This window comes from Dendropsophus ebraccatus, chromosome 13 (assembly GCF_027789765.1).
Source record: "Dendropsophus ebraccatus isolate aDenEbr1 chromosome 13, aDenEbr1.pat, whole genome shotgun sequence".
NCBI lineage: Eukaryota > Metazoa > Chordata > Amphibia > Anura > Hylidae > Dendropsophus > Dendropsophus ebraccatus.
The window spans coordinates 62,951,116-63,023,204 of record NC_091466.1 but is presented as its reverse complement, the minus strand read 5'-3'; the positions used below and the strand labels follow the sequence as shown (position 1 = coordinate 63,023,204).

Here is a 72,089-nt window from a genome sequence, read left to right as displayed (position 1 = left end):
TGGAGTCATTCCCTTTTTAGGTTATGGAGCTCCAGGTGTGTGGAGTCATTCCACGTTTAGGTTGGGGAGCTCCAGGTGAGTGGAGTCATTCACTTTTTAGGTTATGGAGCTCCAGGTGTGTGGAGTCATTTCCTTTTTAGGTTGTGGAGCTCCAGTTTTAGTCTAGAGTTGTGGAAGGAGCTCCTCATATTTATGTCCTCGAGAAGTGGAGGTTGTTTCTGCATTCTTTGCTAGATTGTCCATTGGATGATTCAGGATTTTAGGTTTTTATAAACTTTTCATGTCATAGAAAAATTCAAGAGTTTCAATCAGTGGTGGCGTGGATGTTCTTTTTCCCTAGAGAAGCAATCTAGAAGCTTGGTGGGGAAGCCAGGACATCTGGTATGGCACCAAAGTCCACTGTAAAAGGCGAGAGCAATGATGGTTGGTTGAGGGGTGTGTGAGACAGGTCACTTATGGATGCAAGCTCCAAACCATAGGGAGTGATGTAACGCAACCACCCATTTAAAGCATTACTGACATGTCAAAAACTTTTGACATGTCACTTTTTTTTTTAAGAAATAGTGATGCCTAAAATTAGTAATTGTAGGGAGTGATCAAAGGACAGTGCCCCGCATGAAAATACTGCTTTAGAGTATCAGGATAACTTGACAGCTGAGAGGAACGGTACTTACTGGATTGTCGAGGTCACTCCCAGCCTGAAAATGTCTTACAAAAACATTGCAGGGTGTGGAGGCTGCGGCACAACACAAAAGACCAATCTTATATGATATGTATTTGTATCTGAGATGATTGGACAGATGTCACATTCATCATTCTCCACCCAGAGAAATGTAGTGTGGGCCGGATAAGAGTGATAGCAAAGAACAGCCAGATTATATTTGTCATCTCCAACCAGAGGTTCTTTAGAAAATTTCTAGAAGGGTGGGAGCTCAGTGAAGAAGAGACTCTTCTATATTTAGATATTTTATATATAGTATATAACTGGACTAATTCTAGTAAGTAATTTACACCCGGGTTCCCTGTACATCACAGTCTTGGCTCCTTCTGCTACAATGACACGGACAGACTGATTGCCCGCTCAGCCAATCAATGACTACAGCAGTGTCCCACCCCATTCAGTGATTGGCTGATCCAGCAACGGGGTATGTGACATTACAGAAGCAGGAGCTGCTGGAGGCTGGTGGCATGACGATATCAGGAAGGCAGTGCTGCGAGGGCACGGGGATAGGTAAGTATGCTTCTTTATTATGTTCCCACACCCCCTTCTGCCTCTGATTTTTTTTTTTAACTTTCATGGGACTTCTCCTTTAACATGATAAAAGAGACTTATGGGTGCTACAAAACAGCATGCGATCAGGACATATTACTAGAAGACGCCTTTTAGATGGCAGGTTTGTTATTCTTAATGTCTCATCATTTTTTTTTATAGGTCTATTTTTTATTTAGCAGCAGACAGTCAAAACAGCCGTATTAACCAGTACAGAAAATCAGGTTATCAGTCGTCTAATATGGCAAGAGGAGTCAGAGCTGGATTAAAGATAACCTGTGGGGCAACTCCGCATGTAAAAAAAAAAAACCTAAATATTTTAGATCTCTCTACCTGGAGAGGTTAAAGCTCTATTGACACGTTTTTTTATGAAAACGTGCCCCTGTTCGTCCTGGAAACATAAATAAATTGCCAAATGGGCGTTATAATTGCCCTTGACAATGGGGTGTGTACCTACAAAGTCAGCTACTGTTCTATCAGTGTGTATATGACTATGAGTGATGAATGTTCCCGCCCGTGCTCCCACAGTGGTCACTTCTCCTCTGTTGAGACTAGGGAGGCGTAAAGTGATTGCAAGTGCTCTCTGACCTGCCGACATCACAGCTGGGCAGTCAGTGCAGAATCAGGGGGGGGGGGGGGGTGTTTGGCCGATACACAATACACTGGAACCAGTCAGCATATCAGGCCCTTTCGCATTACGGAATGGGCATCAAAATCCGTGTGTCTGCGGCCAACACCTATACACTGGAACCGGTCAGGAAAGGAAAAGCGCCATAGCTGCTCATGATGGCCACGCGCTTCTACTTAAGGGTCCATTCACACTACAGAATCGACACCAAAATTCAGTGCGGAACCCCAGGGTGCGGACTTGGTGCCAAATCCTGCCTTCTATCTGTTTGAATGGGAGTGCTCACGTGCCTCTACTCTCTACACCTCTCCAAAGAACTGACATGTCATTTCTTTGAATGGAGAGGTGCAGAGAGTGGCAGCGGAGCCCTCTCCTTTAAACACATAGCAGGCAGGATTTGGCACCAAGTCCGCACCCAGGGGTTCCACACTGAATTCTGGCGTCGATTCCGTAGTGTGAATGGACCCTTAAGTAGAAGCGCGTGGCCATCATGAGCAGCCCTGGCGCTTTTCCTTTCCTGACCGGTTCCAGTGTATAGGTGTTGGCCGTAGACACACGGATTTTGTTGCCCATTCCATAAGGCGAAAGGGCCTGATAGGCTGACTGGTTCCAGTGTATTGGGGTTGGCCAAACACACACACCCCTGATTCTGTACTGACTGCCTAGCTGCTGACAGCCACTAGGGATTTTTTTTTTTTAACGTTTGACCATTTAGTTTTCTCTGACCCCTGCGTCTGGTTTTTCACTTTATACTACTCCACCTCCTGTGTTGACTTCTGATTTTGTCCTTGTATTGGCCTCCTGGATTTTGATCCTCTGGTATGTCTCTTGGTTTTCCAGTTTTTGGCTTGACAGGCTTTCACCTGTTCTGATGACCTTGGTTTTTCCCCTGACTGGCCCTGTACCCACCCTGTTTCCCTGAAAATAAGACAGTGCCTTATATTAATTTTTGCTCCCAAAGAGGCACTATGTCTTATTTTCAGGGGATGTCTTATTTTTCCATGAAGAAGAATTCACACTTATTGTTGAACAAGAATTGAGGACATTTATTATATACTGTATAGTAGTTGTCATCACAAACCAGAATAACCATACAAAACAACGACCTCCCCCCTATATGCCCCCTCTCCCCTTTGTGGCGTGACGGCAGGGGTCTTACTTTCGGGGGATGCCTTGTTTTAAGCTATCCAGTAAATCCTGCACTATACGCTATTTTCAGAGGATGTCTTATTTTTGGTGAAACAGGGTAGGGAAAAATCGGAAACATTGCCCAGTTGGCGGCTTCCATTTAGGGCAAAAAGTCCAAGCAGGCAAGGGTAGTAGTCACAGGGTACAGATAGGCTAGTAGGTTTTGGATTTTCTCGAGGAATTACAGAGGGACGGAACAATTTCTAAGATGGATCGGGATTGTTTGTTTGTAGGGAATGGGAATATGATGGTTGAAAGTTCTCCCTTGGGAAATTAAGAAATCTTGGAATGTAACACTGATGAAATTTTTCATAACTTGTAAATATAATTTGTATTGTTCTCCTTTTCCTTATCTTTGCCTTGCTCATCATCTCTTGATGAATGCCATTGATTCCAGGATGCTGTACATATGAAACAATGGGATTAATTCTTCATTCCCTCCCCTTTAAGTTTCCCCCCCACCCTCCCTCTTCTTTCCCCATTATCCCTCTGACAACGTGCTTCTCAGATGACAAAGTTATTATTATTATGCCTTACAAGTTGTTGGTTTATGAAAAACTTAAATAAACTTTGAATATGCTGGAAAAATGGGATTAAAGTAAGCAGAAGAAACTTGACATGTAAGTATAAGAAACTTGACAGAAATAGCTTTGATCGTTTGGGGTCTCACTACCGAGACCCCACCAGTCAGTAGAATGAGCAGGAGAAAAATCTCTGCAGCATTTAAGCTTCTGTGGAGCACTGTGACCCCATTGACAGCATGGTGACATAAGAACTAAAACATTTCCTGCAAAAAACAAGCCGCCAAAAGAGATGAGTAAAAAAGTTATGGGTCTTGAAATAAGGTGGTTAATAACTTCACCAAAAGGTGGTTAATAACTTCACCAAAGTAGTACGATTATACATAGTTTATATTTCTTTAATATTCAAGTATTTATTAAAGGGTTTTCATAATACAAAAGTATAAACAGTAGAGTGGAAGAGCACGGACCAAACAGAAAATCCGAACACAAAGATAACAGGCATATCTGATGCTTGGTGAATATACAACTAGAAAGGTAAAAACAAATTAAGGTGCAGATAGCTGCAACAGCATATGATAATAACAAGTGCAATAAGCCGTCAAGCAGCCAGTAGACTGGGTATGTGCTGACAAACAATTAGTCGTAAACCAGCAGTCGGCTCAATAAAGAAACAGAAAAACTCAATAAACTAAACTCAGGCGGACAAGAGAGGGAGACATGGGGGAAAGCAGGGAGGGGGAAGAGGGGAAAACAAATGAAGGTGCTGAGAGAATAGTTACTTACTTGCAATCCATACCCGGGTGGTGAGTGTTGAGCGGGAGTAGGGAGCCCGGACGCCTCGGAACCACGCCATTCACGGGTGAATCTCACCGGGAGGGGGGGGGGAGGAGAGGAGAAGGCCACTGATTATGGCTGTGTCAGGCTGACTGTCCCGTAGCGGGGTGAGGCTACGAAATCCATCCAGGCATACCAGGTGGAGGTGTATGTTGAGATCGCCTGCGGTGTGAGCGAGAGGAGGTCCTCCATATGTTGAGTATGGGTGATCTCCTTGAACCATTCTTCCAGAGACGGAACGTCTGCTGAACGCCAGTGTCTGGGGATTACGGTTTTAGCTGCTTGTAGCAAGTGGCGGGCGAGGGAGCGTTTGTATTTCTGTTGGGCCATGGGAAACATAAACAGCAGGACAGACTCCGGGGTGTTGGGAATGAAGACACCCGTGATCTCAGAAATGAGGGATAAAACCGCCCTCCAAAATGTTTGAAGGCTGGGGCACCCCCACCATATATGTACCATGGTCCCCGGCGCGCCGCTGCATCTCCAACACACGACTGGAACCGAGGGAAACCAGCTATGCAAGAGCACAGGGACCCTATACCATCTTGACAAAATTTTATAACATGTCTCCTGCGCCTTCGTTGCAATAGACGTCTTGTGTGTGAGGAAGAAGCAGCGGGACCATTGTTCCATGGTAAATTGCTTTCCGATTTCTCTTTCCCATTTCCCACAGAAAGGGGGGAGGTCTTCAGATCTGGCAGAGAGTAGGATCCCATATATAGTTGAGATAGCGTGCGTCGGGGGGGAGGAGGCCCGACATAAGCGCTCAAAGTCTGTAAGGGGACGGGAGAGATGTTTACCCCTAGTGACGATAGAATGGAAGTGGGTGAGTTGCATATAAGCAAACGGTGCTCTCGCGACTGGGGTATCAGCGGGGAGGATGGCAGATAGGGGCTTGAGAGTGCCCTTGTCTAATACCTGGACGAATCTCAAAGGGTTGCGCTTGGAGAATCCCAGGAAAAGGGCAGGGGAGGCTCCAGGGGGGAACTCCGGGTGGTCAGTTATCGGCAGTAAAGGGCCTAGAGGGTCAATTAGGGGAGAGTTGGACCTACTCGTCTGGAGGGATGTGAGTGTGTGACGGGTGGCATAGGACATAGCGCAGGTATCGGATAGTGCGGGGGACCACGTCCATGGGAGCGTAGCCAAAGATTTGGAGGCAAGCGCTTGGGCCAGGCGGACCCACAGTTTTGAGCTTTCATTGTGGATCATATCTAGGATTCTAGCATGGACGCACGCCAAATAATATAAACGGCAGTCCGGGAGGCCCGCGCCCCCTCCAAGTTTGGGTCTTGTAAGAGTCAGCCTGCTGAGACGAGGGTGCCGGGAGGCCCATACAAAAGACCCAAAACATCTTTGAATTTGGTGGAAAAATGAAGAAGGGATGGAGATCGGGATGGTTTGCAGTAAGTACAAGAGTCGGGGCAGCAGATTCATCTTAATTATGCTGACTCTGCCAAACCAGGAAAACTCAGGGCGATCCCAGTGTTCTAGGTCCTTACGAAACTGAGAGAGAAGAGGGCTAAAGTTGGCTGAGAAGAGGGAAGAGAGGTCGGGGGGGAGTTTGATACCAAGGTACGTAATACCCACAAGAGGCCAAAGAAAAGAGAAGGACCTTTGCAAAGATAAAACTAATTGAGGGGCTAAAGAAACATTGAGGGCTTCTGATTTGGCTAGGTTTAATTTGAAATTGGACCACGCGCCGAAGCCCGACCATCGGGCCATCAAAGAGGGCAGGGAGATTAGGGGGTCGGTGACGTAGACCAGGAGGTCATCAGCGAAGGCCGAACATTTGTAATCTGTACTACCCACCGTGACGCCGTGGATGTTCGGGTCCGCTCTGATGGAGGCCAATAGGTATTCCATCACCAGGGCGTAGAGGAGGGGGGACAGGGGGCAGCCCTGACGAGTGCCATTGTGTATGGTAAATGGGTCTGAGAGTATTCCATTAATTTTTAATTGGGCCGTCGGGGCGGTGTAAAGGGCCATTATTTTAGAGGAAAACACTGCGCCCAAGCCAACATCACGGAGGGTTTGTGCCAGGGAGGACCAGGAGATTCTATCAAAGGCCTTTTCGGCATCTAAGGATAAAATCATTAGAGGGATCTTTCGAGAACGAGCGTGATGCATAATGTCTATAGTCTTGATGGTATTATCCCTGGCTTCCCTCCCCGGCACAAACCCAACCTGGTCCGGATGAATTAAGGTTGGTAATAGGTTGTTGAGGCGATTGGCCAGGATTTTAGAATAGATTTTTAGGTCGACGTTCAGGAGGGAAATGGGGCGGTAGCTGTTGCACAGTTGAGGGTCCTTGCCAGGCTTGGGGATGACTACAATGTGGGCCAGTGTGGAGTGCATAGGAAAGGGAGTGTCTGGAGATATAGAGTTGAATGCAGATAAAAGAAGCGGGGCTAGGTGGGACTGGAGATCTTTGGAAAATTTGGCCGTAAAGCCATCTGGGCCCGGACTCTTGGCGCCCGGTAGATCTTGGATTACCGCGGCTAGTTCAATGTCGGTGAATGGCTCCTCTAGCGAAGCAATGGTTTCCGCCGCGAGGGTAGGAAACGGCGAGGGAGGGGGACTAGAAGAAGACGGCGGCGGGAGGTGATATAATTGCGAATAGTACGAACGAAATTGATCTACTATGTCACGAGTGGTGTGAGCAATGGAGTTAGTTCCAGTTTTAATGGAGGGGATGTGGGATTGGGCCATACGCGCTCTCAATGACCTGGCTAACATCCGGCCACTCTTGTTGCCATATTCGTAGAAACGACTTCTGCATACCTGGAGTGCTCTCCCCCATGAGGCTTCAAGCAGGCGCTTGACTTCAAGCCTAGCTGCTTGAAGGTCCCTGAGAATTGGCACAGAGAGTGCCCGTTTGTGAGCCAGTTCAAGCCGAGAAACCGTCTGGAGTGCTCGGGAGAGTTTGCGCGCTTTGTCCTTTTTCAGCTGTGCCCCCTGTTTTATGAGTACTCCTCGGAGGAACGCATTTAAGCGCTTCCCACTTAACGTAGGGGGCAGTGTTGTCCTCGGCGTGGTCTTGGAGGAAATCTGTTATGGACTTCTTCAGGTTTGAGACACAGGCTACATCAGTGAGAAGCGATTCATTTAGCCTCCAAGACCAGGCCGATCTGGTTAGGTTGGGCAGCTGCAGGGAGCATAGAACCGGGGCGTGGTCCGACCAAAGAATGTTACCTATTGTAGAGGAAGTCAACCAGGACAGGGCGCTGTGTTGGATCAATACATAGTCCAGGCGACTGTACGTGTCATGCGGGGTCGAGTAGAAGCTGTAGTCGCGATCCGTGGGGTGCAATGTCCGCCACGCATCGCACAGCTGGAGTTGCAGGAACGCTTTTTTGACCCTCTTAATAGAGGAGTATGAGAGTCCGGACCGGCCCGTGGAATTATCCAAGGTGGGGTCCAGAGTCATGTTCAGATCCCCGCATAACACAACAGTCCCCCGGATCAGGGGTAGTGCCAGGTCGACCAGCTCCACCAAAAAGCTTGTCTGGCCCTGGTTAGGAGCGTATGCATTAATGATAGTAAACTCATGTCCTGCTATGGAAAGGGAAACTATTATATATCGCGCGTCCGGATCAACGGTGGCCTGTATGACCGAGCAGGCAAGCGAGCGATGTATAGCGATGGCCACGCCTTTGGACCGCGACTCGGGGTTATCAGCGAAGTGCCATTGTGTGTAGTGCTTATGTTTAATGTTCGGGGCATGGCCAGATTTAAAATGTGTTTCTTGGAAACACGCTATATGTACTTTCTTTTTGTGCAGATGATGCAGTATTTGGGCTCGTTTTTCTGGGGTATTTAATCCTTTAGCATTAAATGAGGCTATGTGTAGTTCTGCCATCACTTACAAGTCGGAGGGCTGTTCCGAGGCGTCCGGGACGGTCAATGCAGGCTCCCACCACGGGCGTATGGACCGCCTTGGAAAAATAAAAAAGATAAGCCGGTTATTGAGAGCTACAAAATGACACAAAAGGGGAGGATAAGGGAAGAGGGAGAGGAGGAATAACAGAGGGGAAATGAGACACGGTATAAGCAGTAGGATAGCAACTGCTGCGTCAACTAGAGAGAACTAAACAACAGAGACAACACGTCTGGGTCAGGCCCAGGGCTGTCTCCCTCCTATTTGGGGGGAAAGAGGTAGGTAAGTAGGCGAGTACAAAGAATAGATTGAGGACCGGTCCTAGGTCCTTTGGAGAAGAGCTAGTGCGAGCACAGAAGACAGGCAAAAATAACCAACATAGACTAAGTAAAGCAGCTAGTCATGGGAGAGCTGCATAAAGATGCTTTAGGGGGAAAACAGCAAGGAAGGTAGACATAAGCACATGAAGAGAGACAGGGGGTTGCCCTATAACTAAAAATCAGGCAAACCAGTTAGGTGAACAAAACAGACAACTGCGAAGTGGGGATTCAGGCATGAGAGGCGGAGGAGTGGGCTCCTTCTTCTTCCACCACATGGTCGGGTGATCTGGCGGGTCGGCGTCTAGAGGTTCTCGGGGGAAGGCCTCCTGGGGGGTCTCTACGTGGGCCTGACAGTTGTCGTAGCGGTGGTCGCTTCAGGGGGGTCGAAGAAAGTGTTGGCCATTCCGGCAGAGTCACATCAGGCAGGTCCAGTTCCTGTAGAAAGCCAGGCAGGTCATCTGGGGAACGTAGAGTGATTGACCTATTTCCCCTGCGGACCGATAAGGCAAATGGGAATCCCCATCGGTAGGGGATATTCCTGTCCTGGAGAGCTGACAGGAGCGGTTTCAGGGCAGCCCTCTGTGCCAGCGTGTGGCGGGAAAGATCAGAGAACAAGAAAATCTGGCTGTCCTTGTAAAATAGTTTACGTCTTCTCCTGGCATTTTGCAGTATCTCTTCTTTGGTGTAGAAAAAGTGTACCCGGCAAATGACGTCTCGTGGGCGTTGGTCATCAGGGTTAACGGGTCTCAACGCTCTGTGCGCCCGATCAAGTTCAATGTGATTGTCCGGGGGGCGATCCAAGAGATCGTTGAAAATTAACGTCAGAACACCAAACAGGTCCCCCGGTGGGACCGTCTCCGGGAGTCCTCTTATGCGGAGATTGTTCCTCCGATTTCTATTCTCGATATTGTCGAGATGCTGCTGCAGGGTGAAGAGCTGATCCGAGTGTTGCCGGACTTGGGCTTGCAACACTTGGACATTGGAGGAAGTGGAGTCGGTAGAGGCCTCCAGGGAGGTCACTTTAGTAGAAAGAGAAGATAAGTCCTTCCTGAATTGAGCGAATTCCTGTCTGCACTCCGCGACAATCTGCTTGGTCAGGGTGGTAAAGTCCTCTTTCGTGGGCAGAGACGAGACTAAGGAGCGTAGATCTGCCATGGTCACATATTTGTCGGTGTAGGCCGCCTGTTGCGGTGTCGCCAGTAGCTGAGCAGCTTGCAACATGGGGAGAGACTGAGTGCCACAGAGCGACCGAGGAGAGGTGCAAGTGCGCAGGATCGCCGGCGTAGCATCCAGACTATTAGGAGGCATATCATGAAGTGGGGAGCTGTTGGCAGCGTCCTGGATGTACTGAGGGCGCAGTTGTGAGGCAGAGGGTAGAGTAGTCCCATTAGGCACTGTAGCCATGTGTGGCGGGGAGGTGTTCCACGACGAACCCGTGGACCAGGAGGGCGAAGTGGCGCCGTTTATCTGCTGTACGGGCTGGCATGTTGCTGCAGGCAGAGGGGCAGACCAGTCAGCATATGGTGGGGAATGGTGGGGGCTGGGGGCCACCACATGGTGGGCAGGAGAAAAGGTCACAGTCTGTGGTGCCATCAGTGCCCCTGAAGCGGTGCCCTCATCCCCTGCAGGGAGATCCATTAGGGAAAAGGTGGATTGGGGGGCCGCTGCTGCGCCAAGGGAGCTCCTCAAGTTGTGCTAGGAGCCCTCAGTGACCAGGGTAGCTGGTAAAATGGCGGCCGCCAGAGGTGGGGGAGGGGGTCCAGGATGGAGGGTCAGGGCGTGCAGCGATGTGGTGGCTGCAGGCTGCGCCAGGCTGTCTGGCAGGAGAGGGGGGTTTGTGAGGTCCGCCGGTGTCAGTAGGGGCATGGGGGATCCCACCTGAAGCGAGTCCCGCCGCGCGGTCTCACTCGCGCCTCCGGTGCGGCGGCCATCTTGGGAGCCATGAGGGAAGTCTTTGCCGGCGGCGCCATCTTGCCGGGCGGCAGGCTGTGAAGACGGAACTTGCGGGGGTGGAGAGCGGGTCCCCCACACATCCCGGGAGAGTGTCGCCGGCATCGGGGAGTCAGGCCGCAGTCCTGGAGGTGAGTGGAGCTCTGGAGGGAGGGCAGCCATGGATGCAGCGGCTGCGGCGGGTACTGTGGCGGCGGATGCCGGCGTCTGCAGGACGGCGTTCGGGGGTCTGGAACGGGTAAAGTACGCCTCAATGTCCGTCTGGGGTGAGGAGGGATGAATGGGGGGCTTCCCCTTTGTCTTCCTGGCCGTTTTCCCCATAAATGAAGCCTGCAATCGGTGCTGTGGGCTAACTTCGGACCGGAGCTCAGGGAACCAGCGTCCTCACACCACCATAGCTAGCCACGCCCCCGCCCATAGTTTATATTTCTATAATCGTGATGATCTAAAGAATAAATAATACATTTATGATGGTATTTTTACCAAATGGTGAACAACATATATGTAAAATGCAAAAAAAAAAAAAAAGAGAAAATCTCATTTTTTTTCTCTTTATACCACCTCCAACAAATAAAATAAATGTAAATCAACAAGTTATATGAACGTATTAAATATGCTGTTTGTCCCACCAAAAAACAAGCCCTCGTATGGCCATGTCATTTGAGCACTAAGCTCAAATTGCTTTGGTTGCTAAGAAGTTAAAGGGGTTTTATGTGTATATGACCACTTCACATTACCACTACTCCTTTCATTGTCTTTAGGAGCAGAATAATTCTTTGTGGGGGACCCAGTGGTCAAACCGCCCACAATTAGACACATGCCTTGGTTTGTGGATAAGGGATCATTGTTTCTAGTGGTCAAACGGTTCTGATATTTGACATACACGTACAATGCATTAGTGATGAGTGAATAGTGGAATATTCGATATTCGTACGAATATCTCCCGAATATTCGATCAAATATTCAATCCCATTAAAGTCTATGGGAACAAGTATTCGATTATTGAAAAACGACCACTTGGAGGTAAAAACCGGAAGCTAGGGGATTTGAACGCTTATTGAATATTCAGCGAACTATTCGATAATATTCGATAGATCGAATACCTTATATTCGATCGAATATCTATTCCATCGAACAGTTTTCGCTCATCACTACAATGCATCAATTGTCAGACCAGGGGCTATAGGGCAGGCTCAGGATCTGTGCATGCTCTATGCTTGCCAGGTACCAGCTCTTTACTGTAGCTGAGACCAGCAGCAAGGATCAGAGCATATGACCCCTTAGATGCCACGGTCAGTTGTGACCTCTGCATCTAGGCGGTAAATTTCCTCTTTATCAGATAAAATATAAATTTTATTGGAATTTATAATTGCATTTATAAAAATATAAAACTTTTTAGATCTTCACTTTTCCAAATTGCCTTGATATGCCTCATTCGTGTTTATGACTAGCTGGGCTCCATGCCATGTCTGCACCCACACAGTGCCTCCTCCCATACCCAGGTTACATATACATAATATAGTCTCCTGTCTTCCTTCCCTATGTGGTGTCACAGGTCTGAAATGACTTGGGTGTCATCGCTGACACAAGGAAGATGGGACTGAGTAAAACAATTACGATGGGAGGGATTACTGAGGGATTGAGTAACATGACGTTCAGGTAAAAGACATCAGGACTTTCAGAGATACTTACTGTTACTGAGATTCCTGACCTGGATGGGACGTGAACTACTCTAGGATGAATACAATATCTCCTTCAACATTTTACAAGGTAAACAGCCCTTATTCTTCATTCTGGTCACCTATGACATAACAAACAAATACATTTAATTCCCTTTAATTTTTGGTTCAAATACAACTGACTATATATATATATATATATATATATATATATATATAATATACACACACATATATATATATATATATATATATATATATATATATATATATATATATATAATGACGGAGATTTATCAAACTGGTGTAAAGTAGAGCTGGCTCAGTTGCCCCTAGCAACCAATCAGATTTCACTTTTCATCCCTCACACGTTCTTTAAAAAAATGAAAGGTGGGATCTGATTGGTTGCTAGGGGCAACTGAGCCAGTTTCACTTTACACCATGTTTGATAAATCTCCCCCAATGTATATATATGACTATATACAGAATATATGAATAATATAATGAGTTAAAAATAAAATACATACGGTATACAGCAGGGGTAGGGAACCTTGGCTCTCCAGCTGTTGCAAAACTACAACTCCCATCATGCCTGGACAGCCAAAGCTTTAGCTTTGGCTGTCCAGGCATGATGGGAGTTGTAGTTTTGCAACAGCTGGAGAGCCAAGGTTTCTTACCTCTTGTATACAGTGAATATGTAGATGAGATACATATCTAATATTGTACTGTACTTGTTATAACTTGTCACAACATAAGATGGTACATGATAACCTAGTGAGAAGGCAGTGTGTAGACTACGAGCCTCTACATAGCTATCACTATAGTCCTAAAGTGAATTCATGACCTAGATTATGGATTAGATACAGATACTGAAACATGTTCTTTTTTTTTTCTAATCTGTTTCTATTCACTTGTAATGGAGAGTTTTCTAGGCATGCTCTGTGACTTGTGCAGTGAGGAGGAAGATGGGAGCTATGATCATCACCTGTTGTGAACAGTCTGATCCCATCTTATCTATATGTTGATATCAACATTCACTGTAATCCTGTCTACGATGTTAATGAGGCGACTGCTGTAAAGTGATCTTTACAGTACAAGAAATGTCAGCTTGTTATTAGGCTTAGTGGCCAGCAGTAGAATTGAAAGATTTTACAATTATTTTATAATATAGGTGTAAAAATGGAAAAAAAAAACACCACTAGCAATTCTTAAAAAATATGTCAACATGAAAATTGAATTTAAACAATAGGTTTCCATATATCTTATCAATAGCTACTGTTGGCAAACCACATGTTTGGCCAACAGGTAGCAACACCTTCTCGACCAAGCATGCATGTGTTATCAACAAGAGTAGCCACTTCCAGACACCTCTTATAGCGGTTTAGTTTTTTGGAGAACATAAGCATGATGCACAGGTTAGGTTAGCCATAAAGAGTTACTAGTATGAGCATACCGACATTATTATACTTGGTATGCCCCAGAGCTTCTTTTACTGCAAATTACTGACGAGCAATTGGGGTCAGGGGGGCCCAGTGTATTGCAGGAGCTGGCCACTGGGCCCCCTGATGTGGTGGGCCCCATAGCAACCTCTATGTCTGCAACGGTGGTAGTTATGCCCCTGGTTAGAATAGCTCAATCCATAGTGACCAGGTGATCACCATGGTGACTTAATTCTAAGAAATGGCTGTCCCCTTTAACATATGTACGTTTTAAAGTGTCGTTATCATTATAATTTTCCAAACCTAAATCAGCAGTGGATGTGATATAAAGCATTCTGCAATTTACATTAATTATATTTTTTTTTAGTTATTATGGAGAACACAGCACTTCCTGTGTTTTACTTTTACAAAAAGACTAAACACAGGAAGTCCCATGTTTCCCAGGTCATCTGCACTCACGGAGAAGGCAGTCATGTGATTAATGGACACATTGAGCTGTGACTCTGTACTGGCAGGGACTTCATGTGTTTAGTCTCTTTTTTTCAACCAGCACAAGACTAAAAAGCTTCAGGAGACTGAACCTGGACACATGTAAGTATAGCTTTTATATAGCTGCCTTCAGGAGACTGGACCTGGATACAGGTAAGTATAGCTTTGTTTTACAGCAAGATAACAAAAAAATAATGAATGTAAATGCGAACCTTCTTTGTATCACATCTGCTGATTTAGTTTTTGAAAGTTATAACAACAACAGGGACACTTAAAATTTTCATATAATGTACCATTTAGTGGTTTTATTTCACATGATTCTGTTATTGTTGCCAATAGAATCTATATATAAGTGTAACTATCTTCACCCTATGTAATTAGAAGGTTTTCCCAATAGAGTGAGAGTCACTGCCAACAGATGTGTAATCATAGGGTGTAAATGTGTAAAGATATGGGTCCTACCTAGTAGAGCCCCCTAGTTGGCTGTAAATGCAAGGCATAAAAAGAGCTTAGCTGCAAAGCAATGATCACACAAGCTCTCAGCCTCATGGACCATGCAGTCACAGATCTGAGATGACCCTGTGCAATGTGTCCTGTATTCATGCTATGGAGTATTGGAAATATGTATGAATCAGGCCTCAATAATTGGTAATATGTGGACTAATATGGGTTTGGCAGATGTAACATTCAGTTTCGTGCCAAACCCAATGTTAACAAAGCCCTAATCATACATGTCCATGCTCCCTCAGGGTCCTCGTACTCTGGTGCTGTCGTCTTCTCCGGTGAAGAACCACTCACTGACTAGGATGGGACAGCCTGTGATTGGTTGAGCAGGCTGTTTATTTTGTCTCTAGAAAGACAGCTTGCTCAGCCAATCACAGGTCGTGGTGCTGTCCTGTGCCAGTCAGCCTGTTTGTTTCAATAGTGAAAGCCCACTCAGCCAATCACAGGCTCACTGGGACAGGATAGCACCGCAGCCTGTGATTGGCTTAACGGGCTGTCACTCTAGAGACAAGAATAACTGCCTGCTCAACCAATAACAGGCCTGGAGCTGTTCCGTCCCAGTCAGCCTGTGATTGGCTGAGTGCGCCTTCACCGGAGAATACCATGGAATGGGACCGGAGAGCCATATAAATATATCAGTGAGAACAACTTTTTTTTTGGTTTGTTTTTTGAGACGTGCGGACGCTCTTCCTGAACCTGTCCGGACTTAGCAAAAAATTTAGTTTGGTAGCGAACCGAACTTTTTGCAAAGTTCAGAACAAATATGGGTTCGGAGGGCTCGGCTGCTCGGCTCTAGTGGGTGGCCAATAACCCAACATCCTCATACATATGAACATTTTATATGGCTGAAAGTTCATGTTTCCTCTATAAGGGAGAGGTAGGCCACATCCTGACAGCTCTGGCTGTGGCTTATCTTCCCCAGGACAATAGGGTCAGGCAGTAAAAACCCATTTCATCTGACCCTTCTCTTTATCAAAATCATCTATCAAGAGAGAATCAGGGGGCTCCTATATACACTCTAAACAGTCAGCCAAATTAACTGAAGTCTTAAGGTCCCAAAACACCTTAGACTATAGTCTGACAAACCCACCACTCATCAGTCTAAGATGTTTGGGGCTCTCCTGACAGATGATGATGATCATGGAAAATCACCGCCCGACCCCTTTGTTTCAGGAGAGATAAGCCGCTTACTTCAGCTTACCCCTCCCTGTGGCAAATGTTCCTGTGTATGAGAAGTGGGGGTGGCGAGCAGGGGAGATATCTGACAATTGCTTGGCTGTCAGTTATAGGTAGATAATAAAAGAAATATATGCTTACCTCCCTCGCTCCCCAGCTGACGCTGGGTTTATGTGGCTGATTGGCTCAGGGATGTGACATCTAGTGATGAGCGAACATGTTCGTATGTGTACGAACATGGCCCTAATCTGTTCGATGATCAGAATGGTTATTATGATCATTTTCGAACATACGAACGTTTATCTTGCGATTTACGCAACTGCGCAAGTTTCCTCCTACCAATTTGAACGAGCCAATGAACATGCAAGGAAGGAAGGGCACATCAGGTAATGTAGTAGCCATGTTCACTACTGACATTACTGTGATTTGCTGTAAGATTAGCAGCATTACGTACGTTACGTACATGCTATAAAAACGCAATGCTGAGGCGAATTTTCTCACAGTCTTTCCTGATTCTTGTGCCGTTCAGTAGGGAGTGTGAAACAAACAGGGACAGCATCTGCATTTAGTTAGGCAGCAATATTCACAGTGGGGAGGGAGAGCTGACCGAGTAGGGCTTAGAACATTGTCAGTGTAAGGAGGGAGAGCTGACCGAGTAGGGCTTAGAACATTGTCAGTGTAAGGAGGGAGAGCTGACCAAGTAGGGCTTAGAACATTGTCAGTGTAGGGAGGGAGAGCTAACCGAGTAGGGCTTAGAACGTTGTGAAATTGTCAGTGTAGGAAGGGTGACAGAATCCAGTGTTTTAGAACTATAAGGATTCATTTCTTAACCCTGTAGTGACCAGGCGTCCATCCTGTCCATTATCTTCACAATGTATTTGAGTTCTCCAAAGCCAAAAAGGAGGCTCGCTGGGCTCTTGACTTGCTGAGCTGACTGCACACTGCGGCCTAGTGTGATTACATGTGTGCATGTCATTGCGTATACGCTATACGCTAATACGCTAATGCTACGCACCTCGTAATTGATACGCTGTTGTGTATTTTATGCTTTGCATCTGATAATCTGTATACACCGAAACATACAACTCTACTGTGCGGTCGTTATTTGTTTGTGAATATTTGGTGAACACAAACTGAACCGATCACGATCATTTTTTTTTTGTGTGTGTGTGTTCGGGAACTGAAACGAACATTGGAATGTTAACTCATCACTAGTGACATTATAGGTTTGCTCGGAGGTGGTGCCTCTATGGCCACTAATTGGCTAAGTGAACTTTTGACCCCACATCTTCACGCCAGGAAACTGGAGCTATGTGACCTCAGCATTGGCTATTATTCTTCTCCCTGGGAACCATATGAAAGAATAACTTTGCCCCTTTAACCCCTTAACGACCAATGACTTATCTCATACGTCATGGCGCCGTTAGGGGGGTTTAGAGAGGGGCCACGCTGCGACCCCCCTCTGAAACGCCACGATCCTGGCTGCTTTCTGCAGACCGGGACCGCTGCTATTAGCAAGCGCGGACGATTGCTGTGCCCGCTAATAAGGGCATTTAAATGCAGCTGTCAGACATGACAGCTGCATTTAAATGCCCTATGGTGCCTATCTGTGGTGGTCTAGTGGGGGGATCCCCCCTCCGCGATGCGATCGTGGAGGGGGGATCCCTTCTCCTGACTCGTCTGGGCCTCAGCATCAGAATGACGCTGATCCCGGCTCTGTATTCCCTGTGTCTGGTCTGCAGCAGACCAGAGTAATAGAGTACCGATCTTATGGATCAGTGCTCTATTACAGTGCTTTTCAATTCCAGTCCTCAGGCCCAACAGGTCACGTTTTGAGGATATCCCACACAAAGAACTGGTGTGATAATACCTGTGAGTATAGTTATATCACCTGTGAAATACTAAGGAAATCTTCAAAACATGACCTGTTGGTGAGGCCTGAGGACTACTCTATTATATACACAGCATTGATCTCAATGGGAGATCAGTGCTGTGTATATAGAAGTCCCCCTGGGGGCTTCTAATTAATGTGAAGGTTTTTGCCAAAGTGCAAAATTGTACATTTTTGATTGCATCAAATTTGGGAAAATTGTGATAAAAAGTGATAAAAAAAAGTTGCATATACCCAAACAAGGTACTTATAAAAACAACAGATCATGGCGCAAAAAATGACACAGCCCTATAGACCAAAGGATAAAAGCGCCATAAGCCTGGGAATAGAGCAAAATAAGGAACATTTCGTCTCTTTTTAAAGATTTAAATTTTTTAAAAGCCATGAAATAAAATAAAAGTTATCGTTACATACCCCCCACAAATTAAATAAATTTGCGTTTTAATTAAATTTTTACCACACATACATTTTTTCTGGTTTCGCAGCATATTTTATGCAACAACTAAGTCTGTCATTGCAAAGTACAATTAGTGAGGCGAAAAATAAGGGCCCATGTGGGTCTGTAGGTGAAAAAATATGCGCGCTATGGCCTTTTAAACAAAAGGGGGAAAAAACGAAAGTGCAAAAATGAAAATTGGCCCGGTCGTCAAGGGGTTAAGCCTCATTTCACACCTCATCTAACTTCCGCAGTATTCCATTGAGCTAGATCCATATTGCACAGTATGTTTTTTTTTTTCTCCATTGGATAGTATGTATGATGGATGCCACTAATTGGTATATGACGTAGGTATACATCAGAGCTTTACATATAGTCACATGACCATAGGTGTAATAACTGCTGCAAAGATCAATGGGCCTAATACTACAACTGGGCATTATGGCTCGTTCCCACTGAGCAAAGGCAGCTGAATTTCTGCGCTGAATCAGCGCTGAAATTTCAGCCGTTAAAATAGGTGCAGAGCTAATTTCCATTGTGTTGAATGGAAATTCTGCTCTGCAGTTCACACAGTGGAATTTCCGCACTGAACTAATCCGCTTTCCGCCAGAAGAATGAACATGTTCATTCTTCCGCTAGCGGAAGCCTATACAAATCAATGGGGCTCTGATTTTCTGTTTCAGTGCGGAATACAAGTGTAATACAAGCGGAAATTACTCGCTGAATCCGCGCGGAAATGGGGAAAAGGGGGGAGGGAGGAGGATTCTAGTATATGTTCTGGTATAGTCTAGTTTACTCACCAAATACTCGCTGAATTTCAGCGCTGAATGCATGCGGATTCCTCGAGTATTCCACGCTGAATTTGTCAAGAGCTGAACACTTTCCTAGCAGAATACGCAGGGATTCTGCTTACATTCTGCTTATATTCTGCTCGGAATTCAGCGTCAGTTGATTTCAGGCGGAAATATTTCCTTGCGTAATCCGCTCCTTTTGCTCTGTGTGAACGTAGCCTTACATTGATCTCCATTGTGAATGAAGCTTTTACAAGGGATTACAGTTTGCTATAGGACGGGCTCATCCTAACTTTTATTCTGTTCGTCGTCACAGGGGAGATTTATCAAACATGGTGTAAAGTGAAACTGGCTCAGTTGCCCCTAGCAACCAATCAGATTCCACCTTTCATTCCTCACAGATTCTTTGGAAAATGAAAGGTGGAATCTGGTTGGTTGCTAGGGGCAACTGAACCAGTTTCACTTTAAACCATCTTAGATCTCCCTCCCCCCATGATGATGTGTGTTTTTCTTACACATATATATATATATATATATATATATATATACATATACATGTGACATCATCCATTCCTCCCTTCCCGTATCATAGACTCATAAAGGAACATGATGAACTGCCATAATGTTGTTATTTTCTGCCCATAATTATAGCGTGCATTCATCATTAATGTTTTACAAGACCAGACCCACTGCGTGAGTCACAAACCTGTATCTCTGGTCATGGTCACAGCGCATAGGGTGAGATGACTCTGCATATGTGGGGATGGGATGGATTTCTGATCTGTACCTATTGAATTGATGAGGCTGCATAGGGATAGGGTAGATTTCTGCTGAATAAAAATGCGGAAGGCGGCTGCGTCTGGTGCACTATATTATTGTGTAATAGGTCATTAGGAATCTTGCTCACAATTACTAAATATTAGGGATCACACTGAAGGAATACATGACAGTTTGTCAGGTCTTTAGGCAATATACACACAGTACGGTTCCCGTGACATGTCCGCCGTTGCAGGAGCTGCACTGCTCAGCCAATCACTGATCACAGCAGTGCCCCGCCCCTCACAGTGATTGGACAGATTATCACTGCAACCAGTGTGGTGGTGAGCAGTAGCTGCAGGGGAACAGGGGTAGATGAGTATCACTGGTGAAAAAAATAGTTATTAAATCAACTGGTACCAGAAATTTATATGAAATAACACCACTTCCTATGGGACATGCAGCAGCTGATAAGTACTGGAAGGCTTGAGTTTTTTAAACAGAAGGGCAGATATTGTAATAAAGGCAATGATCAGCTGACAAGTAAACCACTGTTTGCTCATCGGCTGAATGTTGTCTTTTAAAATGATTAAAAATCATCAGCTTCCGGCTGTATAATAGATGATGCGCAGCCAACAGCCGATTAAAAGGTGTACTTTGTCATTGGTATGTAGAAAATAATAAAAATGTTATGCTTACCTCTCCACACTCCCCTGTTATATCTCTGACCACAGCTGCCAATGACAGCAACAGATGAATTCCTTTTGGCAATAGCAGCCCGCTCAGCCAATTACTGGCTGCGGTGCTGTCCCGTCTCAGTCAGTGATTGGCTGAGTGGGCTGTCACTGCGGAGATGGGTTTGTCGGCAGTCACTGCTGACCCAACCGAAGGACGACAGGGGGAGCTTAAAAAGGTAAGTATAACATCTGTATTATTTTCTATACACCGATGCCGGAGTACCCCTTTAAAGCAAAAGCAGCCCTGCCCGCATGATTATCAAGCAATTTAATAAGCTCAGTAAATGCTACACCAATGCGGGTCGGGCCTGCTAAGTTAACAAATCTGTATAATTTTCTGATATTGTTCTTTTTTCCTCTGGAGTATCCCTTTAAGGAGTAATCATACCACCTTAGACATTATGACGGCCACCTAATATGTGATATGGCCATAGGGCGGCATCCAACTTCTTTAGCCACCGGTAATCAAAAGTCAATCGATTGGACTTGAGCAATTCTAGTTAGAATTAGATCATGACCATGTTAGGTTGCATTCATATGTTCCGTAAAGTTGTCTGCGCTCACGGATCCGTGCGCACGGACAATCTTACAGCCCATTGTTTTTTATTGGGCTATTCAGACGTTTCGTGATTTCACGGATCCATGATCCGTGCCGTTATAAAATAGGACATGTCATTACTCGGAACGGATGCACGCAAAGGATTCCCCATAGAAATCAATAAGATCCTTGTTTTTCACAGATGTAAATTTAAAATGCTTTAAAACAAACAGTTAAAAAAAAACGGACACAGATGCAAAACGGACTGTTTTGCACAGATCACGGAGGTAGCTAGCAGACCACAATCACGGACCAGGAAAAAACACTGAACGTGTAAATGCAGCCTAAGAGATTTTACATTGCAGTTGTCTGACACATTCATCATATTAAAGCAGGGGTGGGGAACCTTGGCCCTCCAGCTGTTGCAAGACGACAACTCCCATCATGCCTGGACAGCCAAAGCTTTAGCTTTGGCTGTCCAGGCATGATGGGAGTTGTCGTCTTGCAACAGCTGGAGGGCCAAGGTTCCCTCCCCCTGTATTAGAATGAACGATTCTTTCCTTTTACAGTAGCTTAGACAAAGCTGGGTGAGTACTCCTCCATTGTGATTGCCGCCTATATAGAGAAGAACAGCAGCACCCCAGGCAAGAAACAGCAATATAATACTGCGGTTACTGTTAATTACTTGTCATAATGACAGCAAAATATTTAACATTGAGCGCAGGTGCTAACAATAGGTACTGAATTATAAGGTATTTAAGGTAACAATGAGTATTTCCCAATATTGTCTTGTATTTGTCATTGCTTCACCAAGTGCAATAATCACTGGTGTCATATGGCTGGTTATATACTGTATATAGTTATAGAATATATTATGATTTGTTATATTTTTCATGTGACCACATTCACCGTACGCAGGAATTAAAGAGGTACTCCATAGAAATTCTTTATTTTTTTTTGTAATCAACTGGTGTTATATAGATTTGTGAATTACTTATATTCAAAAATCTCAAATCTTCCAGTACTTACCAACTGCTGTATGTCCTGCAGGAAGTGGTGTATTTTTTCCAGTCTCACACAGTGCTCTCTGCTGCCACCTCTGTCCATGTCAGGAACTGTCCAAAGCAGTAGAAAATCCTCATAGAAAACCTCTCCTGCTCTGGACAGTTCCTGACGTGGACAGAAGTGGCAGCAGAGAGCGGCTGGAAATAATACACCACTTCCTGCAGGACATACAGCAGCTGATAAATACAGGAAGGTTTCAGATTTTAAATAGAAGTCATTTAAAAATCTACATAACTTTCTGACACCAGTTGATTTTTTTTCCCCCCTTCGGAGTACCCCTTTAAAGGAAAGTGTTGTTCTACCTTGTATAACATGCAGTTTGTTAATGGTACAGGAATTATATATATATTCTTCCTTCTGTTATATATTCAGTTACCTGATTTGACTCATTATTTACAGGAGGAGGCATCAAACTATGAATTAACTGTGAGGGTCATAAAAGCTCAGAACATCCATGGGGGAGATGTCGGTGAGTGATTTCCTGTTATTGTAGAAGTCTCACACTATTTTTATTAGTCATGTATCTATTCATTTTATGCAACCTGTGTGCAAGTTAATAAGATGGGGGGAGGGGGCGTCAGCAATGAGGTCTTCTGTCACGCTTCAAACTAAACGTCCGTCACGCCCAGTGAATCATGTATTCTATGGAAACAGATCATAGGGGGAGATTTATCAAACGTGGAGTAAAGTGAGACTGGCTCAGTTGCCCCTAGCAACCAATCAGATTTCACCTTTCATTTTCCAAAGAGTCTGTGAGGAATGAAAGGTGGAATCTGATTGGTTGCTAGGGGCAACTGAGCCAGTTTCACTTTACACCATAGTGTTACAGTAGGGGTTTTGTTCATTGTATTGGGTGTTGTCAATAATAATAGGAGGATGTAAGGGAGAATATGTGTAAGGAAGAATTAAAGAGGATCCCAACCTACCAGACACCAAACAAAACAATACACGAGTATAGTTTTTCAAATATTCATACATACTTAAAGTGAATCTGTCAACTGCAATTCACGGTCGAGGCTAGATATCTGTGAGGGCAAGGAGACACATGGTACCTTTCCTATATCCGTCTGTGCTTCCATAATCTAGAAAAAAAACAGCTTTGATTCTGTGGTGCAAAGTGTCAAAGAGGCGTTCCCAAGCTCCTGCAGTGCTTCCGGCTGGAACGCCTCCTCCGTGCTTCTCCTCCCAACCCTTTCCCTGCTTTCAGTGCGGAGTTCTGCTTTCCAATCTGCTAAAGAGCAGGTCCCAGCTTCCTGCTGTCAATTAAGCATGGACAGGGATGGGAAGGGGAGCGAGGAGACATTACAGCCCACTGTCGTTAAAATTTTTATTGCAGAAATCAATAGTACAGGCAATTTTAAGACACTTCGTAATTGGTTTTATTAGCCGAAAAATGATTTTTTATCATGAAAAAGCAATTTGAAGCTCTCCCCCCCTGTCTTTATAGTTTTCCTATAAAGGGAGAAAGGAAAGGCAGCAAAACTGGACAACAAAGAGTTAATTTACAGCTACATGACTAGGCTCTCTCCTCTGCAGTCACCACTGACCTCTCTGACCTCTGAATAGCACTGTGAATAGCTCCCCCCCCTGCTGTGTTATCCTTTGTTCTCAGCTCTCAGCTGCCCGCTAATCTCCCTCCTCCCCCCTCCCCTCTTCATAGACCAGACAGATCCGACTGATGAAAAAAACAGTCGAGATTTCCTGATTCTGAGAAGTGGATGACAGAAAGGAGAGGAGGGGGGGGACCTGGGAAAAGGCTTTTTACATGCAGATAATGGCATATTTGCCTAATAAACAGTGACTCTTTAAAGGAGAAGACCCTTAAAATTGAAAGACAAACAGGCAGGGTGCAGGAAAATAATAAACAAAGTAAACTTACGCATCCCTGCGCCTCCGTAGTGCTGCTCCCGGGTTCCTGTTGACGGTCTCCGGATGTCAGTTTCTGCTGCTATCCGGGTATGTCACATATCCGTCTCTTCTATCTGCAATGGCACGGTCTGGCTGAGCAATTGCTCACTCAGCCAGCCAATGACAGGGACAGTGTTCCTCCCCAGTCACTCAGCAGGCAATTGATCACCCATGTACGTGATGGAACAGCTGCAGGTGGATGGCAACTATCAAGGAGGCCCAGGAGCGCTGCTGCAGGGCAGAAGGATAGGTACGTTTACTTTCTCGCACCTCTTTATTCTCCTCCTTTTTTTTAATTTTCATCGGACTTCTCCTTTAAGGGCTTGGGGACACCTCTTTGACAAAAGTATTTTTCTACATTCTGGAAGCACAGACACACAGAGGAAAGGTACCATGTGTCTCCTTATCCTAACAGTGTCATCAGTTTCTAGCATGAATTGATGCTGACCCACTGACTTTAAAGAGGACCCATGGCCCGTTCAAGGGGTGGCTAGTAAACCCTGTAGCATCCTATAACTCATACACCAAATATAAGTAGGTGTCACCATCACAATATGTATATAAACACAACATTTTTCTCACGTTACTCTATAACAATGTCTTACTTAGGGTGCCTTCACACCTACCGGATCCACAGCGGATCTCACTTCTGCGGATTCGAAGCGAGAACCGTTGCGGATCCCGTACCATTCACCCCTATGATAGCACATATTCGCAGCGGGATTAACATCCCGCTGTGAATATGTGCTTTAAACCCCTCGCTGTCCGCAGCCCCGCCGCCGCATTAGCCCATCCTCGGCCGCATCCCCCATCTCCGGCCGCATCCCCCCCATCCCATGCCGCATCCAGCAGCCCGCATCCCCGGCCGCATCCTGCAGCCCGCCGCCGAGAGCATAAAGAACCTGCTCGGCAGCGCATCCTGCAGCCGCGCCGCCGAGCAGGTACTTTATGCTCTCGTCGGCGGGCTGCAGGATGCGGCCGGGGATAGGGAATGCGGGCTGCTGGATGCGGCGGGGGATGGGGGGGGATGCGGCCGGGGATGGGGATGCAGTGGCAGGGTGCGGGCAGCGAGGGGTTAAAGCACATATTCACAGCGGGATGTTAATCCCGCTGCGAATATGTTCTATCATAGAGGTGAATGGTACCGGATCAGCAGCGGTTCTCGCTTCGAATCCACAGAAGTGAGATCCGCTGTGGATCCGGTAGGTGTGAAGGGACCCTTAATAAGCTTTTTGATGAGACATGAATATTATAGTCACTTGGGTTTGATGTCTTTCATATTATAGGACCTCATCAGAACCCATCCATCACTTACTTTTAATAATTATTATGTAAATTAAGTAGGCTATAAGTGTGGACTGTGAAATACCGAGACACCTAACTGCTTATGAGCAACCTCGAACTGAGAACTTGCCTTGGAAGGAATCTGTCAGCCACAATTCACATTCTAAAGTGCTGACACCAATGACTGCTGGTAGAACAAGAAGTTGTGTTTACAAATCTAATGGTGTGTTTACACAGGGAGAGTTATCTGACAGATTTTTGAAGCCAAAGCCAGGAATGAATTTAAGAAGAGGGAAATCTCAGTCTTTCCTTTAAGACAAACATAGACTGTTTGTAGTCCATTCCTGGCTTTGGCTTTCAAAATCAGTCTCTTTGTAATCGCACCATTACATGTGCGCACAATTTGTAGTACACAGTACACAAGATTCAGAAACAGGGCTTGGCTTCCAGTTGACTGTCTAGGAGGGGGAAAAGGAGTGATTCCAGCCCTCAGCACTTCAGGGCCTTGTGAACACCTCTAAGACACTTTGCCCTAGAGTATACAAACATTTATTACATTCTGGAAGCACAGATTGATAAATAAAAGGTAAAATGTGTCTCCTTGCCCGTGCCCTGTAGCGCTGCCCCCAGTTCCAGCTGACAGCCACCAGTTCTTTCAGTGGCAATGTCACGTACTTGGCTGAGCGATTAACTGTTCAGCCAATCAGTGACTTGTGCAGAACACCTCTCCAGTCACTGATTGGCTGAGCGGGCAGTTGCTCTGCTAAGCCGTGACGTTGCAGCTGTCATTATCAAAGGGATTCAACATGTCTAAAGTCAATAATCAGCAAATATTGTGCATGTCGACTGATCGTTACCTTTTACACCAACCAATTATCAGCTGGTAATCGGCCAAGTACGGCCGATAATTGATTGTTATAATAGGGGCCTAAGATGTTTCTTATTTTCTATGCAAAAACAGGATGACATATATATATATATATATATATATATATATATATATGGCTGGAGTATCCCTTTAAGATTCCTACAATGGTCCAATTTTTCATACCCAGTTCTTGATACCACAAGGAGACAAGTTTTTCATACTTCCTCAATTCTGCCTAGATTTTTTTATTTTTAATGCCTTAAAGGGGTACTCCGGCGGGGGGGGGCTATTTTGGGATCTGCCTGGGGAGGAGGTGGCTGAGGGAAACGACGTCCACTCACCTCCCCGGTTCCAGCGGCGGGTCCCGTATCGTGGCGCTCCAGTCCCTGGTGCCCGGCCGCTTCCTGGTGACGTGACGTCTCAAGTCCGCGATACGGGACTTGCCGCTGGAATCGGGGAGGTGAGTAGACGTCATTTCCCTTAGCCACCTCCTCCCCGGCCAGATCCCAAAATAGCCCCCCCCCCCCCCCCCCGCTGGAGTACCCCTTCAATTCCTTTCTTTCTGCCTTAAAGAGGTACTCCGGAGACCCAAGAATTTTTTTTTTGTGCTAATACATTGCTTTGCTAAAGTCATATTACTTTGTAAGTTATTTAAAAATTTTTTTATAGTTTTTAGTGTAGATATATACTTCCGTATAGTGGCAGCAGTAAGGGGCGACATGGCAGTTTTCCAGATGCCCTGCTCTGCTCTAATGCTGCAGAACACCATCCGCACTAGGTCTATCTGACTGTAGGTTTTATGTGACGATTGTACATGGATGTCCATGTTATTTTTACTCATATGGATGTTCACTTGTACACAGTGACCAAACCGGACTGCTACGTATGCTTATGGCTCCCAACATCGCTGGCAGATAAAAAGAGAACCAAGACCATATGGAACAATCCGAACCCTGTTTGGGATGAAATCTTTCACTTCCGACTCCACAGCCAGGTTAAGGTAAGAAGCGAGCAGCTCCGAAATAAGATCTGTTTGGGTACATAAGTAAAGGAGCAATCCTATGGTTGACAGCAGAGCCAGGCTGTATACACTGCAGTGAGTCTGCAATAATAGCTTTACCCTTACTTCCTGTGTTCTGTCTTAGTTTATCTGTGACTGAGCCTAACAACAGGTAATGAACTGCAGATTCAGTGAAAGCGGCTAAAACCTTACATATTGCAAAATATAATGGAGTAAATTGGAAGTAATGCTCACAGATATGATTGAAGTTGTTTATGACCATGTAAGTCTAGCAGCTATTTACTCTACTGCCATACAAAAGGTGTCAGCCTAGCCTAAGGTCTGTTAGTACCCACAATATAAAGGAATGTTAGTAGTCTAAAAAAATCCATATATGATTTGAAGGGATTATTGCACTAGGTGTCTCCCTTCCACTGAATCCGCAGATCATTACCTGTTGTTAGGCTCAGTCACAGAGAAACTAAGACAGAACACAGGAAGTAGGGGTAAAGCTATCATTGCAGGCTCACTGCAGTGTACACAGCGCGAGAATTAGCTGATCAGTGGCAGACATTGCCAAGTGCTGAGCCATGCGGAGGGGATAACTTGATTTTAGGAGAACCCCTTTAAGGTTTGGCCTTAATGATAGGCAAAGTCTATGGCATGGGTCTCCAAACTGTGGCCCCCCAGCTGTTGCAATACTACATTTCCCATCATGCGTGGACAGACAAATCCAAAGCTTTAGCTGTCCAGGCATGATGGAAATTGTGGTTTTGCAACAGCTGGAGAGCCGCAGTTTGGAGACCCATGGTCTACGGTGCCAGTCTGTGTCTACTGCCTCTTGAGATACAAATATGGTAATAACAAATAAGATGTCTCAATAAATAAATAATCTATGTGTATAATCTGAGTGGTTAATCAAAAATATGTTGGTGGCCAAGAGTTCTTCCTCTTCTTTATTGGAATAAGAGACAAGATTGGGGCCATTAACCCCTTATTCCCAAGACCAATGAAGATCTTCTACATATAAATATTAGTTAGTCATGGGGAAACCTTTATAAGGTTATACTATCATATGACCTCATTTATAACAGCCATTTATTATACATTAATGCCCAGAATAAGAGTCCGGAATATTCCCTTGTACCCACAGAACATCCTGGATTTGTCTATTCATGATGAGGATGTAGGGACGTCGGACGACCATCTGTTCACTGTGAGCTATGATGTGGGAAATGTTCCACTCAATGAGAAGGTGGTGGAAAACTTCAGTCTAGATAAAGAGGTAACTGTAATGGTGTAAAGCTCTCATATTGTTATATGCTGAAATACTAGTAGACGCCAAATACTCCCCACATAGAGGGATTCACTTATTTACAGTATAAACGCTGTAATCCACCTTGGTACCAAGGAAGATCAGTAACATATGTTTGACCTTGGGAGAACATTGAATAATGTGATATCACAGACCCATTAAGGCAGGGGTGGGGAACCTTTTCCATGTCCAGGGCCGGTCGGGCATTAATAAAATCATCCAAGGGCCGCATACTGTGCGCGGCAGTTAGTAGCGTGGGTTTGCAGCACCTGGGGCAAGGCAAAGTATTGTTCCCCTAATGCCCCTGCTATTATAGTTAACCCCCAGTGATGCCCCTTATAGTTTAGTTATCCCCCAAGTCATCCCCCCCCAGTGATGTCCCTGGTAGCCTAGTTACCCCCCCCCCCCCAGTGATATCCCTGGTAGCCTAGTTAACCCCCCCAGTCATGTCCCTTGTAGCCTAGTAACCCCCCCCCCCCCAGTCATGTCCCTGGTAGCCTAGTTAACCCCCCCCCCCCCCCAGTCATGTCCCTGGTAGCCTAGTTAACCCCCAGTCCCAGATAAAAAAAATAAACATCCCACTCACCTTTCCTCCGCTCCCACGCTGCCCAGGTTCTCTTCTCTCCCCTCTAGCCCGTACCCGTCTTCTCCTGCAGGCGGCTCGCAATGATATGATGTCATCATTCGCGGCCCGCAGGGGAAGGAAGATGTGCACCGCTCCTGCCCCACCAGAGTGGTGCACATCACAGGGGAGCTGCGGGCCGCATCGGGAGGTCTCAGGGGCCGTATGCGTCCCGCGGGCCGGAGATTCCCCACCGCTGCGTTAAGGCTATGTGCACACGATGTGAGAGACCGGATGTTCCGTACTTAAGTATCGGCCGGATAATCTTTCCAGCTGCAGTGTTCTATGTGTATACGCTCCGGGTGGGATCCCATAGAAGAACAGGCTGTGTATCACACCGCACAAAATACGTAGTGTGAACATAGCCTAAAGGGGTATTTCTATGTTTGATGACGTATCCATATAATATTGCCAAACCTTCTATTAGCTCCCCCCATCCAACTTCAGCTGACAAGGTTAGGAGGGCTTATTCCCCAATATTCCTATATTGGTCATGGTAGGTGCTCAAGCGGAAAGTTTCTTCAACTCACAGTCCAAGTCAGAAATAAAAGAAAAGAGGTGAAGGAACGTTATTTATTTATTTAAATATTTTAAGTATTTATTGTAAGATTTATTTATTTTATTATTTATTTTAAGATTTATTTATTTTATTTTAAGATTATATTTATCTATTTTAAGATTTATTTTAAGATTTTATTTATTTGTTTGTTTATTTTTACACAGAAAACAACTACTTAATATTCTCAACCAGACTAGGAATAATAGAATGCAGCCATATAAATGCCATTTTGGGCATAAAAGTTGATATTGATATTATGAAGTAATATGATATTTTCTACATCACAGACAGACCATGTCAATTGTTGAACTGATATTAAAGTAGTGTGATTTAATTCTAATTACAAAGATAGTAAGAATATATGTTTAATAGTTTCAGACGGAGCTTCAGGTGGAGTTAAATCTGGTAGTAATGTGAGTATTAAAACAACATAAAAAATTGTATTTAGAAACCATAAAAATCTTTTTTTCTTTTTTTTTTTTTTTAATCTTATTTTTTTTTTTTTAATTTATTTCCAGCCCAGAAACACAGAAAAAAGTCACTACTAATGGAGTCCTGGTGGTAAGTAGTAAATAATATGTGAATTATGCATTAAGCTAACGTACACTGGGGTGGCGATCAATAGAGTTTGAGGCTATATTCAGACACTGTCTTCTTTTCAGCCATATGTTTGGACAGCTGTCTTTTTCAGGCAAAAATACGGCTGTATTTTCACCTCAAAATGATGGCCCTAAAAATAAAACTGGAAACAAACATTGTGAGAACATAATAGCCTAAAAGTAGAGAAAAAATGATTATCCAGTGAAAATCGTTTTTCTTTCAAATCAACTGGTGTCAAAAAGTTATACAGATTTGTAATTTGCTTCTATTTAAAATTTCAAGTCTTTCCATTTATCAGCTGCTGTATGTCCTGCGGGAAGTGAAGTTTTCTTTTCAGTCTGACACTGTGCTTTCTGCTGGCACCTCTGTCCATGTCAGGAACTGTCCAGAGCAGGAGAGGTTTTCTATGGGGATTTGCTGCTGCTTTGGACAGTTCCTGACATGGACAGAGGTGGCAGCAGAGAGCACTGTGTCAGACTGGAAATAATACACCACCTCCTGCAGGACATACAGCAGCTCATAAGTAATGGAAGACTTCAGATTTTTAAACAGAAGTAAATTACAAATCTATATAGCTTTCTGACACCAGCTGATTTGAAAGAAAAATATTTTTGCCGGACAACCCCTTTAACATCTCAACGTGTGGCACATCTTTAAAATGGCCTAAAATAAAATACCTATTGCCTTCCTAGTGAACTATAGGTAAATTTTCAGGGGTAGGGAGGCTGTTATGATGGCTATGAGTACATCCTGATCTCTTCTCTCTGTTGAGTGATTACAGGATCTTTAAAATTAGCCAGTATTCTTCTAGTAACACAGTTTACACATTGCCTATAGACAAAAAGATTTATGGTATAACAATAATAAGGTATAATAAGGTAAAAAATATTCTATGATACAAATGAAGCAACTGATATATTTTTTTCTCCTAACATTTTATAAGATGAGAATGATAGTGAACATTTCTTTCAGTGTCCTGAGATGGTGACTCTACAAGTGGAGGTCCCGAAAAAAAGGAAAGAACCCTTTAAAAGTAAGAAAGGACTTATTTTTTTAAAGTGGGAACTGCGGCGAAAATCTTTTAAATCTTAAAAATTTAAAATCTCCAGTCTTCCCATACTTATCAGCTGCTGGAGGTCCTGCAGGAAGCGGTGTATTCTTTCCAGTCTAAAACAGTGCTCTCTGCTCTCACCTCTGTCCATGTCAGGAACTGTCCAGAGCAGGAGAGGTTTTCTCTGTGGATTTGCTGCTGCTCTGTACAGTTCCTGACAAGGACAAAGGTGGCAGCAGAGAGCACTTTGTTAGACTGATAAGAATACACTACTTCCTGCATGACATACAGCAGCTTAAAAGTTAATTTGAAAGAAAAAGATTTTTGCCAGAGCACCCCTTTAATCTTAGGAAATACCAAATGTTACAGAAATTTAGCTTTTCCACCTGCTACAGTCACATAGACAGTCACTATGTTCTCACAAGTTCTTTTTATGGTACCAAAATATGACTGTATTATGCTAATTATGGACATAATTTGCATAATACGGCTGTATTTTGGCACCAAAATGACAGCCATCCAAATAGACATTGGGGGAGATTTATCAAACATGGTGTAAAGTAAAACAGGCCCAGTTGCCCCTAGCAACCAATCAGATTCCACCTTTCATTTTCCAAAAAGTCTGTGAGGAATGAAAGGTGGAATCTGATTGGTTGCTAGGGACAACTGAGCCAGTTTCACTTTACACCATGTTTGATAAATCTCCCCCATTGTGTGCACATAGCCTTGTGGTGTAAATACGATAATGATACTTTCATACAATCACTTTTACGCTCTCTTCTATGTATATAGAAAAAACGGAGCTGGCTCTTTCTGTCCAAGGCTCCTTTGAAGATTCCCACAGGATTTTACTACAGTCCGACTCCAGTTCTGAACTTGATTCGCATGACACTGCTGTTTTCCATTTTTCAAGAGACTTGGGGACAGAGATGACGGCGTCCCTGTGCAGAGTTTACTCTCCTTTTGACGTAACCTTTGTAAGTTATCTGGTGAATGCTCGATAGGGCTGGCTTCATTGGCTTCACTGGGGCTTTACTCCTCTGAATTTATTTTTTTATCTGCTCACGTCCTGCGAAATAAACATACAGCAGATAAAAACTCAACAGATCCCCATTGAGGTCAATGGGATCTCAAAGGTGTCCATCTGCATCAGTTAACGTCCGCTATTGAACAAGCTGTTCTTGGAAGGAATTTGAACCTAGCCTTAGGGTGTTATTACACGGCCGATGGGAGTCCGATAATAACTGTAAACAAGCGTCGATGTGCTAGATCGGTGCTCGTTTACTGGGCCTATTACACGGCCCGATTATCGTTTAACAGGGGCTGCAGGGACATCGTTACCGATGTCCTTGCAGCCCTTGCTTACCTTTATTCATTACCTATCCAGGTTGCAGGGGTCCTCTTGCGGTCTTCGGCGCGGTGGTCCCGGCCAGTGATTGGCTGAGTGGCCTGTCAGCTGAGGCAGGCCGCTCTGAAGCTGGAGCGTGCGGGAGTCGGGGAGAAGACCGCAAGAGGAGCCCTGCAGCCTGAATAGGTAATGTATATCGTCAGCCGCCAGCCGTCGGCGCCCGAGAATTATAGGTTCAAACCTATATCAGCTGATGATCGTTGTCATCGGCTGATCGTTGTATTTATTACACAGAGCGATAGTCAGCCGAATCGGGCCATTTCGGCCGATTATCATTCTGTGTAATAGTACCCTAGAGTCTAAAAAATAAAGTTCCCTATAAAGATTTGGTATATAAAAATTGCATTGTATGGCATAAAGCTGCAAACAGAATGCAACAAAACAACTGTCTGTGGTTCGAAGAAATGGGCCTAGGACTACTTCATGGAGATCAAGAGAGTTCTCGTCTATAACTATGGGGGTAAGGTTTCTCTTTAGGGAGAGTGTGTGGAAACTTCTAGGCCATTTGTGCGCAGTGGGAATTCTGGGAAGACGGACATGCAGAGGAGCTGTCTGACACCACCTTTTGGAGGTAGCTTTCACTTCGAGGTAAAGTTTTGCTCATTTAAGAAGCCTTAAAATATAACTTGGGGGGTTAAATCAAATCTGTATTGCTTGAACACTGCCCCCAAACTTCTGGTATCGTTAGCTAGCTCTTCTCAATCCATGCCTGGTCTGAGGGTCTATATAACTCCTCGAGCTGATGTTTGAGTTAAAAAAATTATTCTATTCAACCAGCGTGCCGTGTCAAAGGAGCGGGGCCTACAGCATCCAGGCCTGGGCCTATGGAACATGAAGATCCAGCCCAGGGCCGGAGAGAGAGGGGCTGCAGGGCAAGGGTACAGATGCTCTAGGTCCCGCCCATTTGACACAAATAAGTTTTTTATCCAAACACCGACCCCAGGAGGCAGATAGACCTCCAGACCAGACATGGATTTAGAAGAATTGATGAATGGTATCAGGGGGCTTGGGGACAGTGTTCTGGTGATACAGATTCACTTAAATTTGGCTATCCAGAAAATCCAATAGATGCTGTCAGAAAGCTACGTTGCATAGTCCTTTTTCTAATCTTCCTCACTTTAAGGAGAAACATTACTGCTATGGTCTCTCAACAACAGGCCTCTCTGCAGCAATCCAACACTCTGCTCTGTACTGATGAGGGGCAACAACCCTGAAACAGCTGTCATACAGAGGGGTAACTTCCCCATCACAGGGAGCCACAGGCTTTTCATGTTAAATCCCCAGTCAAGTTTCAAGGCTTCTTAAAGGAGCTGCTTTGTATGGTCTATAATTATTCGCTTTACTTTTCTTTCAGTCCAATGATACAGAAAATGATAGTTCAAATCAGACCATTGTGCCTCTCAACTTAATATCTCCTATGGAGAATGAGATTAGTGTCCAGATACCTGCAATGGAGGTGAGTAATGCTGCACTTGGAATCTCTACACCTTTAGTTTATATTATAACCAAATTAAGTGACCAAGTAGAAGCAATGACAAATTACTCAATCTATACCACATATAGTCCCAGGGGGTGGGGTGGGGGGGGGGGGGGTGAGATGTGGTGGCCGTACATGCCGCATATGGCATACCGGTAATAAACTGAATGGTTGCAGGACCCAGATACAGATGATGCAATGGTAACCAGCCTGTTACTGTCAGGGCATGCTGAGTGCAAAGCCATAGATGTGTGACCCCTATGCTATATGTTTATAACATGTCATGTCATCTTTTTCATGTTAAAAAATTAAATCTTGTTGTCGATTTTAATCATAACGTTGATCTGTATTTTTCCCCTCTTTTCAGGGAAAGCCTTTGGACGTGCAAATTAAATTAAATGAATGGTATAGTATAATAATAATAATAATAATAATACCTATAAAGCTGTTCTTAACATTTTTGAACATATCCTAGATGCCCCACCAATCATTAGATGAAACTGGGAGAAGTCCTTGGCTATGCCCTTCTCTCTCTAAGTCGCCTATTCCATCTCACTGCAGAAGATGTTCCTCATTGTATTCAAAGTCTATGGAGAGTGCAGTGATACGGAGATTGCAGCAAGTCAGGGAGAGAAGAGCTTAGCTGAGTGCTTCTCTTTGCTCTAAAAAATCATTGGCTTCCTGCACACCCAGACCCCGACTGACCAAAACTTGTAACACATTCCTAGGACATGTCAATTTTTTTTTAAGTGATAGGGCCCCTTAATAGACACATAACTTTTTTTTAACCATACCATATACTAATATACGAACAATAACCAATTTATTTTAGGGCTTAAAATAAATTTGGTTTTATACAGAAAAACAACTTTTATGTCTTAATTTTAATAATCATAATATATATAACAGATCTCAATGATAAACTTAGGTAATCATCACTACTAGATACTACAGCGCCATCTGCTGGCAACACCGTAGGCATTGCATAGGCCTTGGCTCACGGTGGTCCACAGGGGGTCTTACTTCTATCTATAATTAGATATTGTTGTCTTTTAATATATGTGTGTATACGGGTCACTTACAGTTCATATCTGTTCACATAAATGAATGTCATTTCAGCCCAGAAGAGCTCGATGTTAGACTGGGATTTGACTTATGCGATAAAGAGAAAATATTCCTTCAAAAACGCCAAAGACTGGTGGCCGACGCATTGAAAAAAGTACTGGGGCTGGAAGAAGACTTGGTGGGAGAAGAGGTGAGAAACCTGTCGGTTTGAAGCAGGTCTCCATACTTTGGGAATATATGGCAATTTCTTAATCAAACCAGATACAGCATGAATAAGTATGGGGGGGGTCACATTTTATTAATGGTTATACCCATATCATGGAAGACACTTAAAAACTGCAATGCCTTGCATGTCATTGTAGTTGTGGGCAGCACGGTGGCTGAGTCCTTGGGTTCTGGGCCCAAATCCCACCAAAGCGAACATCTGCATGGAGCTTGTATGTTTGGATTTTGCATTATATATACATTTACTGACAGGGTGATCCCTGATGAGTCTGCAGTAGCCAGAGGAAAACTGTTGACTGCTGTTGGCTTTTGTTTTGTAGATTCCAGTCGTGGCCGTGATGGCAACAGGTGGAGGAGCCCGAGCCATGGCCTCTTTGAGCAGTCATTTGTGTGGACTTCAGAACATAGGTCTGTTAGACTGTGTTACTTATATAGCAAGTGCCTCTGGTTCCACATGGTAAGAAATAGAAAACGTTGCAGAATGTGGCCAGGATATTCTTCTATGTGTTTTCCATTGCCAGCTGGTGCCTTAGAGTTTACCAAAGTTCCCTAGTACCAAGTCACATGACCTCCACAATACTTACCTGTAGAGTCTTACATGCCTTAGACCCTACAGCTAATGTAAAACTACAATTCCCATCATACAAGGGGGCATGATGGGAATTGTAGTTTTGCAACAGCTGGAGGGACGAAGCTTCCCCAACCCTGCCCTAAATCCTGTTCCCCTTAGATACTTGCTCAATTTTTTAGTGTTGACTTATGCTTTGATTAGGACCACAAGCAAACTGTATGAGGATCCTAACTGGTCACAAAACAACATGTCCGAGGCCATAAACAACGTCAAGAAGCATATGACCAAAAATAAACTCAACACCTTTTCGATGAGTCGGCTCAAGTACTATCGCAAGGAGCTCAAGCAGGCGGCCAAAGACGGCCAGAAGTCTTCATTCACCGACCTCTGGGGACTAATTCTTGAATCAATGTTGTATAACAAGGTAAGAAATAAAAAAATTCAGCCAATGGGACTATTAATGGGCAGTAATTACCATTGATTAGGCATCTATCTTGTGGGTGGAAAATCTCTTAAAGGGGTATTCCCATCGGCTGAGGCTATCCTCACTTTCAGTGTTTCCTCTAAGCTTCAGCTAATGCTGGCAAGAGAGCTAGGCAATGTTCAAGAAAAGTTGGGAAAACCAAAAATTAATACTGGAATGGCGGTACCATAGTCTAAAACTTAATGTAGCATATACATTTGCCTCCAAGTGGTAGTTAGCCCACTCTGTGTCTCCATATAGTAGATACGCCCCCATTGAAAGCCCATATATAATACATATAGTATTAGGCCCCCCTCTGTTTCTCCAATAAGTATAGGCCCTCTTTGTCCCTCAATATAGTATAGGTTCCCTTCTTCCACCTGTCTTCTTCCTGTGCCTTCATACAGTAGTTAGATCCCGCTGTGTCCCCGAATAGTAGTTGGGCCCATCTGTCCCCCCATATAATAGTTAGCTCCTCCCTGTTCCCCTAAATAGCAGTTAGGTCCCCTTTGTGCACCTATAAAGTAGTTACACCCCTCTGTGCCCGCATATAATAGTAAGGTCCGCTCTGTGCCCCTAAAAATAGAAATTAAGTGTGGCCACCTCTGTGCATCCTGTAGGCAATACCCCATATAGATAATGCCCCCGTGGGCAATCTGCCCCATTGACAAACCCCTGTAGATAAACCTCTCCTATAGTAAGCCCCCCTTCTGTTGACAATAACCCTTGTTTGTATTCCCCCTTCCCCTGTAAGCACCCCCATCCCTATTATTGAAAAAAACCATAAAACTATACTTACCTGCCTCCCGTGCAGTCCCCTGGCATTCCTTCCATTTCCCCACTCTCCAGGCGCACGAGTGACATCGCGTTGCATGCTGCAGCGATAGGGGAGAGAGCGGCCTCTTGTGGCCGGAGGCATGATACTGCCTCTGGCCACAAGATTGCTTGGCAGAGCGAGGAATCCAGCCCTGGCTTTGCCAGCCGCTGCTCACAGATCCAAGGCTGAGCAGGCGGCTGGCAGCAGTAAGCGGGGATTCCTTTTCAGGTAGGTGCAGCTTAAAGGGAACACTGGTCACAACATATCATAAGTTTGTAGAAATTATAGGTATTCGTTAATTCATTTTTTTTTAAATCTTGTCCAGCCCTCAAAGTTTTTAGTTGGGGTATTGTTACTAGGCACAGTCAGGGCAGGTAAGTATAACGTTATTAACTAAAAATCTTCTGGGGCCAGACAACTCCTTTAAAAGGAGGTTTTCTCTAGAAGAAAGTGGCCATGTTTTTGTAGTGCTGGATAGCCCCTTTAAGAGTATGTTTACATGTATACATTTGTTGGTAACTGTCTACAATAAAATATCTTCCATTCAGATGAGTGGGACCCATCAGCCATGTAACAGACCTGAACATCTTCTGCCACACTTCTCTTCAATATGATTGTTCATCAGGGACATTTCTTAACTTTTTCATTGCAGAAAAATGAGTTTAAACTTTCAGACCAACAAGCAGCCTTGGACAATGGTCAAAACCCATTACCCATCTACCTAGCTATTAACGTGAAACAAGACAAAATCAGCACCCTGGATTTTAAAGGTATCTTCATTGCAGACCCTTGTCTTCCCTAAAAGTTCCAGCTCGTCACATGTCTCCATGTAAAAGCCAGCCCCAGTCTGTCCTATGTGACATACTAGATCAGTGACTACTGGAGATGAGCGCAACTGGAACATGTTTGAGTCCACTCGTTCTGATTGATTGCCAGTGGCTGAAGACGTTGGATGCAGCCCTAAGGTTTCCTGGTAAACATGGATACAGTCACAGGCCATAGGCAGTATCCATGTTTTCCAACTACTTTAGCCACCGGTAATCGACTCGAGTATGCTCCATTTGCACTCATCTCTAGTGACTATATAACAGTGCCTTACATGGAGTACCCCACGACAGTGTCAACTATCTACAGTGGTCCCACGTTAAGACCAAGGCCAAAATTTATGCCTGCCAAATGCTATGCTTTGACTATTGTGTGTAATTTCAGAGTGGTGTGAATTTACCCCTTATGAAGTAGGACTCCTTAAATATGGCGCCTTCATCCGAACTGAGGACTTTTGGAGTGAATTTTACATGGGTCGCCTGATGAATAAACACCCAGAACCTCGTATCTGTTTCCTACAAGGTAAGGTGCCATAGGCTTCTGTGGGGCCCCATGTATGGAGTTTTTTTTTTCTGTTTTAATTTTTATGAATTTAAAGGGAGTCTATCACTAGGTTTATGTTTCCTTAAATGAGAGCAGCATAAACTAGTGACAGAAATGCTGAACTGTATTACTTACATCATTCTGTTCAGCCGTTCTCCTAATATGCAGGAGAATGGGATTCTTGCCACATCCCCCCCCCCCTCCAGCTGCTGATTGACAGTTGCTGCCTATACACAGCATGGATAGATAACTGCCAATCAGCAGCTGGTGGCGGAGTGTTCTGTTGCTCATGGATATCCAGGACTACTGGGCTCCTGCACATAATGGAGAGAACTACTTATTGTCTAGGTTATTCAGGAGGAGAACTCTGGATCTGCTGCTCAGAACAATGTAAGTGATACATCATTCTGTTCAGCTTCTCTGTCACTAGTTTATGCTACCCTGAGATAGGACACCATAAGCCTACTGACAGAGTCTTTTAACAGAAAGAAAAATTGTGGTTATCTCCATTGAATTACAAAGGCAATACAGCTGCCTACAGATGGAGACCCCCAGAGGCATAACTTAAGGCCAGGGCCCCTCAACTATAATGTCTCATCTATAGTAGTGGCCTCCTCATACGGGGAGTAGAGACTTTATAGGCCACATCAAGCTCCTGTGAGAAGGTGCAACAGCACTCTCTGTACCCCCTATAGTTATGCCCCTGGGTACTCCCTCCTGGTGGAGATTTTAGCTTGATATATACTTTATTTTTTTCTTATAAAACCTTTTTAGGGTGCGTTCACACCTACAGGATCTGCAGCTGATTTTCTGCAGCAGATTTCAGTTAAATAACTGAACACAGCATCAAATCTGATGCTGTGTTCAGTTATTTAACTGAAATCTGCTGCAGAAAATCAGCTGCAGATCCTGTAGGTGTGAACGCACCATTAAACATGATAATTTATCCACAGGATAGGCTACCAATAGTTGATTAAGAGTGCCGACACCAGCATTTACCTCCAGTAGGTGGCACTGTAGAGCATGTCTTTTCCTGTTTGAAATTAACTACTTTGCATATTTTTCCCATGAAGCATTGCACAGCTTTAAAGGCTCTAATACCCCAGTTTTTACGGTCTCCTCACAGACACACACCTCCCCTAGTCCCCCCAAGCACCGCTTAATGATTCTATGTTCCAAATAACACACTCATATATATTACTGTTTTTCTCACATAGGTCTATGGGGAAATGTCTTCTCCCTGAATTTAGTGGACACCTGGTATTTAACCACTCAAACGGACACTTTCTGGGACACGTGGATTAAAGACAAAATTAAGGATATAGGTATACTCAGATCTCATCTACTTTTTTCTTTTATTCATAGCATAAAAGAACATAAACTAATTTTATTATTATTTTTATTGTTAGTATTATTAGTTATTTGTTATTTGTTTTATTTTATTATTATTATTGTCTTCTCCCTAAGATGAAGGTAGCATCCGGGTGAGGAGAGAATCTGCACACACAAAAACCAGCCTGATCACACCAGATGGGACTTTAAGCGGCATTTTGAAGGGTGTATTAACCAACAGGCCCATAGATGGGGAGCAACATAATTTCTTGCGGGGACTTTACTTACATAAAGACTATTACCAGCAGCCGCAGTTCACCCCATGGAAAGGTAAGTCATCCATTATAGCATTAGAATTGTAGATTTATACTCCCTGAAAGATCCTCAAGGAGCTTCATATTATAGAACATAGCAATATAATTCTTCTTATACATTTTTTTTTGTCTTTTAGATTCCAATTTAGACATTTTTCCCAACTTGCTTACACCACTTGCCGACAATCTGTGCCTTGTGGATGCCGGTTATTTCATTAACGCCAGTTTTCCTCCTTTACTCCGCCAAGCAAGGAAAGTGGACGTCATTATATCTTTTGACTATACTCTGGACACCCCCCTTCAGGTAGGTAATGTTCAGCTAAAGAGCTGCCAGTAAATACCTGTATCCTTCAGTTCAATTAGACTTCTTCAACATAATTTCATAGGTACTGTGTCAGTTGTTCAATTGAAAGTATACATTCTCGTCTATGGAGTGTGTCAGCATCTGACTGGAGTGTATAAACAATTCAATACTCAATTATGAAACAAAAGCCTTGATTTACCTTTAAGAGACAGTGAGGATCTTGCTGAAGGAGGGAGACAGGCTCCCAGGGTACACAGCTCAGACCTCGCTTTCTCCCTGTCCTGCACATAGCAGTTACAAAGTCTTTCCCCACTTCCTATGTTCCATGCTGATCTGTTACTAGAGATGGACTGAGCCTAACAACAGGCAATGATGGCAGATTACAGGAAATATAGAAATAATTGAATGTCCAGGTAATTTTTTTTTTAAACATGCTTCTATCTGTTTTCAGTCGGTGGAACAGACGTGTCAGTACTGCACCACACAAGGTATCGGATTCCCTAAGGTATCGCTGAGCGAGGAGGAGAGGAAGACACACAAGGAGTGCTACGTCTTTAATGATAAAGATAATGATAACTGTCCGACTGTGCTTCACTTCCCCCTTGTGAATGACACTTTCCAAAAATTTAAGGAACCAGGTATGACCATAGTGCTATAATAATTTAGTGTATTATCAGCAATCCTAATACACACGTATTACTATCTTACTCCCATTCAGGGGCGTAACATAGCAATCAAGTTTGCTATGGGGCCCAGCCATTTTTAGCTACGCCCCTGCTCCTATTACATGCATGTAATATAGAAGACAAGGGAAAGTAGTCATGGGTCCTCAGAAGATGCTTAAAGCGTAACTGTCATTTCAGGGTCATTTTTCTGAAAACATTAAATATCAACAGTTCAAGCGATTTTAAGAAACTCTGTAATAGTTTTTATGTACTAAAAGAGTTTCCTTCTGTAGTGAAAAAGCAATCTCCCAGCCTCCCCCCTCACATCAAATGAAGCAGGATTTCTGTGTCCATTATGTGGCTATGGAGAGGGGAGGGGCTGTTAGGAGTGACTGAGCACGGAGCAGTCCTGCACAGCACAACACCCTGCAATCTTCTCTCAGTAAGTTCATAGATAAGCCCTGACCTTTCTGACACCTGAATTTAGCGGTTTAGGTGCCCAGAGAGTCTACAAACAGCTGACCTTCATGTCACCTCTTCCTGCTCCCTCATCTCCCTCAGCCCCTCTCCCCTCCATAGGCTTACAATGGAGAGAGCAGAACCCGTCTTCACTGGCTTCTCTGTAATGAAGACGTATTTGCCTGATAATGCACAGATAAGAAGTCAGGGGGGGAGGGGGGAGATTGCTTCTTGAGTACAGAAGAAGGCTTTTTTGGCTGATGAAACCTATTACAGAGTTTCTTAAAATCGCTTATACTACTGATTTCTGCAATAAAAAAAAACATGACAGTTACGCTTTAAGGAGAAACCTGACTGCTTGTTTCTGTGAACATGTGTATTTCCAATAACAATTCTGCCCCCCCCCCATAGCTCTATGTTTGCTTCTGCTCTGCTGAGTGTTACCAGTAGGAGGCGTGTCTGAGACTGTACCGGAGATTGTAGGGACACGCCCCCGAGGAGCAGAACAACACAGAGCTATAAGAAAAGATGGTCCAGAATTATGATATTATGAGAAGTATTCACTAAAACAGGCAGTTGGGGGTAGGGGGAACTAGACAGGCAGTTTTAGTGTGTCCTCCCTGCCATTCCAAGTTCCAAGGCAACTTGCAAGCACAGAAATGGCAGAGACCCAGCCAATAGGGACAGTGCAAAGTGATTCCTCCCAAATATAATGAATTTTAACCCCTTCCCAGTGTGTAACCTTTACCACCCTACAATTGATTTTTTTCATTCGTCCTCTTTCAGGTGTGTTAAGATCTCCGGAAGAAATGTCAGATGGGGATGTGGATGTCACAGGAGCCTTTTCCCCTTATTTTCTGACAAACTTTACCTACAGTGAACGGGACTTTGACAGGTTGATGAAACTAACACAGTACAACCTGGCAAACAACAGAGAGCTGATCCTAGATGCTCTGCGCACGGCTGTACAGAGGAGGAAAGCGAGAAGTCGGTCATGTGATGTACCCCAAACTCAAGAGCAAAAGAAGACTTAACACACGGAAACCCCACAATCAGAAACTGTAACAGTAATTCCTGGCACTTGGTCAAAAATTCATATTCAGATCATGAATACTAGTATCATATATATATATATATATATATATATATATATATATATATATATATACACACACACAGACATATACAGTTAAAGATTCATGACGGAATCCAATCCATGTGCTGAGCATGGCTCCAAAATTACTAAATTATTATTTTTTTCTACAGCCATGTTGTCTGATCTTTTTGTACGGCATTTAAAAATATATACTTTACGGCAGACCCATTGAGCATAGGAGACAACAGAATGGAGGGGACCCTTTTAACTTAAATGGGAGAGTTTGTACTGTGACCTGCAAGTTTTAGTGGCGATGATCACCTGCATAGAACAATTGTGACTTAGCCCACCCCCACACACACTTCTTGGAAGGCTTCCTTCTGAGACGTGGAATCTCAGAAAGTGAGCGCCAGCAATAGTGTTGGATTGGCCCACCGGAGGACTGGAGAATCCTCCGGTGGGCCCCAAGCTTTAGAACCTGCACTAACACTGACTGGCATGTCTTTTCTCACTGGTTCTTCATTGGTGGCCCCCAGGATCATTTCCTGTGGTGGGCCCCAGATACCCCGACACTGGCCAGCTAGCAGAAGGCTTCAGCTGTCTTCTGCTTGCTGGGCAACCCATCGGCTCCCAACTTTTCTTGATATGAACTTGAACCTATCCTATGTTCCACACGTTACAGCCAAAGTCTGAGCAGCAGAGATATAAGGATTTTTTTGCAAAGCTTTTTGTGTGTTTCTTTTCCCTTAGGAAGATAGCGACCACCAACTTCAATGTCAGACGGATGGTCATATCTAAGACTTGGCTCTATGGCCAATACTGCTCATAATTTTAACCATTTCCACAAAAAGTAAAATTAGTTAATTTTATACTAGAGCAGTAAGACCTTGTTCATATGGCCACTTAGGTTTTTGTAAATGACCCCTAAATTATTTCTAGCACTTGCCATAGACGTCAGATTTTCTATTGCAAATAATATCACTTTTCATAACTGTTATATATGGTCCCTTTTTTCAATAAAGCTTTGCATAACACATAGGGTAAGTTCACGTGGTGTATTTTCCGGCAAGTAATCGGCATCAGAAAACCGTCTATATTGTATGTTTTACTGTTTTCGTACTGTGTTGCACATAGTATCCACTGCATATTTTAAGGAGTTACCAAAGATTAGAAAAACATTGTTGACTTCTTTCAGAAACAGCGCCACCCCTGTCCTCAGGTTGTGTGTGGTATTACAATATGGCTCCATTCAATTCACTGGAAATGAGCTGCAAAACCGCACCCCAACTGAGGACAGGAGCCATTCATTTCAATAGAACAAAGTGATCTTGTGCCATATACAATGAATAATGGGACTCAATAGTGGGGTCGGCTGGAGTCACTAGTTCAGTCATCGAAATCAATAATATTTACTACTCTTTGCCACAGTATACGGTGGCATCCCGATCTTGACGGGATGCTGACTGATATCTGTGATGAAGGTGCATAACACAATATAAACTTATCTTAAACCCACCAAGGATGTAAATAGACATCCATTTTTGCAGTGCATTACCACTCATGGACATACAGTTATGTCTTTGTATTAAATGAGTGTGCACATTCTATCCAGGTACCAGCTGTCAGTGATAGCCAGGCACCTGCTGCAGCGGCCGAGACCCAAATTGAGCTCGGATTGCGGCAGATAACCCTATAGATGCTGCAGTACTACACTGCAGTAGCTATTTTTGAGGCTGAAGAGTTAGGCCGGGTTCATACTACGTATAATGTTACTGAAAATCATCCTAGCCGGTACTGCAGTAGCGGCCGGATAATCCTCATTTCTGTTGACTTTGGATGCGGGCGCACACAAATGCCCAATTCACAATTGCATAACCTGCATCTAGACTCCCTTCAATAATATTGGGGGATGGGGGTGGTCTGTGAAAATTATCCCTCTAGACTCTAAATGTCATGTTTACCAAAGTGCATAGTCTATTAATGGGCAGCGTGATAGCTCAGGGGGTATCTGCTCTGCCTCTCATGCTGTAGACCCAGGTTCAAATCCAATAAGATCACTTTATCACTTGGATCTCGGCTGTAGAAAATCCCCTACAGCTGACACTTAATGGGTAAAAAATTCCAAATTTTTCTATAACCAGCTGCCCCACCAGTGCTATATGTATGTACAGTATATGGCGTCCCGACCCAACAGGGACATTGAGCTACTATTCCACGTAGCCAGCAGAGGGGATTGAACCAAGGACTCCAGCACCACTGCTGCTCAGCCTCCAGGCCCTTTACCCCCTGAGCCAGCTCCTGCTCTGAGATATAAGGGAAGGTTTCTCAATGACATTATCGAGATGGAGGTGAACAGGCCCAAAGCTCCCGGCCAAAAAAAAATGGATAAAATGGATTTCCTTGTAGCCGACATGGAAAAACTAGATGGTAAAGGTAGGATTAGAACCCTGGTCTCCTACACACATAGCATGTACACTAGCTCTTCATTGTACTGCACCACAGCCACAACTGGAAATAATGGTGATATTTCTCAATGTCATCAATCAAAAACACAAAAAAAGGGATCCAGAACAATGATCTGACCATCCAAAGGATAGACCCATCCATGGTGGGAAAGAAATAAAAATAAAGATAATACTAAGGTCCATCAGATCCTTCAAGGATCTCCAACTCCAGAAACATCTTCTAGACCAATTGTCCTTCCTCAACTCTACTATTTATATAGCATTAAGCGAGCCGAGCCAAGGGCCACATGTGGCAGCTACTCTGAGGAGCCAGTACTAAGTGTAACCAGGTACATTAACATTAAGTCTTATACATCTTATCCTCAGCCATAGCTTAGTAGTCAATACTGTAAGAAATATTAAGATTATTACTGCGAGTGATTTCAGAAAAGTCAAAGGCTGGGATTAGAACCCACCACCCTGGTGATAAGGATGGGGGTCAGGGGCTAGAACTTAGTCTTCAAGCCACAACCACTTTAGATGGTTCCTTGTGTGTTACGCACTGGTATAACCATACAAGTTCATAACATGAGAATAAAGAGATCACCGAATTAGAACCAACATCGAACATGATGGTCAGTGTCTGTGCTCAGATTACATGAGCCTGATAATACATATATCAAGCCACAGTGCCTGTTATGAGCAGATTTCCTTTTAACAATGCTGTGAACGAAATTACTACTCTATATCAAGAAGAAGAAAAAGGATTTGAACCAAGAACTCCATATGAAATTAATAAGTCTTCTAGGACCTACACCACAGCACCATACAGTAGCAATGGGTCTTCTAGGACCTACACCACAGCACCATACAATAGCAATGGGTCTTCTAGGGCCTACACCACAGCACCATACAGTAGCAATGGGTCTTATAGGGCCTACACCACAGCACCATACAGTAGCAATGGGTCTTATAGGGCCTACACCACAGCACCATACAATAGCAATGGGTCTTATAGGGCCTACACCACAGCACCATACAGTAGCAATGGGTCTTCTAGGACCTACACCACAGCACCATACAATAGCAATGGGTCTTCTAGGGCCTACACCACAGCACCATACAGTAGCAATGGGTCTTATAGGGCCTACACCACAGCACCATACAGTAGCAATGGGTCTTATAGGGCATACGCCACAGCACTATTCAATAGCAATGGGTCTTATAGGGCCTACACCACAGCACCATACAATAGCAATGGGTCTTATAGGGCCTACACCACAGCACCATTCAATAGCAATGAGTCTTATAGGGCCTACACCACAGCACCATTCAAAAGCAATGGGTCTTCTAGGGCCTACACCACAGCACCATTCAATAGCAATGGGTCTTATAGGGCCTACACCACAGCACCATTCAATAGCAATAGGTCTTCTAGGGCCTACACCACAGCACCATTCAATAGTAATGGGTCTTCTAGGGTCTACACCTGAGCCAGCTCCTGCTCTGAGATATACAGAAGGTTTCTCAATGTCATTAGCAAGATGGAGGAGATCCGCTGCCAAAATGAAGGGATTTCCTTGATAGGTTCTAATAGGAAATTTGAACCCTGGTCTCCCACATACATACTAGGTATGTGAGATGATCATAGTACTGAGCCACAGCCAGACCCAGGAAACCATGTCTCATACACGAGGCTTCTCAGCTCATCACCACAGAAACACTTCAAGTTCAATTTATTAAGAAAAAAACTGAATGAAAGAGACAGCAGTGGTGATGAACCACTTGACCATTGAGGCTTTGTCAACTGTACAGAACAGTAGTGAATCCCCTTAGAAAACCTATGTTGGTTTGGACAGTTCCTCTCATGGACAGAGGTGGCAGCAGAGAGCACTGTCTCAGATTGGTAAGAAAACACTGCTTCTTGCAGAGCATACAGCAGCTAAGTAGTACTGGAAAACTTGAGATTTTTAAATAGGAAATTACAAATTTATATAACTTTCTGAAACCAGTTTATTTAAAAGAAAATTTTTTTCTCTCCGGAGTACCCCTTTAAACATCAGTCATTATGAGTCAGTTATTGGCTGATTTGTTCCGGATCTCATTCTTCCAGGATGTAAGGAACCAGACAGCCCAGATCCTTGGGCTCTGTTCACACTATAAAATCCATTACTTGACTTAGTCATGAACTTTTTTCCTATTCTATGCCACCCAACACAACACTCCAGCTTATGGTTAAAGCAAATATACCATCAGCACTACTGATTTTTATTTTTGCTGTACTTGCTTGGCACTGGCACAGGATTCCTGGTAGCACAGTCCTTCTTCCAAAACTCCTCCCAGTTGAGACACCCTTGGTGATAAGCCACCACCAATGGAGTTGTCAGTCTGGATTCTGACTGGAGGTCCTTGAAGAAGAGAGGTCCAATGGGACGGGCCCATGAATATGGTTCCCATCTCCAAGAGGTTAATCTTCAGGGTAGATTCCTTGAGATACCACCTAACCTCTCCAAGAGGAGACCAAACACTGCCACCCAATTGAACAGGCTGGCAGGTGTGTAAATGGCCAACAAAGAGAGGGGGAGGGATTTCCCTGACCAGAGTAAGGGGGACAATATCTACTACAGGAACTCCCGAGGAAGGAGAATTTTCTTGTCCAAGAATAGGGAGGCTTTGAAGGTGGAGACAATACTGTCCAACACTCTCATGTAGAAGCAAATGGAGAGCAGTCTGCTGTCCCCAGGGAAGAGGCACTCTAGCCTAAAAGGAATGAGTAGTAGAGCAGTATGTATTTCTGCACTGTGGTATACTTCTGTTCTGCTGAGCTAGTTTACTCAAGATGAAGCAATTTTTGTTGCTGAACTGTGGTGTTAATTTATTACAGGTGGAGCAGTATGTATTACTGCACCGTGTTGTTGGGTTCCTACAGGTGGAGCAGTATGTATTACTGCACCGTGTTGTTGGGTTCCTACAGGTGGAGCAGTATGTATTACTGCACCGTGTTGTTGGGTTCCTACAGGTGGAGCAGTATGTATTACTGCACCGTGTTGTTGGGTTCCTACAGGTGGAGCAGTATGTATTACTGCACCGTGTTGTTGGGTTCCTACAGGTGGAGCAGTATGTATTACTGCACCGTGTTGTTGGGTTCCTACAGGTGGAGCAGTATGTATTACTGCACCGTGTTGTTGGGTTCCTACAGGTGGAGCAGTATGTATTACTGCACCGTGTTGTTGGGTTCCTACAGGTGGAGCAGTATGTATTACTGCACCGTGTTGTTGGGTTCCTACAGGTGGAGCAGTATGTATTACTGCACCGTGTTGTTGGGTTCCTACAGGTGGAGCAGTATGTATTACTGCACCGTGTTGTTGGGTTCCTACAGGTGGAGCAGTATGTATTACTGCACCGTGTTGTTGGGTTCCTACAGGTGGAGCAGTATGTATTACTGCACCGTGTTGTTGGGTTCCTACAGGTGGAGCAGTATGTATTACTGCACCGTGTTGTTGGGTTCCTACAGGTGGAGCAGTATGTATTACTGCACCGTGTTGTTGGGTTCCTACAGGTGGAGCAGTATGTATTACTGCACCGTGTTGTTGGGTTCCTACAGGTGGAGCAGTATGTATTACTGCACCGTGTTGTTGGGTTCCTACAGGTGGAGCAGTATGTATTACTGCACCGTGTTGTTGGGTTCCTACAGGTGGAGCAGTATGTATTACTGCACCGTGTTGTTGGGTTCCTACAGGTGGAGCAGTATGTATTACTGCACCGTGTTGTTGGGTTCCTACAGGTGGAGCAGTATGTATTACTGCACCGTGTTGTTGGGTTCCTACAGGTGGAGCAGTATGTATTACTGCACCGTGTTGTTGGGTTCCTACAGGTGGAGCAGTATGTATTACTGCACCGTGTTGTTGGGTTCCTACAGGTGGAGCAGTATGTATTACTGCACCGTGTTGTTGGGTTCCTACAGGTGGAGCAGTATGTATTACTGCACCGTGTTGTTGGGCTCCTACAGGGGGAGCAGTGTGTATTGCTGACTTGTAGTGCTAGTTTAGTGCTGCTCTGGGATCTGGGAGACACATGTACAAAAACGTTTGAGAAGCCCTGCTGTAAATCACGTAAACAGCAGGCTCTAAAAGAGGTAGGTGCTGACAGTTCAAAGGGTAGGGGGCAAATCTATAGCAGAGTTCTCCCACGTTGGTTTGTTTGGGGTACATTCACACATCTCAGATATGTTGCATACAATTACAAGAAATAGTCACGGTAACCAGTTAAACTACTATTTAATTTAAACAGTTGTTTTAAACGGCCCAAAGGAATGTAAAAGCTGGCAAAAAAAAATAAAAAAAGAAACCTTGAGAAATAAAACCTCAGGTTAATATTTCATTGACACAGTAAAGCAGGTCATCCCAGGATACTACAGCACACAAGTAGTAATATCTGTACTGTGATATGTAACCATCCAAAAGAAAGTATGACACATGAATTCCTAGCAACGTAATGTAGGAAAAGACAACAAATAAAAATATAGAGCAACATATAAATATAATACATTGCCAATCCTTTGGATTGGTAGCTTAGTCCCACATGTATTGGCAACCTGAACTATGAGGTTAGGCTTCAACCAGTCAAAAAGTTGAGTGCAAACTTATTAACAGGATCTGTTTCCTATGCTATATACACAATGCTGTACAGAGGCCTCTGTGCCGATACCGAGAAGAGACTTAGTTGGCTCAGAGTCCAGGACTCTTTTGGAACCTGCTACCATGATGGACGCGGAAGATGGTGACAGTTTTTGACTTTGTCTCTGCTTGACACTCATCTAAGTGCTTCTCTCCCCCATCTCTCTTCTCACTGCAGGAGACTGGAGAACAGGGATGCGGAACCTTCGGCCGTCCAGCTGTTGCAAAACTACAATTACCATCATGCCTGGACAGCCGTTGGCTGTCCAGGCATGATGGGAATTGTAATTTTGCAACAGCTGGACGGCCGAAGGTTCCCCATCCCTGCTGTAGAAGGTCTATGGAGCAAGGACAGAGACACGAAGAGAAGACCACCACCGATTGCTCCACAGACCCCAGAAGAAGTGCTCGACTGAGCCCTTCTCCCCTCAGCTTGCTGCCGGAGACGTCTCCATAGACTCACAACTGAAACGGTTACCTGCAGTTAGCCATTATTGGAAATATATATTATCCAAATGACCTTTTAACGTTTGAGCTAGTCATTTACTACCAGCTACAACTAATATACAGTTACGTATGTGATCTGGACCTAATGATGCCCTGACAACTTTACCCTTTAAAAAGGAGGTCCCACCAAATTAAAAAAAAAGGCAGGCGGGCAGTGGGGTGTGGGAAACTTCCCTCACACCACCAGCGCTGCTCCAGATTTCTGATGACGGCTGCCGGATGTCATTTTCGGATGGAAACTGGGCGCGCCCCGTACTAGGCTCTTCTAGCTGCAACGTCATGACCCGCCCATTCAGAAACGCAGTGACCGGGGCGGTCCAGCCCCAGTCACTGATTGGCTGATCAGGCAATCACTCAGCTGGGGGCATGACATTGCAGCTGGAGGGGGTGCAGGACACTGGCTGCAGTCAGCTCGACCCTGGAGCGCCACTAGGGGGCACGAGGACGGGCAAGATTACTTAGTTTAATATCTTCCAGCAGCCCCCTGCCTTCCTCCTTTTTTTTAGTCAGGGGTCTGGATTCTGGGAGATTCTAGCAAGAACTATATGGCACACTATACAGGCCAATCATACGCACCGCCCCAACAATAACAATAATATTAGGGGATAAAAATTGAATAAAATTAGTCTTTTTTTTTTTTTTTTGCTTTGCAAGCAAAAAAAAAGATAAAAACAATGTAACAAATTATTGTTTAAAACACATCTGGCATGCAGTAGAGAAGACTGTTAAACGTAAAACGGCCCGAAAGATAAATCTGTTCGGGACATTATTCTCTTGGTTAGAAAAAGTATCTGCGATTTCAGTTTAAGTGATACAAAAAGAGGATTTCCCAACAAATAAAGTTAGATGGGCCCTGTCAATTAAAAAAAAAAAAAAAAAAAAATGCATGATGGGAATTGTAGTTTTGCAACAGCTTTAGAAGGGCAAAGTTCCACATCCCTGTCCTAGAGACGTTGGGGTATTGCAATAGTTGGAGCAGGAAGAAGCATCCATATAAGTGCTTCGTCTCACAGCTTGGTGCAGGAGATGGTCTCCATTGTAAATCTATGAAGACCATCACCATCTAGCTGGAACAATCAGCTCCTCAAAACTATTGACATCCCAAAGGTTTTTTTTTTTTTTAAGTGATAGTCACCATTTAAGCTTCCCAATAGATCACCTTAGATGAATGTAAGGGCGGGTTCACACTACGGAATTCTCGCAGACAATGTCCGCGGAATTCCGTCAGCTGTCCGCCTGCACATCTGGGCGCCTTTCCGCCGACTCCATAGACACCATTCTATGGGCCGGCGTATTCCGCTATACGCTGAAAGAAGTGTCATGTCACTTCTTTTAGCGGATCGCGGAATACGCCGGCCCATAGAATGGTGTCTATGGGGCCGGCGGAAAGGCGCCCAGATGTGCGGGTGGACAGCTGACGGAATTCCGCGGACATTGTCCGTGAGAATTCCGTAGTGTGAACCCGCCCTAAGTACCGACGTTCCGCCACATTAAGCGCTCAGTATGCCGATTAGTTTACAGAGAATAAAGAGTTTTCCTGAGGAGCTCCTGAACCAACACCTCCTTATGTGATCAGTTAAAAAATATAAAGAGAAGAAGCAAGAAAGCAAGTACTTTAAAAGTCATCGGCCACAGTGTCCGTCCCATCTAAACAACTAGTGGCCTAAGAGCTAACAGCAGCAACATGAACGTCCGCATCCTCCACATACGGGGGTCTATCCTTTCGTCAGTGCGGCACTTATGGCCTTGTCCATGTTTTTCCTGAATTCCTCGTAGCTGCAGTCCCCGGGAAGATCCATGCTGTAGGTCATTTTGTTTGAGGAGGGAAATATATTTTGACAGTGGAACATGATGGTTGGCTGAGGCGTAAAACCGGCCGGAGGAATGGAGTCTATGCCTGTCGCAAAACTTAAAATGTCCTCCAATGTAACGGCGGTGGCACCATCTGCAGAGATAAAAGCAAGCAGGTGATTAGTTATGATAGGTTATGGCTGCATATTCATAAAGGAATTATTTCATTCGACTTAAAGGGGTTCTCCGGCCTATGGGACCACCTCAGTCACATGCAGAATGATGGGGGAGAGATAATTCCTTCAAGCAATTGGTCAGGGTTTGAACACCTAGACCTTGACCTATCAAAGCTTTTGACTTTAAAGTGTACTTGTCTTTAAAATAAACTTATGACATGTGACATGTCAAAAGGTTTGACCAATGGGGGCCTCACTGCCGAGACCTGCACCATTAAAGAGAAGCGTGCTGCTCTTCCCTGCTGTTGATCGCAGTGGGTCTCACTGCTGGGACCTGCTGTGATCAGGAGATAAAGCCGCGGAGATGGCCCGGTAGCAGCATGATCCGCTCCCTGTACTCTTGCCAATTCTAACCTCAACCTTGTCAAAATGAGCCAATCAGGAGGTACAGCCAGGGAGGGGATTGTGCTCCTGATCAGAGCAAGGAGATCCGCTGCGATCAATAACTTTGTCTTCAGTTTGGGTGGGTGCAGGTTTTGTAATCAACTCTATTAAAGTGAATGGAGCTTAATTGCAAACCACACCTGAACTGGAGACAAGAGTGGTGCTGTCTCTGGAAGGAAGTGACTATGTTTTTCTAACATTGGATAACCACTTTAAAGGGGTATTCCAGCTCTAGGGTAAAACTGGGATACCCCTTTAAAGTGGTTATCCAATGTTAGAAAAACATAGAAATACCCCTTTAAGACATGCACATTAACCCAGAAAACTGACCTCCGGTGTCTTCTAGATAGGCTTCCCATAGATTGATGGCGTTACACTGCTGACTGTGTCTGAGGCCTCTGTGATAGGTGATGGTGAAGAGGTCGGACAGCACTTTTGTAGTTAGCTTCTCAGGCTTCATGCACAGAACACTCCAAAAGGCAGTGGGGTAAGTCTGGATGTTCTCAAGAACGCCGAGTGTCTTCAAGCCTTCTTTGAACCTAAAAGCACAAACATGATCATAAATTCTAAATTGTATGTTCCATTTCTTATAATAGAGTAGATGCAACACCCCTGCTGGTACTGTATACAATACCGGTGCTTGTACCATTGCTTATAATAGATCTGAGCAGGCAAATACACCGCAACATGTATACCAGACAGAAAAAGCACAGTGAGGCTGGGTTCACACTGCACTTTTGCTGTCCATTTAACGTATCCGTTTTTAAATGGTTACTATTAAAGTACACAAAATCGCAGTCAACCACATTTTTATGTACACCTAAAAAAACACGCATCTGTTTTGATCCTTTTTTATAATGAAAGTCAATGAAAAAACGGGTCCAAACGGATCCCAGAGAACTGCATCAGATTTTTTTTTTTTATTATTTTTTTTTTTAAATAAAACATACATTAAATGGACTGTAAAACGTAATGTGACCCCAGCCTTATCTGGTTCCTAATTATCATGTCTGTTGTGTACAGCACTAACAATCAGTGTCAGTGACACCTCTGGGTATGTGCACACTACAGAATCCCGTCGTATCACCCGCCGTCGCCGCACGCATCTCTGTTGGTCCCATAGGCTTCATTCTATGGTTTGCCAAATTCCGCCATCCACCCATTATTGCAGTTTCTACCAATAATTCTAAAAAAAACCGACGTGGAAATGGGCGGCCTTTATTGGATCATTAATGCTGGGAGAAGAGCCTGGCTAAGTGCTTCTCTTTGGCTAACTGCGACCCACCCCTCTGCAGGAGAAGTGTTACCTTTCAAGTGGTTGCTGCACTCGGCAAATGACGTGGTAAGCCAGAATATTCTTGATCAGGATGCTTTTCTCGCTGACAGATTGTACAAGTCGTAAACTACCAGTCTTCTCCAGGTAGTCATAGTAGTGAGCGATGACCGCCTTCAAGTCATTAATCCGATGAGAAGACTGTATCTGTGACAACACAGAGGAGAAGAGATTACACACCGGGCTGCGGAAACATTTACAATTCAGAAGGACAGAATGAGATTTAGGCCATCAATTTCTTTAAAAAAAGATGTAAACAAGTCCCTGGCAGGCTTTATCTGCAACACTGTAGCTTTTTTTTAATGCTCTGATGTTATTAAAGGAGAAGTCCGGTGAAAATTTTTATTAAAGTATTGTAATGCCCCCCAAAAGTTATACAAATCACTAATATACACTTATTACGGGAAATGCTTATAAAGTGCCTTTTTTACTGCTTTAAGGCTTCACTTCCTGGATAACATGGTGATGTCACTTCCTGGATAACATGGTGATGTCACTTCCTGGATATCATGGTGATGTCATGCCCCAACTCCCAGAGCTGTGCGGGCTGTGGCTGCTGGAGAGGATGATGGCAGGGGGACACAGGGCACTGGAAGGACACTGAGCATCCCTCTGCCATCATCCTCTCCAGCAGCCACAGCCCGCACAGCTCTGGGAGTCGGGTCGTGACATCACCATGCTATCCAGGAAGTGACGTCTTGATGCAGTAGTAAGTGCAGGGAAAAAAGCCCTTTATGTGCATTTCCCCTAATAAGTGTATATTGGTGATTTGTATAACTTTTGGGGGGCAACACAATACTTTTTTGCAGGACTTCGAAGCAGTCCACAATTTTTTTTTTGGGTTCGCCCCCACTAGGTGCTGGCGGCTTCATTCCAGCCCCGCGGCACCGTTCAAATCCGGCACGTGCTCACGTCATCCGCTGCGGTGACCCCTCTTCTGTCATCTGTGATTGAACGGCATGCTTTCCCATGCATTCTCTAAGCGTGTGACTTCCGGTGTTCAATTAAAGGAGACAGAAGAGAGGTCACAGCAACAGAGCACGCTCTGGATTTGAACGGCTCAGCGGGACCGGAATAAAGCTGTGCCGCGGGACACCTATCATCTGTGGTTCGTATATGTGCCAGCGCCTAGCCGGGGGGCTGAACTGCTTCTTTAACCCTCACAGCATTACAAAGAAGATACAATGTTGCAGATCAAGCCTGCCAGGCTGGGCGATATTGGCCTGGCCCTAAATCAATCTCGCAATTCATTGTACATGTAGCCGCGGTAACGATAATTGACCGATAATTACGCTACGTCCCTTTTCTAAGCCACACCTCTTTTGCAAGCCACACCCACCTGGTCATGCCTAACTGGCAAAGTAGCTCACTGAGCATCAACCTGAGGCTGTAATATTTCTATTATTTGTCATTATTAGGGGGTCTCAGAGGCGGGGATGTGTAAATACAGGAATACAGCAATATACACACACTACAGAACATGTATACACAGATATACAGCTATGCACAACAAAAAGACGTGTATAAACAGGAATACACCAATATACACACTACAGGACCAACATTTGACCATTCAGGCCCCCAAGAGTTATATAGTGGTACATGCTTTATCCATATGATGCCCACAGTGTGCAATAATGCCATCCCAGCTGTGCCTATATAGTATTGCCCAGCTGTGCCCATACAGTAGTAATGCCATCCCAGCTGTGCCCATATAGTAATAATGCCTTCTCTGCTGTGCCCATATAGTAATAATGCCATCCCAGCTGTGCCCATACAGTAATAATGCCTTCTCTGCTGTGCCCATATAGTAGTAATGCCCTCTCAGGTCAGGGGTGAGGGGGACGTACGGATGCGGCGGAGACACATGGGCACGCTGGGCGAGGGGTCAAGAGGACAGGGCCGCATGGGCATGCCGAGCACGGCGGGTGAAAATACTGCAGATACTGTCCTGGTAAAGTTGAGATCGGTTAACCGACGCCAGCGACGGTATCGGTATTTTCACGGTATACCACCCAGCCCTACAGGGACTTGTTTACATCAGCTGTCTGAGAAGGGAGGGGGGGGGGGGGGGGGGGGGGGAGACAGAGAGAAAAGATCACACACAGTTGTCTGTGTCTTCAGCAGAAAGCAGCAGTTTAGAACTGGGGAGATTAGACTAAATAAATAACAAGTATGGAAGGAATTGTTAGTCTCATTGTGGGCAATAACATATGTAAAGTTATAATAGTGGTAAAAGGAAGAGGTTGGTGGGATTCATCTGGCGCAAACACCGGCCACGTTCCCCTGTTCCTTCTCTGAATGAATCTTCACTTGACAGACCTCAGAGTCTGTGGCTCACCTTCCAGCACAATATAAACACAGTGCTTTACTCCTGGGTTCAAATCCTCCATAGATCCAAAGTTTTCCATTAATCGTAATCACTCGGTCTAGGTCTAATAACATACAGACAATTGCCGCTGGCCAATAATGACCATATTACTTCCAATTAAAACTAAGAATACGGCTGTATGACCTATCTTGCATACAGGCCAACATTATGTACACATGTACACTAGTCTACAAGGCACAAAAAAAAAACCTCAGCAGTAAAGGGTGACTATGATCTTTGATATGGCGACCAAATAAATGCGTCTGGTGTGCACAAAAGCCCAAATCAATACAGTAGTGCAGTCCCATAGGTCTCAATATGACATGAAATACATTTGGAAGTGATGTCGAACCCCTCCTATCTGACATTCTTAATGGGGATCTGGAACCATGTTGTTCTACTGTATGTTCCCTTACTCCATTGGATCGCATGGTTGAACCAGTTGATTCAGACAATTAGTTCTGTTACTTCACACATATGCATGTTTCTCCAAAGTGTGTTTTGACCTGCACATGCAGCGACGTTTGTGTTATTTTTTTTTCTTTGCATATACATATGTAAAGTTATGTTTGAGTTAAATTTAAGGATGCCTATAAAGAAGTTTTCTACCCACAGGATAGGCAACCAGAAAGTGATCAGATCCATGGGGAAGAGGAAGTGTACAGGGATGCAGAAGATCTCTACCCCATTACATATATGTATGTAGCACACATCTGATTTTACTAACTTTGCCTTGTGAGACAACCCTTTAAACCCAGCAATACAAAAGACTACCGCGCTACCTAGAGGAAACAAACCATGCAGATCGACTTCCTATAGTATCTTACCTTTAATATTGCCTGTAAGACATTGGGATCAGCGACATCTTCTATCATAGGTTGTATGTGGTGAGAATCATATATGAGGCAATAGAAGAGGGTCTGCGAAAAAAAGCTTGGTGCCGGCCCACCATGAACCAATGCCAGAGCCACCATTCTACCAGCTTCATAATACAGGTCCTTCTCCAGAGCTGCGGGATGAGAAAAAACACTAGATCGTGAATATTCAGTGTCTATGAATTCATGTAATTTACCTCTATTAAAAAAATTCTAGTCTTCCAGTACTTATCAACTGCTGTATGTTCTACAGGAAGTGGTGTATTCTTTCCTGTTGGACAGAGTTGGCAGTCAGTGTCAGGAACTGTCCAAAGCAGTAGCAAATCCCCATAGAAAACCTTTCCTGCTCTATAGACTGAAAGAATACACCACTTCCTGCAGGACATACAGCAACTGTCTTGTAAGACTAGAATTTTTATTTTTTTATTTAAAGGGGTAGTGAGGCACTAAACATTTATTCACAAAATAACACACATTACAAAGTTATACAACTTTGTAAGGTGTGTCATGTATGTTAATGGCCCCCTTCCCCGTGTTTCCCCCCACATCCACGCTAGACCCGAAGTGTGATGCATTATACTCACCTGATTCGTGTCGACCCCCGGCCACAGTTATGCTCAGCCAATCGCAGCTGAGCACAGTTATGACGCGGCATAGGGTGGGTGGGGTGGAACACGGGGAAGGGGGCCATTCACATACATAACACACATTACAAAGTTCAATAACTTTGTAATGTGTGTTATTTTGGGAATAAATGTTTAGCGCCGTACTACCCCTTTAAGTACTGTATAGGGTATAATATGTGTAATTTACTTATATTAATAAATCTCAAGTGTTCCAGAACTTATCAGCTGCTGTATGCCCTGCAGGAAGTGGTGTATTCTTTACAGTCTGGAGAGCAGGAGGTTTTCTATGGGGATTTGCTACTACTCTGGACAGTTCCTGACATGGACAGAGGTGGCAGCAGAGAGCACTGTGTCAGACTGGAAAGAATACACCACTTCCTGCAGGGCATACAGCAGCTGATAAGTACTGGAAGACTGGACATTTTTGTAATAGAAGCACATAATATACTCAATCCAGTACATATATAATTCTGCATATAGCCCTGCAGCGAGCTATTACACTTACCATCCATGTTTAATGAAAGATTTTTACGTTCAGCTCCTTCAAACATGTTGGAGTTCTGGATGACATCAAATAGCAACTTAAAGTAACAGGGCGGAGACAGGTCTGAGGTTTTCAATTGTTCGTTGGTGTAGGTTATCTGTAGAGAGTTGTATGGAGAAAAACATCTCATCCGGAAACATCTGAGGGAACTGCTCCAGAGGGACTTGTGTTGCACTTTCGCAGTAAACTTGGAATTATTGATCTGAGATTTCAGCTCTTGCAGGATATCAGAGATGTGTCTTTGAACCTGCCTAGGAGGAGGGAAAAAAATTTAAGCTATTATACAAGGCTCTTAGAGATTACAATTTTCCACCTACGACATAAGGGGAGGCATATCTGTCATTAAAGGACAACTCCGGCCAAAATGTATTTTTTAATATGTTGTTAAATAAGCAAAAGTTAGATAAATTCCTAATGTACACTGATTATGGGAAATGCACATATAGTGCTGTTATCCGCAATTGAGTAGATCAGGAAGGGTTCAATTTCTCAAAAAGAAAAAAAAAAAAAAAAAATTGATGTCAAGTCTATTCCTGGAAAGTCCAGCAGAGGGCGCAGTATAGGTAGAAATTACATGTAAAAAATGCTAAACTTTTTCACATGTAATTCCTACATATACTTGCCCCCTGCTGGACCTTTCAGGAATAGACTTGTGACATCAATTTTTTTTTTTTGATAAATTGAACCCTGCCTGATCTACTTAATTGAGGGAAATAGCACTATATCTCCTAGATTAGGAATTTATCTAACTTTGCCTATATTATACATTTTGGCTGGAGTTGTCCTTAAAGAACATGCCTTACACATGGAGCTTATCTTGTGCAGCGAGATGGAAATTACAAGGAGCTAGAGAAAGTGCTTTGCCGTGCTCCTCTTCCTGCTATATCTACAGATCGGTGAGGATCCTGATTGATTAAACTTTTGACAGGTCTCTGATATGTCAAAAGTATTTCAAAACAACAAGGACACTTTAAAAAAAATGTGTCGGATAACAAATTTCCAATAACTTAAAGGGGTTCTCTGGCCAAAAAAGTCTGATGAGCACCCTGAAGAGTGGTGACCTGCAACTGCAGCTTTTTCATCCCGACCACAATTCTGTTTACTGTGTGGGTGCCGATCAGCTGATCGGTGTGAATGGCAGTTGTTGGCACCCTGATGGTCAGTGACTGATGAGCCATCTAGTGGATAAATCAGTCTATTCTGGCAGGAAAACCCCTTTATGGTGCGTTCACACCTACAGGATCTGCAGCTGATTTTCTGCAGCAGATTTCATTTAAATAACTGAACACAGCATCAAATCTGCTGCAGATCCTGTAGGTGTGAACGCACCCTTAAAGTACAGTCAGAGGAGAGAGAAATGAGGTATCATCATCTGCTTACATGTATATTGCAGTGTCGCTGTCAGAAACCATGATCCTATTGACCTCAATGAAAGACGGGGAAGCATGTAAATAAGTGATGACATGTCACTTTATTTCCACATGCTTATGCTCTAAAGCTCCCACTGAAGTCAATGGGGGCTACAGGGCTATGGGGTGAGGGCTTCCCGCAGTTCACCGAAAGCTGTGTAACACTTATTCTTTGCTCATGTGAACCTATCCTTACTGTAAAATCTTCCCCAAAGTACAAACTCACAGGGTTCTTTATCACGGACAGACGATACCGTGAATGGTACTTACTTTAATATAACTTGTCTTGATGTTCTTGATTGGCGTCTACACTTTGGAGATGGCTGCTCGGCATCAAACCCCGAATTATCAAGGGTTTCTGACCAATTCAGAGATGCAGGGTGTGATCGCTTTACTGCAATGAAAGACAGTGGAAGGGGGGGGGGGGCATAAAACCCATACTTCAGAAATTAGTTACCTCCATAATAAATATCTTTACAGAGAAAAAGTTACAACTTCAATCTCTTAAGACTCTACAATGCCCTGTGGCAAATCATCACCATCATCATGAGTATAGACAGACAATCAACCTTTTCAAGACACAAAAGGAGAAAAAAAAAAAAAAAAAAACACAACACACACACACACACACACACACACACACACACACACAAAAGAAGTCTCGTTACCTGGGGAGCAGACGATGCTGCAACATTCTGCACATTCCCAGCTCTGGTTCCCGTTCTCCACTGAGGAGCAGGCGACGTGCGTACCACTGGATCCACACGACTGGCAACGAACTATTTCCCACTTACTGTTATGGGAGAGGGATAGAAGAGAAACAGATAAATGTCAATTGAAGAACAGACATGATGAAACTTTCACTTCTAGATGAAATCAGAGAAGAAAAAACAAAAACCCTTTTAAGTTTAACCCTTCAGGTTGGGCCCATTTCTCAGGATGTTTATGGATGGTTAGTAAGTTATAGACACAATCTAGAACATAATCACCTTTCTGGAATATTATAATCCCGACCGTTCCGGCACAGGCACTTTTTAACATCACAACGCTGATGTCGGACTAGAAGTTCCTGGAAAGCATTTTCTTCTAGCTCCCATGATGCATCTCTACAAGGAAATAAAGGAGAAAAAAAAAATTAAAAAAATTTACTTAAAAGGTTTGTCCCATCTTAATACATTCTGCTTGGCCGTGTTTTGTCTCGCTCTCACTTCTGCATTTGGCGTGGGGGGAGCGAGGATGGGGCGCAGCGGTGCTCACCTGAACGTGCTCGGCTCTTCTGTGTCTCCCTCCGACATTATACACACATCTCTAGGGACAATCTAAGCCATAGAGACATGTGGGATGTCAGGGGGAGACATAAGATAAGTAAAAACATACTTACCAGCTCCCGACCACCAGTCCCATCAATATCCAGCCTCTGCTATCATAGCTGATAGTGGTGATCGGGATCCAAGGCAACAGCTGTCAACATGACAGCAAGTGAAGAGGGACAAACTTCAGAAGACAGCAATTTTGCTTTTGCTATGCATGTTCCCATCACCTAACAAACATTTAGGTCATGGGAATGCCCCTTTAAAGGGAACCTGTCAGGTGACAGGCTCCCGACCCCCCGCTAGAGCCCCCTATACTTACCTGATCGCTCCTGAGAGGAGTCCGATGCCCATAGAGAATGAATGGTGAGTCCGACGCTCCATTCATTCTCTGAGCGTCGGACTCATCTCAGGAGCGCACGCGCCAGGCTTCGGGCGATGAAATCTCTGTCACCGGACCAGGTCAAGAAGCGGGACCCGGCGCGATCAGGTAAGTATAGGGGGCTCTAGCGGAGGGTCGGGAGCCTGTCACCCCGGCATGGGGGGTGACAAGTCCTCTTTAAGAATGAAAAGCTTTTTCTGTGTACTACTACACACTTCTCCAGGTCCGTTCTTCTGATCATTGGGGGGAGGGGGATGGGCGGGAAAAAACACCAAAATTTTGACGTAAACATGGAAGAATCCAAGAGCATCTCAAATACTGTACTCAGATAAGCAATAGAGCTTTGTAAAAACAGCCCACCTTTCTGGAATGTGGATCCCCATCCGCAGCATCTCTTTCTGAAACACGTCTCTGTTATTGCATACCGTACAGCGAAAGAAGAATAGGCCGGCGCTCAGTGCTTGATACTGCAATAGAAAAAGAACATGTAAGGAGATAAAAAAGCCAAAACAAGATGTTAAGAAGTGAAAAGATAGAGATGACTGTGACTGTAGGATACGAAGAACAATAAAGATACCTGCAGGCAGTCTCTATGGTACCAGGAGGTCTTGCAGCAAGGTCCTCGTAGTACGTGGTAAGAAGGAACATGGTCGATATTCTCCAGGCATATTGTGCACGGAGAAGACTCGTTGCTTTGTGTGGAGAGAGGTTTCTGGACGGGCCGATGCTCCCAGCAGTAAGAGCTACAACAGAACAAAGGATTATAGGAAAATGAGACAAAGCTCCGTGCAGTAGGAATAGGATGGGAGCCATGATAACACGTCGCAACTCCTGGCATCAGCTAAAATGTCACCGACTCTGTACCAGCACGTAGCCGCTCCCAAACCGCCGGTACTGCATGGTAGAGGTCCTCACACATGTCCACTGGAGGTAAGCCTGTCTCCTGGAGACGATATTTTGAAGGAAAATGACTTATTGCTGCAGCAGGGCAGGAAGTCGATCTGGGGTCGCATAGAGCATCCATGCCCTAGGGCTGCAGCACCTCTTTTCCGGCTCTGCAGGCTGACCCCCGACCTGAACATGGCGTGAGGACCCCTACAACGTGGTACTGGCGGTTTGAGGGTGGCTACATGCTGGTACAGAGTCACTTTAAGAAAACACTACATCACAGTCCTGCAGGAAGTGGTGGATATTCTGCCTGTAAACCTGAAACATATCAGTCCCAGCAATAAATTATCCATAAAAGCAATAAATTACCTGAAAATGTCCATGAACTGGAAAATGCATTGCCTTTCTGTCCCACAAGGAAAATGGTACCCCCGTTTGCAACGAGGAAACACACAGCCGATGGACGCTCCGTGCAATTTACAAACACAGCATCTCTGGGAATGGAAGGGAGAAGCTTTTTTTTTAAATAAGTGAAACACAATTTTTAAATGAAGGAAATCCCCAATTTTCAGGTGGACCCATAGAGGGCAACTCCTTTGGCTGAAAGAGTACAGCACCATAGAGTGTTGTACACCATCCTGCCTAGTGAATAAAGGGGAGCACAGCCAACATGGCTGCACTAATGTCACACCATGGGGGAGATTTATCAAACATGGTGTAAAGTAAAAACTGGCTCAGTTGCCCCTAGCAACCAATCAGATTCCACCTTTCATTTTCCAAAGAGTCTGTGAGAAATGAAAGTGGAATCTGATTGGTTGCTAGGAACAACTGGGCCAGTTTCACTCTACACCATGTTTGATAAATCTCCCCCACTATCTATATGTAAGATATAACCAAGCTTACATAAAAGGACATACATAGATCTATATACTTATATTATACAATTACCAATTTCCTGGCTCGGTTTATTTCTTTCTTGATGTCACTGACCAGGAATCCATATATACCCTCACCTTCATTGCCCCTTTGCCAGATTCCACTGGAAAGCAGCTAGGAGAACAATAACGCACATTCAATTGTCATGACATGAACAGAGCATTATAGATAGATAGAAGATAGACGATAGATAGATCAAAACTTATCAAAAAAAGCAATGTAAAGCTTGGATCACACTGCATTTTTTTCAGTCCGTTTTTTAATCTTTTTTGGGGCAAAAAAAACATACATGCGTGCATCTGTTTTAAACCATTTTTCCACTGACTTCTGTTATTTAAAAAAAAATAAAATTGGATGCGTTTGATCAGTTTTTTAAATAATGGAAGTCAATGGAAGGATGAATCAAAAGGGATGCAAACAATTGCAAAAATTTGGTGTGAACCTAGACGTACATGTTATAGCCCCTTATGTACTCACCAGGCAGTAATAATGCAGAGTCAAGTCGTGTTCTTTGTAGGTTTTCTTCTCCCCGTATTTCTCAGTGCAGTCATCTGTACGTCCACACAGCATGCAGGCTGTAAGGATGATACAAATAGGCGGATATGTATATTATATACAGATATGTGCTGTATATACTAGAATGCATCTAACATCAGAAAGACCCATGCACAGAGACTGATAGCTATCGCTTTATAGAATTGCTGTTGGTCATTGAGCCAATTCTGGGCTCAGCAGTCATGTGGGCGGTCCTACTCAGTGATTGACAGCTCTCTACAGGCAAACAGCTGTCAACCTCCAAGTAGGACCGCCCACATGACTGCTTAGCCTAGAACATAGGTGTCAAACTCAGGCATGATGGGAATTGTAGTTGGAGGGCCCCAGTATGACCCCCCCCCCCCCCCCCCCCAGCCTAGAATGAGCAGAGATTTACATGAATAGATGATAACTTATACTGGAACTTCTCCCACAAAACTATATATCAATCTACTCATCTCCCCCTGCTCTATAATATGAAGCCTGCAGATTGGACGGCATTGTCAATGCGATAAATTCATACAGTTCATACAACGTGGATTTACAAATTTGAAAAACATGGCCACTTTCTTCCAAAAACAGCCCCTCTCCTATCCTCCCGTGGTGCTCTCTCTGCAAGACAGTTACTCTGCTTTTTTCTTTAAAGGGATATTCCAGCGATTGCGGAGGGTCTGAGCTCTGTACCCTCTGCCGATCTCAGTATTGGCCCCCGACTTCTGTATTATGAATAGAGCCGTGGGTATGGCACGTGACCCGCGGCTGTATCCATTCCTATGGAGTGATTGAAAGAGCCGAGTACGCTGGAAGAGCGAAGAACGCGGCTCCATAAGAATGAATAGAGCCACACGTACCCACGGCTATTTATAATACAGAAGCCGGGGGCAATACAGAGATCAGCAGGGGGTATGGAGATCAGACCTCGTGCGTTCCCTAACTTTTCCCCTATCATGTGGTTAGGAGAAAAGTTTATTTTTCCTGGAATACGTCTTTAATCCAACATCCAAATCTAAACTTTGCAGTGGCGAGAAGCGTAAAGGTCCCTGCAATTTTTTTTTTTTACTGTGGCTGTCGGTATAAGGTGTCAGAAAGCCCACCGACATCATCAGATGGAAAATCACTGCTTGACCCCTTCTTCCTTGGAGAGATAAGCTGCTGCCAGAGCTGCCTGGATGCGGCTTACCCGTCCACTGCCCATAGAGAACACAGGAAGGTTTGGTTGTGCCAAGTGTTCCTGCGTATGTTGAGGAAGAGACAGATAACGGCCCGGTTATAAATTAGTACGGCCACCTTGACAATATAAGTATATTAACACCTGAATACAATAAAAGTATATCAGCACCTCAACTCTGCTCTTTCCATATCAGTGACCCCATAATAAGAAGAAGGTATTCAGTATAGAAATTCCAAAACACACGAACACACACAAAAAAAATAAAATAAATAAAAACGGAAGAAAAACTGACAAAAAAAGTGACGCAATTGTGTGCATCCGTTTTGATACGTTTTTCCATTGACTTCCATTATTAAAAAAATAAATAAAAAAAAGTCAATGGAATGTAAGCCAATGGAAAAACACAGTTGCATCTGTTTTTTTTCCCTACTGTTTTTTTATCCGTTTTTTTGCAAAAAAATGGATGAAAAAAAAAAGAAAGAAAGGTAGTGTAAACCCAGGCTAATCTGAACCGAATGATGTGCACTCACCTAAGCTCGCCGGGGATGAAGGGCCGGAGTCGCTCATATTGAAACCTTTGCTCTTAGACTCCTGAAAACAAATACAAAGTATATTAGATTATGTTACTTTTTTATGTTCAATACACAACCAAAAGGGTTATTTCAAATTGCCATGAGGACAACGGGCACCCTGACAGACCTGAAGGGCGGCACTCACCGCCATGTTGTAACCAGTAAAGCTGACAGCGTACAGCGGAGGAATACACAGCTTTGTATAGGAGGAGTGTTGGTGAAAACCAGAAGGGCGGCAGAAGGAACGCTTGTATTGTGATAAACATAGCTACAGCGCCACCTATCAGCAAATTTTTGTACAATTTCTTTTTTCTAATAAATGTTAACTGCACGTTGTCTGAACTGATCTCATTTGGACGCCAGGCGCCACCTCCACCCCCCCCAATAATAAAACTAAAGTCTGTTTTCATGACAGCGCCCATTTAAAGGGAACCAATCAGCACGGATGGGCCGATATGGTTCCCATCAGCGAAGTATAGATTTACTGTGCAGCTCGCGGCAGCTTCATAACGAGGAAAAAAAGATTATTTATTCCAACGCACATGACCAGAAGAGGGGCAGCAACTAGTCATCTAGACAGGGAGCGGCCGTAACTAGTCACACCGCCCTATTGACAGCGCCTGCTCCTTACTACTCACCAGTAAGCACCCCCTCTGGCAGTAAGCGGTACTGCAGGCACCTGCATGACTGGGATGGGTGCCAGCAGTGTGACATGTGACTTCTGAGGTCACTGATTGGCTGCAGCAGTCACATGTCAGCCATCAGTAAACAGACTGGGATACACATTATAAATCCATAACCAGAAAACCGCACAGTGTGAACTACAGCCCAGACTCTGCCATCAGGATCCAAGCTACATGGTCTCCTTATAGTGTGTGTGAACATGGCCTCATACATGTATCCTGTATATAGAGGAGACTGATACACTGTAACAAAGCAGCAGCTGTGTATAGAGCACAGTCCAGGCTGGATACATGTATACAGGATGGTTTATAACAGGATCTTATAACTGAGAGGAGTCCCAGCATCTGCTGCAGCCACCTGTACACTCCTCCTCATCACTGCAAACTTATCAGACACCATTCACATTACAGAAGACGCAGCCAACAAGAAACGCACTGAAGAGAAGGAAAAACACGGCGGACACACATACCCAGGACGGCCGCTCCACGACCCGATCTCCTCCGCTTTCTCTCTCCTCTTCTGTGTTTAAACTGCCCCGAAAATTCAAATCCTAACATCCGGCTCCAACCCGGAAGTCCCTCCGCCTCTGGAAGAGGAGTGTGGGCGGGGCTTGCGTGTCACGCCTCGCTCTCACTGGAGCGGCTCACTTGTGTGGTGGTGGTGGGGGGGATTTTATGGAAGAGATAAACGCTCTCCGGTAGGGGGGATTAAATGCGTTTTTTTCGTTATTAAGTCCCGCTGTATACGACTGTACGAGGCGATTCTGAAGGGAACGTTGTGGATTTGCTTCATTTTAAATTCGTGTTTCACTCAACTGAAAAGCAGCGTGCGTTTTATTAATCGTAACAGTCGTGTGGTATTGACGTTATCGTGACACTAGATGGCAGTGTAACACGAAAATAATAATAGGAAGTACAAGGGCGGCTGTGGTAGTGGCGTTATCGTGACACTAGATGGCGGTGTAACACGAAAATAGTAATAGGAAGTACAAGGGCGGCTGTGGTAGTGGCGTTATCGTGACACTAGATGGCGGTGTAACACGAAAATAATAATAGGAAGTACAAGGGCGGCTGTGGTAGTGGCGTTATCGTGACACTAGATGGCGGTGTAACACGAAAATAGTAATAGGAAGCACAAGGGCGGTTGTGTTCACACTCAGTATAGGGCTACAGTATGTTTTCATACAGTATTTTTGCTCAGTATTTTGCAACCAAAACCAGGAGTGGACGGCCGCCATTTAACAGCTGTTATTTTAAAACAACGGCCGTAGTTTCGAAATACCGGCAATAGTTTCTTTTTTTTTTCACCCATTCCTGGTTTTGGTTAAATATTGAGTGAAATACCGCACATGAACATAGCCGTAACTTCTGCCGATCTCCAGATCTGTCATCCATAAATCCCATTAAAGTGAATGGTGCTGAGTTGTAATACCAGACACAACCTGAGGATGGAGGTGGTGCTGTCTATGTAAGGAAGTGGCTCTGTATTTCTAATCCTGGATAACCATTTTTGTAATGGGGAACGTAGATGAAAAATAATATTTTTTTTTTAAATCAACTGGTATCACAAAGTTATACAGATTTGTAATTTACTTCTATGTAATAACCTCAAGTCTTCCAGTACTTATAAGCTGCTGTATGTCCTACAGGAAGAGGTGTATTCTTTCCAGTGCTCTCTGCTGCCACCTGTCCAGAGAAGCAGCAAATCCCCATAGAAAACCTCTCCTGCTCTGGACAGTTCCTGACATGGACAGAGGTGGCAGCAGAGAGCACTGTGTCAGACTGGAAAGAATACACCACTTCCTGCAGGACATACAGCAGCCAATAAGTATGGGAAGACTGGAAATTATTAAATAGTATTCATTTGCATATCTGTATAACTTTCTGTTACCAGAGGATTTGAAAAATAATAAGAGTACCCCTTTAAGATTTTCTAGTAAAAGACACACCGCCTATCAACAAGATGTATTTCCAGCCGGGGGTCCCAGTGGTCCCAAGAATCCCAATTCTGTGTCTCCCCTGGTTGAATGGAGTGGTGGTCAGGCATACACTTTGCATCTCCATTCAACTCTATGGGCAGAATAGAGGTGAATGGAGCAGCAACATGCGTCTGATGCCCCCTCCATTCCACCAGGACGTAGGGCCCTGAATCTTAGGATCAGTGGATGCTCCAGTCCAGTCGTTCGGGATTTATATACTGGTGGCTGAAGGCGTTGGATGCAGCCCTAGGGAGTCTGGGAAAACCCATGGCTGTATGCATGTTTTACAGTGGTCCCTCAAGTTACAATATAATTGGTTCCGGGGTGACCATTGTATGTTGAAATTATTGTATCTTGGGTCCAAAACTCTATGAAAAATTGGTAACTGGTTCTGAAGCCCCAAAACGAGGAAAAAATAAAGATTTAAAAGAATATAGGCAGATGACTAATATGGATAAAGCAAGTTACTATATACAAGAGTCAGAAAGAGCTGCTGGAGGGTGTATATCACTTTCTATGGAGAGGACAGGAGCGTTTTCAGGGTCCTGTACAGATCCCACAGGGTCCCAGAAATATAACATGAAGCCGCCCTCACCTGGTGCCCAAAGGAACAACTCATCCTGGTACAGATAAAGAGCAGCACAGGACATGTAGTATCACACTATACTGTAGAGAGGAGATACTAGACACACAGTAGTACAGGACATGTAGTATCACACTATACTGTAGAGGAGATACTAGACACACAGTAGTACAGGACATGTAGTATCACACTATACTGTAGAGAGGAGATACTAGACACACAGTAGTACAGGACATGTAGTATCACACTATACTGTAGAGAGGAGATACTAGACACACACAGCAGTACAGGGCATGTAGTATCACACTGTACTGTAGGGGATATACTACATGTCCTGTACTGCTGTGTGTCTAATATCTCCTCTATAGTACAGTGTGATACTATATGTCCTGTCCTGCTGTGTGTGTCTAGTATCTCCTCTCTATAGTAGTGTGATACTACATGTCCTGTACTGCTGTGTGTGTCTAGTATCTCCTCTACAGAACAGTGTGATACTACATGTCCTGTACTGCTGTGTGTCTAGTATCTCCTCTACAGTATAGTGTGATACTACATGTCCTGTACTGCTGTTTCTGTCTAGTATCTCCTCTACAGTACAGTGTGATACTACATGTTCTTTATGGCTGTGTGTCTGGTATCTCCTCTTTACAGTATAGTGTAATACTACATGTCCTGTACTGCTGTGTGTCTAGTATCACACTATACTGTAGAGAGGAGATACTAGACACACAGCAGTACAGGACGCGTAGTATCACACTATAGTGTAGAGGAGATACTAGACACACACACAGCAGTACAGGTCATGTAGTATCACACTATACTGTAGAGAGGAGATACCAGACACACACAGCAGTACAGGTCATGTAGTATAATAATGTACTGTAGAGGAGGTACTAGACAGACACACACAGAAGTACAGGACATGTAGTATCACACTGTACTGTAGAGGAGATACTACACACACAGCAGTACAGGACATGTAGTATCACACTATACTGTAGAGAGGAGATACTAGACACCCAGCAATACAGGACATGTAGCATCACAATATACTGTAGAGAGGAGATACTACAGGTATTGCTGTGGTATTGCTGTGTGTCTAGTATTGCCTCTCTACAGTATAGTGTTATATTACATGTCCTGTATTGCTGGGTGTCTAGTATCTCCTCTCTACAGTATAGTGTGATACTACATGTCCTGTACTGCTGTGTGTCTAGTATCTCCTCTTTACAGTATAGTGTGATACTACACGTCCTGTACTGCTGTGTGTGTGTTAAGTATCACCTCTCTACAATATCCTGTACTGCTGTGTGTCTAGTATCTCCTCTCTACAGTACAGTGTGATACTACATGTCCTGTACTGCTGTGTGTGTCTAGTATCTCCTCTCTACAGTACAGTGTGATACTACATGTCCTGTACTACTGTGTGTTAAGTATCTCCTCTCTACAGTACAGTGTCTTACTACATGTCCTGTACTGCTGTGTGTGTCTAGTATCTCCTCGCTACAGTATAGTGTGATACCACATGTCCTGTACTGCTGTGTGTCTAGTATCTCCTCTCTACAGTACAGTGTGATACTACATGTCCTGTACTGCTGTGTGTCTAGTATCTCCTCTCTACAGTACAGTGTCTTACTACATGTCCTGTACTGCTGTGTGTGTCTAGTACCTCCTCTACAGTACAGTGTGATACTACATGTCCTGTACTGCTGTGTGTGTCTAGTATCTCCTCTCACCAATATATTGTGATACTGCATGTCCTGTACTGCTGTGTGTGTCTAGTATCTCCTCTCTACATTACAGTGTGATACTACATGTCCTGTACTGCTGTGTGTGTCTAGTATCTCCTCTCTACAGTACAGTGTGATACTACATGTCCTGTACTGCTGTGTGTGTCTAGTATCTCCTCTCTACAGTACAGTGTGATACTACATGTCCTGTACTACTGTGTGTCTAGTATCTCCTCTACAGTATAGTGTGATACTACATGTCCTGTACTGCTGTGTGTGTCTAGTTTACACTGTACTGTAGAGGAGTTACTACACACACAGCAGTACAGGACATGTAGTATCACACTATACTGTAGAGGAGATACTAGACACACACAGCAGTACAGGACATGTAGTATCACACTATACTGTAGAGAGGAGATACTAGACACACAGTAGTACAGGACATGTAGTATCACACTATACTGTAGAGAGGAGATACCAGACACACAGCAGTACAGGACATGTAGTATCACACTATACTGTAGAGGAGATACCAGACACACACAGCAGTACAGGACATGTAGTATCACACTATACTGTAGAGGAGATACTAGACACACACAGCAGTACAGGACATGTAGTATCACACTATACTGTAGAGAGGAGATACTAGACACACACAGCAGTACAGGACATGTAGTATCACACTGTAATGTAGAAAGACACTACTAGACAGACAATTACTGCATACACTTCACTAATACAGGGGTTTTACCAGTAAAATGGGCACTTTTATTTATTGATCATCTAGTTATTCACATATGTTGCAGATCCTGACTTTCTGTAGCATTGTATGTTGTCTGGTCTCAAGTTACGATGGTCTAGAAAGGACCATTGTTTTCTGAGGCAATTGTAAGGGTCCTATTAGATGGTCAGATGTCTTCTGTAAGCAAGCACTGATCTGCTAGATCGTCGCTCGCTTACCGAGCCTATTATATGGCTCGATGATTGTACAGCAAGGGCTGCACGGATATGGTTAGAGATATCCGTGCAGCCCTTGACCTTAAACTGTATACATTACCTCTCCATGGTCGCGGTGTTCTTCTGCCCTCTGCATGCTTCACCGAGCCGCCGCTGTAGCTTTAGGGCAGGTCTCTGAGCTGAAAGGGCACTCAGCCAATGACTGGCTGTACAGCCCTTGCTTAACGATTATCAAGCCATGTTATAGGCTCGGTAAGGGAGCAGAGGGCGGAGGAACCATGGGAAGGTAATGTATACAG

General features: G+C 44.2%; 2 protein-coding genes across 3 annotated transcripts; one reads left to right on the top strand and one right to left on the bottom strand.

The window, feature by feature from the left end:
* Window positions 1–12,211: 12,211 nt before the first annotated feature.
* LOC138771026 (cytosolic phospholipase A2 delta-like) lies at window positions 12,212–42,921 on the top strand. Its single transcript, XM_069950444.1, has 20 exons — window positions 12,212–12,361; window positions 22,492–22,561; window positions 27,016–27,152; window positions 28,306–28,437; window positions 30,021–30,061; window positions 30,167–30,209; window positions 31,221–31,281; window positions 32,092–32,276; window positions 34,062–34,163; window positions 34,552–34,589; window positions 35,304–35,439; window positions 35,795–35,931; window positions 36,247–36,469; window positions 37,978–38,095; window positions 38,535–38,672; window positions 39,911–40,018; window positions 40,161–40,355; window positions 40,477–40,643; window positions 41,095–41,281; window positions 42,554–42,921. Exons 1-20 carry the CDS (start codon window positions 12,329–12,331, stop codon window positions 42,799–42,801), a joined length of 2,499 nt encoding a protein of 832 aa, XP_069806545.1. The 5' UTR covers window positions 12,212–12,328; the 3' UTR covers window positions 42,802–42,921.
* Window positions 42,922–51,949: 9,028 nt separating this feature from the next.
* Window positions 51,950–67,361, bottom strand: G2E3 (G2/M-phase specific E3 ubiquitin protein ligase). 2 transcript variants are annotated; one of them, XM_069949425.1, is made up of 15 exons: window positions 67,006–67,361; window positions 65,811–65,871; window positions 64,053–64,150; window positions 63,588–63,689; window positions 63,009–63,133; window positions 62,329–62,494; window positions 62,112–62,218; window positions 61,049–61,165; window positions 60,728–60,852; window positions 60,330–60,453; window positions 58,612–58,901; window positions 57,433–57,614; window positions 54,209–54,381; window positions 53,232–53,440; window positions 51,950–52,435 (listed from the first exon to the last, which is right to left on the bottom strand). In XM_069949425.1, the coding sequence occupies exons 2-15, from the start codon at window positions 65,845–65,847 to the stop codon at window positions 52,206–52,208; spliced, it is 2,085 nt and encodes a 694-aa protein (XP_069805526.1). In that variant the 5' UTR covers window positions 65,848–65,871; window positions 67,006–67,361; the 3' UTR covers window positions 51,950–52,205. The 2 variants fall into 2 exon arrangements, with proteins under 2 accessions (XP_069805526.1, XP_069805527.1); XM_069949426.1 differs by having other exon boundaries at window positions 65,811–65,868.
* Between the last annotated feature and the right edge of the window lie 4,728 nt (window positions 67,362–72,089).

Excerpts from the sequence above, each read along its gene's own strand:
- LOC138771026 (XM_069950444.1), top strand. The coding sequence starts at position 12,329 with ATGAATACAATATCTCCTTCAACATTTTACAAG. Across the intron at positions 32,277-34,061 it reads CTCCTTTTGACGTAACCTTT|TCCAATGATACAGAAAATGA; the intron begins GTAAGTTATCTG and ends CTTTTCTTTCAG. Across the intron at positions 34,164-34,551 it reads TCCAGATACCTGCAATGGAG|GGAAAGCCTTTGGACGTGCA; the intron begins GTGAGTAATGCT and ends CCCTCTTTTCAG.
- G2E3 (XM_069949425.1), bottom strand. The coding sequence starts at position 65,847 with ATGAGCGACTCCGGCCCTTCATCCCCGGCGAGCTTAG. Across the intron at positions 60,853-61,048 it reads GATTATAATATTCCAGAAAG|TAAGTGGGAAATAGTTCGTT; the intron begins GTGATTATGTTC and ends CTCCCATAACAG. Across the intron at positions 60,454-60,727 it reads CAGCATCGTCTGCTCCCCAG|TAAAGCGATCACACCCTGCA; the intron begins GTAACGAGACTT and ends CTTTCATTGCAG.